Raw genomic sequence first — 72089 nt, 5'->3', positions numbered from 1 at the left:
CAGAACCGGAAACAACTCCAGCTCCAGTTCCAGTTCCAGCTCCTCAACAACATCATCTGGAGCAGCAACAGCAACGGAAGAAACAACAACAACACTAATGAAGACAATGGACAAAAATATAAAGACAAACAACAAACATAAGACACTAGAAAAACCCAACGTACAAAACGCACCCATCACGCCTGACCTGTTCGACGCACCTGAGTACGTGAGTGAGTGCGTGGAACCGGACCTGAAACGCAGGAAGGAACAGAAACAGACAAACGAGCCGAAACAGGAACTGGAACAAAGAACACAGAATCTGAAGACGACTAGGGACTTAGGTACCTCCGGCACCTCTCAGGAAAATGAAGAGAACAACGAGGAGCACCATCAACCAATAGCAAAGACAAAGACAATAGCAAAGACAAAGACAACGAATAAGAAAACAACAACAACAAGAGGCAACCTGCATAGAATAAAACAATGTACTCTATGTGGGTACTCAACAAGAAGCGGACACATGCTACGACACCAGCGCGTAAAGCACAAAGGGCTGACAGAAGACAATGGGAAAAAAGTATTTGAAAAGTATGGGTCGTATGAATGTGAGAAACCTGCAACATACTGCCCACAACAGCACCTCCCCCCCATGTGGCTGGTGGAGGCTGTCACGGGCATAAACCCCAAATTTCTGGAAGCCCTACACACGGGCGTGATCAGAGATACAAGACAAAAGGATGAGGAAGAACACACGGAATAATGACAACATTAACAAACAACAACATTAACAAACCACAAGCGCATGACGCCACCAGAAAAGGACCTCCCGGAGTGGCAGGAGAATCAAATCAAATCAAATCGCTGCTCCACCTGCTCCACATGCTGCTGTCGACAGCAGGCTGACCCAATCTGCAAGGCCTGGCAAAGACAACGGCATCGATGATTATTCATTTCTATTTTTATTTTTATTTTCTATTTTCTATAAAAAAAAAAAAAAAAAAAAAAAAAAAAAAAAAAAAAAAAAAAAAAAAAAAAAAAAAAAAAAAAAAAAAAAAATTTTTTTGTACATAACCATAATCATACTCAGAGCTCCACGCTTGGGGGGGAAAAAAAAAAATCACCAAGACGCCGGGCGTCGACTCCCCACGCATAGCTGATCCTGGAAAGAAGAAGAAGAAGAAGAGAGAGAAGAGAAGAATTAGATTAAGACAGATAATGAATGAATAGCAAAGTAACCATGAACATAGAATTTACTGCAAATGCTCCATGCTCCATGCATGGCCACTCCACGTACTCAAAAGATAAATTGTAAACGCTCCATGCCCCATACATAGACACTCCATGAACTTAGAGAAAAATAGACACACCAAAATAATTACTAGCATTGTATAAAGCAAACATAATTGTAGATTCAATAGTTAAACGATTGACCGCTCCATGAACATAGAATTTATAGTAAATGCTCCATGCTCCATCCATAGCCACTCTATAGCCATAAGCCACTCCACGAACTTAGAAGGAAAATTGCAAAATAACTGTAGATTTAATAATTAAAAGCAAGACCGCTCCATGAACACAGAATTTATTGTAAACGCTCCGCGCTCCATGCTCCATACATAGACACTCCATGAACTTAGAGAAAATTAGACACACCAAAATAATTACTAGCACTGTATAAAATAAACATAATTGTAGAGTTAGTTAATAGTTAAATGATTGACTGCTCCATGAACATAGAACTTATTGTAAATGCTCCATACTCTACTCCATTCATAGCCACTCCACGAACTTAGAGAAAATTAGACACACCAAAATAATTACTAGCATAGTATAAAATAAACATAATAGTAGATTCAATAGTTAAATAATTGACCGCTCCATGAACATAGAATTTATTGTAAATGCTCCATGCTCCATCCATAGCCACTCTATAGCCATAGCCACTCCACGAACTTAGGGGGAAAATTGTAAAATAGCTGCAGATTTAATAGTTAAATTTAGGACCGCCCCATGAACATAGAATTTATAGTAAATGCTCCATGCTCCACTCATAGCCACTCCACGAACTTAGAGAAAATTAGACACAACAAAATAATTACTAGCATTGTATAAAATAAACATAATAGAAGATTCAATAGTTAAATAATTGACCGCTCCATGAACATAGAATTTATTGTAAATGCTCCATGCTCCATCCATAGCCACTCTATAGCCATAGCCACTCCACGAACTTAGGGGGAAAATTGTAAAATAGCTGCAGATTTAATAGTTAAATTTAGGACCGCCCCATGAACATAGAATTTATAGTAAATGCTCCATGCTCCACTCATAGCCACTCCACGAACTTAGAGAAAATTAGACACAACAAAATAATTACTAGCATTGTATAAAATAAACATAATAGAAGATTCAATAGTTAAGTGATTGACTGCTCCATGAACATAGAATTTATTGTAAACGCTCCATGCTCCATCCATAGCCACTTTATTGCCATAGCCACTTCACGAACTTAGAGGGAAAATTGTAAAATAGCTGCAGATATAATAGTTAAACTTAAGACCGCTCCATGAACATAGAATTTATTGTAAATGCTCCATGCTCCATCCATATCCATAGCCATAGCCATTTAATAGCCATAGCCACTCCACGAACTTAGAAGGAAAAATTGTAAAATAGCTGCAGATATAATAGCGAAATTTAAGACCGCTCCATGAACATAGAATTTATTGTAAATGCTCCTTACTCCATCCATAGCCACTTTATAGCCAAAGCCACTCCACGAACTTAGATGGAAAATTGTAAAACAACTGTAGATATAATAGCGAAATCTAAGACCGTTCCATGAACACAGAAATTATTGTAAATGCTCCATGCTCCATCCATAGCCACTCCACGAACTTAGAGGAAAAATGTAAATGCTCCAGAATAATAGCCTTAGGAAATTAGACACACCAAAATAATCACTAGCAGTGTATAAAATAAACATAATTGTAGATTCAATAGTTAAATGTTTGACCGCTCCATGAACATAGAATTTATTGTAAATGCTCCATACTCCATCCATAGCCATAGCCACTTTATAGCCATAGCCACTCCATGAACTTAGAAGGAAAATTGTAAAATAGCTGTAGACATAATAGTGAAATTTAATGACCGCTCCATGAACACAGAATTTATTGTAAATGCTCCATGCTCCATGCTCCATCCATAGCCACTCCACGAACTTAGAGGAAAAATGTAAATACTCCAGAATAATAGCCTTAGGAAATTAGACACACCAAAATAATTACTAGCATTGTATAAAATAAACATAATTGTAGATTCAATAGTTAAATGTTTGACCGCTCCATGAACATAGAATTTATTGTAAATGCTCCATACTCCATCCATAGCCATAGCCACTTTATAGCCATAGCCACTCCATGAACTTAGAAGGAAAATTGTAAAATAGCTGTAGACATAATAGTGAAATTTAAGACCGCTCCATGAACACAGAATTTATTGTAAATGCTCCATGCTCCATGCTCCATCCATAGCCACTCCACGAACTTAGAGGAAAAATGTAAATGCTCCAGAATAATAGCCTTAGGAAATTAGACACACCAAAATAATTACCAGCATTGTATAATATAAAATAAACATAATTGTAGATTCAATAGTTAAATGTTTGACCGCTCCATGAACATAGAATTAATTGTAAATGCTCCATACTCCATCCATAGCCACTTTATAGTCATAGCCACTCCATGAACTTAGAAGGAAAATTGTAAAATAGCTGTAGACATAATAGTGAAATTTAAGACCGTTCCATGAACACAGAATTTATTGTAAACGCTCCATGCTCCATCCATAGCCACCCCACGAACTTAGAGGAAAAATGTAAATGCTCCAGAATAATAGCCTTAGGAAATTAGACACACCAAAATAATTACTAGCAGTGTATAAAATAAACATAATTGTAGATTCAATAGTTAAATGTTTGACCGCTCCATGAACATAGAATTTATTGTAAATGCTCCATACTCCATCCATAGCCATAGCCACTTTATAGCCATAGCCACTCCATGAACTTAGAAGGAAAATTGTAAAATAGCTGTAGACATAATAGTGAAATTTAAGACCGCTCCATGAACACAGAATTTATTGTAAATGCTCCATGCTCCATGCTCCATCCATAGCCACTCCACGAACTTAGAGGAAAAATGTAAATACTCCAGAATAATAGCCTTAGGAAATTAGACACACCAAAATAATTACTAGCATTGTATAAAATAAACATAATTGTAGATTCAATAGTTAAATGTCTGACCGCTCCATTAACATAGAATTTATTGTAAATGCTCCATGCTCCATCCATAGTCATCATTTTTTTTAGCCATAGCCACTCCACGAACTTAGAAGGAAAATTGTAAAATAGCTGCAGATTTAATAGTTAAATTTAGGACCGCTCCATGAACATAGAATTTATTGTAAATGCTCCATGCTCCATCCATAGTCATTAAAATTGTAAACGCTTCAGGATATTAGTCACATCATAAAAACTTTCAGTATTGTATAAACTCAGTTGCAGGGCATATGGTCGCCCGTATCCATAGCGAGGACCATATGTCTATAAATTTTCAGAATATCATTAAAGCAAAAAAAAAAAAAAAAAACCTAACCTAACCTAACCTAACCTAACCTAACCTAACCTAACCTAACCTAACCTAACCTAACCTAACCTAACCTAACCTAACCTAACCTAACCTAACCTAACCTAACCTAACCTAACCTAACCTAACCTAACCTAACCTAACCTAACCTAACCTAACCTAACCTAACCTAACCTAACCTAACCTAACCTAACCTAACCGGATAAAGGTGGAAAGGGTAAGAAAGGCGAAGGACAGAAAGGTACTTATGGGATTCGGGACCAAAGGAGAGAGGGACAAATTCCGAGAAAGGATGGAGAGCCAGGGAGTCGACCTCAACGTCGAGGAAGTGAAAAACAAAAACCCGCTTCTGATAATGAGAGACGTGCTACAGATAAATAGCGACGAAGACATAATAAGGGCCCTCCAAAATCAGAATCGGGATGTTTTCCATGGCCTCGACGAAGAGGAAAGACACCTGGAGATCAAATACCGCAGAAAAGCAAGAAATCCACTAACTTGCCACGTCGTTCTAAGGGTATCCCCCACAATTTGGAACAGAGCACTTGAAGGAAAGCGCCTGAGGATAGATCTCCAGAGTATCCGCGTAGAGGACCAGAGCCCCCTAGTGCAATGCACGCGCTGCCTGGGCTATGGCCACAGTCGGCGATTCTGCAAAGAGCCAGCAGACCTGTGCGGCCACTGCGGTGGACCGCACTTAAGAGAAGCATGCCCGGAAAAACTCACAGGAGAAGCAGCAGCGTGCATAAATTGTACTCGGGCCAAAATGGAAAACTGCGCCCACGATGCATTTAGCAATGAGTGCCCAGTCAGGAGAAAGTGGGACACATTAGCCCGGGCATCCGTGGCGTACTGCTAAGGTGGCCCCGGAGAACAAAGGATACCAATGTATGCAGGCAAACCTCCAGCGCAGCAAACTGGCTACTACCGAACTCTTGCTGGAAGCCAGAAAGCGCAAAACGGCCATCGCGATGATTCAGGAGCCCTATGTGGGGAAGGAAGGAGAGGTGCAGGGATATCCAGGGGTTAGGATCTTTCAAGACAAAAAAGTGGAAGAGGGACCTGTGAAAGCGGCGGTCATGATCTTCGATGATGATCTCGACGTCACACAATACCCTGACCTCACCACAAAGAACATCGTAGTGGTGAAAGCCCGAACAATAGCCTGGACAATAGTGATGGTGTCCCTGTACTTCGAGCCTGATAAACCCATGGTGGAATACCTTGAACACCTCAAAAAAGTGCATAAAGAGATGGGTCAGGTAAAGATCATCGCTGGAGGCGATTTCAATGCCAAAAGTACCTGGTGGGGAAGCCAAATCGAAGACGAGAGAGGGAAAGAGCTGAGTGGACTGCTAGAGGAACTAGAACTCCAGATCCTGAATACAGGTACAACTCCAACATTTGATACAATAAGAGGTGGAAAAAGGTACAGCAGCTATGTGGACGTAACATTTTGCTCTGTTGATACGCTCGAATTAGTCGAAAACTGGCAAGTGAACGAAGGCCTTACAAGTTCAGACCACAACGGTATTACTTTTAAAATAAACCTAAAACCATCGAAAGGAACTAACATACACAGAACAACACGCATTTATAACACGAGAAAAGCAAACTGGGAGCAGTTTCATGGGAAACTGACCCAAGCTTTGCAAGACACTCTACTCACTACACAACACCTGGAAAATGTACACAACACAGAACAAATAGACGAAATATTAAACAATTACACACAAGCCATTACGAACACATGTAAAAGTACTATACCAAACAAAAAGAACGCAAACACACTCACCTTGCCATGGTGGTCCCAGGAACTTGCAGAGAAGAAAAGAAGCGTAGCCACCAAAAAGCGCAGAATTCGCAATGCCGCGCCCATCCGGAGAGCAATGGTGATCGACCTCTACCTGAAAGAAAAAGAAGAATATGAGAATGCTGTACGAATTGCACAGACGGAGAGTTGGAAGGAGTTTTGCTGTAAGCAGGATCGGGAGGGAGTGTGGGAGGGGATATATAGGGTGATGGGAAGAATTACTAAGCGAGAGGAAGACCAGCTGTTACAGAACGAGGGAGAAACGTTGGATGAACGAGGATCGGTGGAGCTACTAGCCAGAACCTTTTATCCCGATGACAGCGAAAAAGAGGATACGATGAACCATCGTCGCATCAGAGACTTAGCGCAAAAAGTAAACGTGAGGCATCATGATGAAAAACATGACCCCCCGTTTACGCAGAGCGAGCTTAATGCGACGATGAGGTCATTTAACCCAAAAAAGGCACCAGGATCCGACGGCTTCACCGCCGACATATGCGTCCAAGCCATAAAATGTAGTCCCGACTTCTTCCTGGCACTATTAAATAAGTGCCTCGAACACTATTACTTTCCAAAGATATGGAAAGAGGCCACAGTGGTAGTACTCAAAAAACCCGGTAAGGAGTCCTATACTTTGCCCAAATCTTACAGGCCGATTGGGCTTTTGCCTGTCTTGGGCAAGATATATGAGAAGATGTTGGTGGCCCGCCTCAAGCACCATATACTACCAAAAATCAGTCCTAAGCAGTACGGTTTTATGCCCCAAAGAAGCACCGAAGACTCCCTCTATGACCTGATGCAGCACATACAAGGTAAATTAAAAGCAAGAAAGCTGCTTACCATGATATCACTGGATATAGAGGGAGCCTTCGACAGCGCATGGTGGCCTGCCATAAAAACGAGACTGTCAGAAGAAGACTGCCCGATGAACTTGAGACGGACCATCGACAGCTATCTAGAAAATAGGAAAGTAACAGTGAGATACGCTGGACAAGAATATAACAAAGGCACAAACAAGGGGTGTGTCCAGGGATCCATAGGGGGACCCATTCTGTGGAATCTCCTCCTGGACCCCCTGCTGAGAAAACTGGAGCAGAACGGAGTCTTCTGCCAGGCGTTCGCGGATGATGTGGTGTTGATTTTCGATGGCGACACGGCCCTAGACATAGAAACGCAGGCAAATGCGACCCTCGAACATGTTCGGACGTGGGGCATCGACCACAAACTGAAATTTGCTCCACACAAAACATGCGCAATGGTAATTACTAGAAAACTAAAATTCGATGCACCACGCCTGAGCATGGGCGGGGTGAACATAGCCATGTCAAACGAAATAAAAATACTGGGCCTCACCATCGACCACAAGCTAACATTCAACCAGCATGTGGCGGGCGTCTGTAGGAAGGCTCTTAATATGTATAAAAAGTTGGCCCGGACGGCCCGTGTAAGCTGGGGGTTGCACCCGGAGGTCATCCGCACTATTTACACGGCGGCAGTGGAGCCGGTCGTTCTATATGCCGCAAGCGCGTGGGCACCCGCCGCCAAAAAACTGGGAGTGATAAAACAGCTTAACACCGTACAAAGAGGTTTTGCCCAAAAGATATGCAAGGCATATAGAACAGTCTCATTAAACTCAGCACTGCTGCTCGCTGGGATGCTCCCATTAGACCTCAGAGTTCAAGAGGCGGCTTCTTTGTACGAGGCAAAGAAAGGAGTGCCCCAGTCGGCACTGCTGGATCGGGAGGTAGAACGGATGTCTTCGGCCATGGAAGCACCCCACCCGGCTGAGCACAGCGACCTGGAAGTCATAAGTCTGGTAGACCAACAACAAGTAGACAGCTACAGTAATTACCAAGTTCGCATCTTTACGGATGGGAGCAAGATTGGGGGCAAGGTTGGGGCCGCGTTATCCATATGGAAAGGCGAAACTGAGATCAAAGCCCACAAACTTGCTCTCTCCGAACAATGCACAGTCTACCAGGCTGAGCTCTTGGCGCTGTGCAAAGCTACGAGAGAGATCACAGCGAGCAGGGAAAAGACATTTGGAATTTACAGTGACTCAATGGCGGCCCTCCAAACAATCCAAAATCGAAAATGTTTCCACCCTCTAGCAGTAGAAGCCAGGGATAACCTTCGAACCTCATCCCGGCAGGGCAAAATGGTAACCTTGCACTGGATAAAGGCTCACGCCGGACTGGAAGGGAACGAGAGGGCGGATGTGTTGGCAAAGGAGGCCGCCGTTGGGTCAAAGCGAAAACCAAATTACGACAGGTGTCCGGTTTCATTCGTAAAGCGAGCCATTCGAACGGCAACGATTGAGGAATGGAACCGGAGATATGTCGATAGCGACACCGCCTCTGGAACAAAATTATTTTTCCCGGACGCAGTAAATGCCTACAAAATGGTACGGAAAATACAGCCAACAGGTATAAGAACCCAACTGATGACGGGCCACGGCGGGTTCTCGGAATACCTACATCGATTTAAATGTAAAGAGAGCCCGTCGTGCATATGTGACCCCGCAGTCAGGGAGACGGTGCCGCATATCTTGCTGGAGTGTCCTGTCCATGACCAAATGCGGTTTGACCTGGAAATGAAATTAAACTTAAACTTAAAACTAGCAAATATGAAAGAGTTAATAACATCAGCTAACAGAGAGGAATTCTTAAACTATTGTGAAAAAATTTGTAAACAAGTAGCAAAACGAAACGAGAGCTCATAAATTATGTTTACATAATATAATGATTATATTAATGTTAAGCATAAAACTTTATATAATGCAATAAAAAATAGTACTAAGAACATGTAATAAATATAGTTTAAGGGAAATAGATGTAAGAAATGTGACAAAACTGTAAAACAATAAAAGATATGTGTTGAAATTGATTCACCCACCCATCCCGAATCTCATGAGAAATGAAAATAAATAAATAAATAGAATATATATAGTATAGATAGAGATAGAGATATAGGTGGGAATCCCACCCACAAAAAAGTACGAAAGATGATGAATGCAAGAAAGAATTGTATGTAGAATGAAAGTGCGAGAAGCAAATAAGCGAGAACTGGCATGAAAGAGAAACCAGAAAATACAGGCTCCGATCATGTTGGAGGTAGAAGCATAGGAAAAAAAAAAAAAAAAAAAAAAAAAAAAAAAAAAAAAAAAAAAAAAAAAAAAAAAAAAAAAAAAAAAAAAAAAAAAAACCTAACCTAACCTAACCTAACCTAACCTAACCTAACCTAACCTAACCTAACCTAACCTAACCTAACCTAACCTAACCTAACCTAACCTAACCAGTCACGTGCCACTGGGCGTCGTAGCAGCATCGTTTTAGAAAAGCTCCGCTCTAAAAAATTCGTGGACGTGGCAATTTTAGCCCGATCGGCCCCAAACAAAAACCGGCGTGTGTGGAACAGTGCGCGCTATCCGACGGATTGCAGTGTGTGAGTGGCGGACGTCCCAAAAAACCGCAAAGTTCAAAAAACAGTGAAAAGTGAGGTTAAGTTGAACTTTAAAGCTATCTGCAGTGCGATAGGAGATCGCAACACACAAGTGCGATACATCAACGGAAGCGCCGAATTAAGGTCTACACGCCGACATCCTCAGCGCCTCGATACCATCATCGGCTGAAGTACAATCACCAAAAAAACAAAAACCACGTGGTGGCGTGGTCAGCGATCCAGAGGCGTGCGGCAAAATCGGACAATACACAAAGAAGCGGCTTAGTACCTGGAGTGTTAAGGCATTTAGAACAAAATTTTTGGACCTTTCATCAGTGAGTAATTGACTTTTTAAAATTCAAAATTCAAATTGAAATAACTTGGAAACTTCAGTCAGACTGTATACTTTTTAAAGCAAAATCTGGTGCGCGCTAGCTGGGACAACACATCTGCGAAGTTTAAGAATTTTCTGGACCTTTTTAGTTAGAAAACTTTTAAGTTTTTCAAAATTTGTGAAAAATACCGATTGTGAATATTTTCTGTATTGGACCATTACAGCTTATTATTGTGTGCGATAGATGTGTATTTTATATTAATTTTAAAATTTTTTGCGCAATTTTACGTCAAGCGGTTCCGTAGATATTCATTTTTAACCCTTTTTTGGCCATAAATTCTAAATTAATAATAATTATAGTTTTTTCCCACTTAGTTTAGATATAGAACAGGTATTTCACCCCGGGAAAGCGGAAACGCGGACCCCGTAGCATTGAAATCGACCGGAAACCGAAAAATCGCCATTTTGTTTTTTCGGGTATCAAATTTCAAATTGTAATTTCTCGGTAACCGCTTGTCGTAGAAAGTTCGGATTTTCACCTCAGGTATTAACTTTAGGACAGAAACCAACTTTCCCTGGTTTCAGGTGAAAATCCTGAAAAAATTTTCTAAGTGTTGGGACCACTTTTATTTGACAGAGGGGATAAGGAAAATAGCAGGGAAGAAAACCCGACATCTCTCCGGCCACTGGTTCCCGAGATATTGGCCCTCAAACATCAAGTTTGACAGTTCGGCGGCCATCTTGCCGTTTTTCGAGCTGCAATATCTCGGCAACCCGGGGGCCTGGAGACTCGCGGTTTCTTTCCTGGAGGACAGAGCAGGCACATCCACCACCTTCAACTCTTTTCAGGAAATTTCGGGCGTTTTTGAGTCCGAAAGTTCCTGAAAATTTTTGAGGCCTGAAAGTGGTCTCACGCGACAGTATAGGTTAAGATTAGCGTACCAGCCCAAAATCCGGGTTTTCTGCGACCCCGGGAACGGGAGATATCAGCGGTCAAAGTTGAACTTTGACAGTTCTCGCCGCCATCTTGGAAAGACTCAAACCAAGATATCTCCCAAACGGTAAGTCGTAGAGGACCGGGGTTTTTTGCAGGGGTACAGGCACGACCTCCTCTGTGTAGGTACTCACACTCCAGAATTCTTCAGAGCTTTCAGGAATAAAAATTTTTCAAAAAATTTTTAGTCCTGAAAGTTAGCCCAGGGGATAGAGCTCGTCGAGCACAGTAAAACGAGCCCAAGCACGGCAAAATTGGGCCATCGGTTCCCGAGTTACAGTAAGATACCTGATTTGAAACCGGTTCTGGAGACCGATACCAGAAACTTTAAATCGCTACTGCTCGGGAACTCCTGGGACTAGGATAGCCGTGTTTGGTATCGCTGGAAAGGGCTCGGGGAGAGCTACCTCTTGAGCATAGAAATTTGGCTCTAGGTAGAGCTCAAAAATTTTTTGTAAAAAAATTAGTTATATCTTAGATTTAAGTGATTTCTGTGTTTATACATACAGTCGTAGTAGTTTAATTTGATAGTAGAGTCTGCGACTCTACACCTGTAAAACAAAAATTTTGACTCTACATTTTTAATTTTCTTTTTATTTTTACTTATTTTCTCTTTTAATCTACACTGACGGTAAGTAAAATTACCAGAGCGCCGCCCCCCTTTTACAGAGGCGGAAAACAATTAGTTGACAACTATACTTTGAGTGTAGAGTGTAGTAAGATTAAGTATATTGGGTTGGTCCCTATTGACTGACACAAATACCTCGACATGATCCTCGGTAGAAGCCCGGTCAAACAGACGGGGGACTCAGCTCCCCCCAAACAAAAAACCCCGGAGAAGAGCGTGAGACGGAGCATAGGGGAGTGGGAAGCAGCGAGCAGCAGTGAAAATGGCCCCACTCAAGCCCCCAATGCCAGTACAACAATGCAGGCCGGCCAGGCAAAGCAAAACGAAGCTCTGGCACAGGAGAACAAGGTTACAACTATAACCACAGCCACCTTAGGCCCGAAAAGGCAAAATACGATAACTATATCACCAGCGAAAAAGCATACCGTCGCACCTACAAAAACAAAAAAGGTCTACTCGAGCAGGACGGCAGAGGCCCGGGTCCTCCACGACATGGCGACCAAAAGCATAAAAGATGGGAAAAATGTCAAAACGTCAATCAAAAACGACGTCTTGGTGGCCCTGGACCGGCTGTACCAGCTCGTGAAGGAAGCTGAAACCGGGGCAAAAAAGGAGGCCGATGCCGATACAAGTAAAGGGAAACTAGTAGCAAACAGGGAGATGCCCGAGGACAACAAAGAGGCCACAAATAACTTGGCCGTGGCAGACACCGACACCTTCCTGTTAAAACTGGAAGAGCAAACCAGGCTCATCAAAGAAAACAATAGTAAAATGGATGAGCTGAAGGCCTCGGTGAAGACTCAACAGGAGACCCTCGAAAGGATGGTGACAACGGCGACATATGCCGGCGTGACAGCGGGACCGCCCAGTGCGGTCCCTAAAGTCAGACCGGAAGTAAGAGGCACCTTACACACCGTTGTCATCACCTCCAAAAACGAAACTGAAACAGGTGAGGAGGTCCTGGACAGAGTAAGAAAAGCGGCTGACGCCAAGGAGGGATGGATAAAGGTGGAAAGGGTAAGAAAGGCGAAGGACAGAAAGGTACTTATGGGATTCGGGACCAAAGGAGAGAGGGACAAATTCCGAGAAAGGATGGAGAGCCAGGGAGTCGACCTCAACGTCGAGGAAGTGAAAAACAAAAACCCGCTTCTGATAATGAGAGACGTGCTACAGATAAATAGCGACGAAGACATAATAAGGGCCCTCCAAAATCAGAATCGGGATGTTTTCCATGGCCTCGACGAAGAGGAAAGACACCTGGAGATCAAATACCGCAGAAAAGCAAGAAATCCACTAACTTGCCACGTCGTTCTAAGGGTATCCCCCACAATTTGGAACAGAGCACTTGAAGGAAAGCGCCTGAGGATAGATCTCCAGAGTATCCGCGTAGAGGACCAGAGCCCCCTAGTGCAATGCACGCGCTGCCTGGGCTATGGCCACAGTCGGCGATTCTGCAAAGAGCCAGCAGACCTGTGCGGCCACTGCGGTGGACCGCACTTAAGAGAAGCATGCCCGGAAAAACTCACAGGAGAAGCAGCAGCGTGCATAAATTGTACTCGGGCCAAAATGGAAAACTGCGCCCACGATGCATTTAGCAATGAGTGCCCAGTCAGGAGAAAGTGGGACACATTAGCCCGGGCATCCGTGGCGTACTGCTAAGGTGGCCCCGGAGAACAAAGGATACCAATGTATGCAGGCAAACCTCCAGCGCAGCAAACTGGCTACTACCGAACTCTTGCTGGAAGCCAAAAAGCGCAAAACGGCCATCGCGATGATTCAGGAGCCCTATGTGGGGAAGGAAGGAGAGGTGCAGGGATATCCAGGGGTTAGGATCTTTCAAGACAAAAAAGTGGAAGAGGGACCTGTGAAAGCGGCGGTCATGATCTTCGATGATGATCTCGACGTCACACAATACCCTGACCTCACCACAAAGAACATCGTAGTGGTGAAAGCCCGAACAATAGCCTGGACAATAGTGATGGTGTCCCTGTACTTCGAGCCTGATAAACCCATGGTGGAATACCTTGAACACCTCAAAAAAGTGCATAAAGAGATGGGTCAGGTAAAGATCATCGCTGGAGGCGATTTCAATGCCAAAAGTACCTGGTGGGGAAGCCAAATCGAAGACGAGAGAGGGAAAGAGCTGAGTGGACTGCTAGAGGAACTAGAACTCCAGATCCTGAATACAGGTACAACTCCAACATTTGATACAATAAGAGGTGGAAAAAGGTACAGCAGCTATGTGGACGTAACATTTTGCTCTGTTGATACGCTCGAATTAGTCGAAAACTGGCAAGTGAACGAAGGCCTTACAAGTTCAGACCACAACGGTATTACTTTTAAAATAAACCTAAAACCATCGAAAGGAACTAACATACACAGAACAACACGCATTTATAACACGAGAAAAGCAAACTGGGAGCAGTTTCATGGGAAACTGACCCAAGCTTTGCAAGACACTCTACTCACTACACAACACCTGGAAAATGTACACAACACAGAACAAATAGACGAAATATTAAACAATTACACACAAGCCATTACGAACACATGTAAAAGTACTATACCAAACAAAAAGAACGCAAACACACTCACCTTGCCATGGTGGTCCCAGGAACTTGCAGAGAAGAAAAGAAGCGTAGCCACCAAAAAGCGCAGAATTCGCAATGCCGCGCCCATCCGGAGAGCAATGGTGATCGACCTCTACCTGAAAGAAAAAGAAGAATATGAGAATGCTGTACGAATTGCACAGACGGAGAGTTGGAAGGAGTTTTGCTGTAAGCAGGATCGGGAGGGAGTGTGGGAGGGGATATATAGGGTGATGGGAAGAATTACTAAGCGAGAGGAAGACCAGCTGTTACAGAACGAGGGAGAAACGTTGGATGAACGAGGATCGGTGGAGCTACTAGCCAGAACCTTTTATCCCGATGACAGCGAAAAAGAGGATACGATGAACCATCGTCGCATCAGAGACTTAGCGCAAAAAGTAAACGTGAGGCATCATGATGAAAAACATGACCCCCCGTTTACGCAGAGCGAGCTTAATGCGACGATGAGGTCATTTAACCCAAAAAAGGCACCAGGATCCGACGGCTTCACCGCCGACATATGCGTCCAAGCCATAAAATGTAGTCCCGACTTCTTCCTGGCACTATTAAATAAGTGCCTCGAACACTATTACTTTCCAAAGATATGGAAAGAGGCCACAGTGGTAGTACTCAAAAAACCCGGTAAGGAGTCCTATACTTTGCCCAAATCTTACAGGCCGATTGGGCTTTTGCCTGTCTTGGGCAAGATATATGAGAAGATGTTGGTGGCCCGCCTCAAGCACCATATACTACCAAAAATCAGTCCTAAGCAGTACGGTTTTATGCCCCAAAGAAGCACCGAAGACTCCCTCTATGACCTGATGCAGCACATACAAGGTAAATTAAAAGCAAGAAAGCTGCTTACCATGATATCACTGGATATAGAGGGAGCCTTCGACAGCGCATGGTGGCCTGCCATAAAAACGAGACTGTCAGAAGAAGACTGCCCGATGAACTTGAGACGGACCATCGACAGCTATCTAGAAAATAGGAAAGTAACAGTGAGATACGCTGGACAAGAATATAACAAAGGCACAAACAAGGGGTGTGTCCAGGGATCCATAGGGGGACCCATTCTGTGGAATCTCCTCCTGGACCCCCTGCTGAGAAAACTGGAGCAGAACGGAGTCTTCTGCCAGGCGTTCGCGGATGATGTGGTGTTGATTTTCGATGGCGACACGGCCCTAGACATAGAAACGCAGGCAAATGCGACCCTCGAACATGTTCGGACGTGGGGCATCGACCACAAACTGAAATTTGCTCCACACAAAACATGCGCAATGGTAATTACTAGAAAACTAAAATTCGATGCACCACGCCTGAGCATGGGCGGGGTGAACATAGCCATGTCAAACGAAATAAAAATACTGGGCCTCACCATCGACCACAAGCTAACATTCAACCAGCATGTGGCGGGCGTCTGTAGGAAGGCTCTTAATATGTATAAAAAGTTGGCCCGGACGGCCCGTGTAAGCTGGGGGTTGCACCCGGAGGTCATCCGCACTATTTACACGGCGGCAGTGGAGCCGGTCGTTCTATATGCCGCAAGCGCGTGGGCACCCGCCGCCAAAAAACTGGGAGTGATAAAACAGCTTAACACCGTACAAAGAGGTTTTGCCCAAAAGATATGCAAGGCATATAGAACAGTCTCATTAAACTCAGCACTGCTGCTCGCTGGGATGCTCCCATTAGACCTCAGAGTTCAAGAGGCGGCTTCTTTGTACGAGGCAAAGAAAGGAGTGCCCCAGTCGGCACTGCTGGATCGGGAGGTAGAACGGATGTCTTCGGCCATGGAAGCACCCCACCCGGCTGAGCACAGCGACCTGGAAGTCATAAGTCTGGTAGACCAACAACAAGTAGACAGCTACAGTAATTACCAAGTTCGCATCTTTACGGATGGGAGCAAGATTGGGGGCAAGGTTGGGGCCGCGTTATCCATATGGAAAGGCGAAACTGAGATCAAAGCCCACAAACTTGCTCTCTCCGAACAATGCACAGTCTACCAGGCTGAGCTCTTGGCGCTGTGCAAAGCTACGAGAGAGATCACAGCGAGCAGGGAAAAGACATTTGGAATTTACAGTGACTCAATGGCGGCCCTCCAAACAATCCAAAATCGAAAATGTTTCCACCCTCTAGCAGTAGAAGCCAGGGATAACCTTCGAACCTCATCCCGGCAGGGCAAAATGGTAACCTTGCACTGGATAAAGGCTCACGCCGGACTGGAAGGGAACGAGAGGGCGGATGTGTTGGCAAAGGAGGCCGCCGTTGGGTCAAAGCGAAAACCAAATTACGACAGGTGTCCGGTTTCATTCGTAAAGCGAGCCATTCGAACGGCAACGATTGAGGAATGGAACCGGAGATATGTCGATAGCGACACCGCCTCTGGAACAAAATTATTTTTCCCGGACGCAGTAAATGCCTACAAAATGGTACGGAAAATACAGCCAACAGGTATAAGAACCCAACTGATGACGGGCCACGGCGGGTTCTCGGAATACCTACATCGATTTAAATGTAAAGAGAGCCCGTCGTGCATATGTGACCCCGCAGTCAGGGAGACGGTGCCGCATATCTTGCTGGAGTGTCCTGTCCATGACCAAATGCGGTTTGACCTGGAAATGAAATTAAACTTAAACTTAAAACTAGCAAATATGAAAGAGTTAATAACATCAGCTAACAGAGAGGAATTCTTAAACTATTGTGAAAAAATTTGTAAACAAGTAGCAAAACGAAACGAGAGCTCATAAATTATGTTTACATAATATAATGATTATATTAATGTTAAGCATAAAACTTTATATAATGCAATAAAAAATAGTACTAAGAACATGTAATAAATATAGTTTAAGGGAAATAGATGTAAGAAATGTGACAAAACTGTAAAACAATAAAAGATATGTGTTGAAATTGATTCACCCACCCATCCCGAATCTCATGAGAAATGAAAATAAATAAATAAATAGAATATATATAGTATAGATAGAGATAGAGATATAGGTGGGAATCCCACCCACAAAAAAGTACGAAAGATGATGAATGCAAGAAAGAATTGTATGTAGAATGAAAGTGCGAGAAGCAAATAAGCGAGAACTGGCATGAAAGAGAAACCAGAAAATACAGGCTCCGATCATGTTGGAGGTAGAAGCATAGAAAAAAAAAAAAAAAAAAAAAAAAAAAAAAAAAAAAAAAAAAAAAAAAAAAAAAAAAAAAAAAAAAAAAAACCTAACCTAACCTAACCTAACCTAACCTAACCTAACCTAACCTAACCTAACCTAACCTAACCTAACCTAACCTAACCTAACCTAACCTAACCTAACCTAACCTAACCTAACCTAACCTAACCTAACCTAACCTAACCTAACCTAACCTAACCTAACCTAACCTAACCTAACCTAACCTAACCTAACCTAACCTAACCTAACCTAACCTAACCTAACCTAACCTAACCTAACCTAACCTAACCTAACCTAACCTAACCTAACCTAACCTAACCTAACCTAACCTAACCTAACCTAACCTAACCTAACCTAACCTAACCTAACCTAACCTAACCTAACCTAACCTAACCTAACCTAACCTAACCTAACCTAACCTAACCTTTTTTTTTTTTTTTGTTGAGGAGGGGAAAAATGCAATTACGCATACCACTCGGGTGCGGGGACGGACCCGAGTGGTTATGTGGGACTCCTTGGGCTAATGGGACCCAAGTCTACCCACTAAACAACCCCCCCGTCTGCCGTCATTGAGCTGTAACGGTGGGCTGTAGGAACGCTCGCGCTTAACTTCTACAGCCCACCAGCTCTGGTCCGTGTTGGCAGACCATCGCCTCCGGAGGCCCTTGATGGCCTCGACTTTGTATGGACCGTATCTAAGTCTACGGTCGCCCTCTCAGGGACCGCGTGTTTGACGGATGGCAGGCGTCCCCGTGCCTGTCAACCTGCGGTCAACCTACGGAGGCAGGCGGCGGTCATGTGCGACCCGTCTGCGCCGAGCACACTTGCGGCGCCGTTGGTCGGCCATAGGGTCGGACTCTCTGGCGCGTTCCATCATTTCCTTATTCTGAAGAACGTCTTCAGAGAAGGTCTTAACCGCTTGCCATGATCCTTCGCTGTCTACCATGGCCTTGACGACGGCAGGCAGCGACAGGTCCGGCCCCACTTTGGCAATCATGTCATCCCGCTCCGGCCCCCACATTGGGCACTCCTCCAGTGTGTGTTGTGCGGTGTCAATTGCTGCACCACATTCGTGGCACTCCTCTGTTGGCTCTCTGCCGGCAATTTTGTGCAGATATCTCCCGAAGCAGCCATGCCCCGAGAGAATCTGCACAAGCCGGAAGGTGAGAGCACCGTGTGGTCGTTCTAGCCACTGGGACATGACCGGTCGGATCGCCGCAATTGTCCTGACTCCCGCGCTTGGTCGCTCGAGACGGTTCACCCACTCTTCAATTGCCTCGCGACAGAGCTCTTCTCGCTTGGCCTCAATCTCGCGCGGTGCTGGCCAGAAATCCCGGGCCCGCGCCTCCTCGCGCCAGAAGAAAACTGATGCAAGGGCTCTCGCGTCCAGGTCCCATGGCAGAGATCCAGCTAGCACGCATGCAGCTTCGCCGGAAATTGTCCCGTAACCCCGTATAGATCTTATTGCCATCACCCGTTGCGCTTGGCGCATTTGGGTGACGTTCTTGCCACTAAGGCCGCCAGCCCAGACTGGGGCTCCGTACAGGGCCATCGAGCGTACGACTCCCGAGTACAAACGCCGGCACGAACTTTTTGGCCCCCCTATATTCGGGAGCAGGCGCCCTAGCGCACCAGCCGCACCTAGCAGCTTCGGAGTCAGCCGCTCGAAGTGGGCCTGAAAGGACCAACGGCTGTCTAGGGTGATGCCCAAATACCGCATTGTAGATTTGATGGCAATCTGCACACCTCCCACGATTATGTGAGCCCCGGCCTGGGGCGCCCTCCTTGGCCCGTGGAAGCAGATGGCTTCAGACTTGTTCAAGGCGACTTCTAAACCTAGCCGTCCTATTTTCCCTACTGTATGGGCTACGGCCGCCGTGGCGAGAATAGCGGCTTCTCTAAATGTGGCCCCTCGCGCCGTCACAAGTGTGTCGTCGGCGTAACACACCAGGTCGACCCCGCGCAGAAGTGCTCCCCGTAACACCCAATCATATCCGATGTTCCACAGGAGTGGCCCCAGCACTGACCCCTGTGGAACACCGCACACCATTTCCCGACGCCCCCACTCATGCTGCCCGGGGAAGGCCACGAACCGGCGCAGCAGGTAGGCCTTTACTATTCGGCTAAGATGGTGGGGTACTTTGTGGTATAACAGCGCCTCATTTATGCAATCCCAGGGGAGAGTGTTAAAGGCGTTGGCAATGTCTAATGACACTGCCAAGACGACCTCACCCTGGGACACTGCATCCTCCGCCAGTTTCTTTACCCGCAAGATCGCATGAACTGTTGAGCGACCCCTGCGGAATCCGTACTGGCAATCAGCCAGGTCCGGCCCTTCCGTCATTAAGTGCCTGATAAGGCGGTTCGCAATAATCCGCTCAAAGAGCTTGCCCACCTCATCAAGCAACACGATGGGCCGGTAGGCCGACGGTGAATCCGCAGGACGACCTTCTTTCCTCAGGAGTACCAATCGACCAATTTTCCAGGAGTCAGGAAAGCGACCCTGCTCGAGACATGCGCTGAAAAACCGACGTAGCCTTGGCTCAAGGACCTCCATGGCTAAGACCCAGGCTCGGCCTGGGATCCCATCCAATCCGGGTGCTGTATTTTTGGCCCGTAGTCTCAGAACCGCTGCTCCCAGCTCTCCCTCGGTGACAGGGGGCGTCCTCATTTCTCCTTCCCGCTGCCTCTCAGCTGCCCTAGGTAGAGCCATGGGCGGTGGACATTGCCGAGGCCTGTGCGGAAATAGAGCCGCAACTACGTCGTCCAGCAGCTGAGATTGGAGACTCTGCGTCAGCGGGGGGGCCCAAGGCCGAAGCTTCTGCCTAACAAGCTTGTACGGCCTCCCCCATGGATCCCTATTCAGAGTCTCCAGAAATTCCTCTCGTGACCGGTCTATCGCTTGTGCGATGGCGGCTTTTAGTGCCGCTTTGGCCTCCTTATATTTTGTGTACAGGGCCACCTCTGTTTCTTCGTCTCTGTGCTGTCGACTCCGTTGTCGCGTGTACTGACGTCTCGTGAGCACGCACTCCTCACGCAACTGCGCAAGATCTGGAGACCACCAGTACACGGAGCGTCGGGGAGAGAAGGCCTTGACTCGAGGCATGGCCGCGTCGCAGACCTCCGTCATGCAGTTGCGGAACCATTCAGCTTCCGCCTCAACATCAACCAACTCTTCCGGTTCGGTTGTCCATGTTTGTACCATGGCCGCCAACTCTAGGGCTTCTCGGTCGAGTTTTTTGAGTACCCAGCGTGGGTAGTTTTCGACCGGGTCATTCCGTCTTGGGAGAGAGAGCCTAGGGAGTGCAGAGACACCGAACCGAATATAACGGTGATCTGACAGGGTCTCGACATCCACCAGGACCTCCCATCCCTGAACACGGCGTGCCAGGGCGGTGTTCGTAAACGTGATGTCTACAATAGAGCCACCCCCTTGGCGCACGCACGTGTTTGCCGTTCCTTTGTTTGCGACTGCCAGGTTGGCGGCAACTGCCCATTCCAAAAGAGTACGTCCCCGTGGATCCGTTACTGGGGATCCCCACGCTGCATGTTTTGCGTTAAAATCGCCAGCCACGATGACCGGGCTGGGATGCAGCCGACCAACAAGAGCCCCGACCTCAACAAGGAAGCTCTCAAATTCAGCCAGAGTTTTGTTTGGAGAGAAATATACTCCGACTACCGCTAAATCCCCACAGACCGCTGCGACGCAGCCGTGACCTTTTATAACACTCTTGAAAGGATTGGAGCCGGCAGCGCTCCGCGTAGTAATGGCCACGGTTTCGTCCAGATCCCCGGCCCAGTCGATTCTGTCGGGGACTTTATAAGGCTCCGCTACTATCGCAATGTTGATCGACCACTGTGCCATGCTCTGGTGGAAGAGGTCCTGGGCCTTGGCATCGTGGTTGAGGTTCCCCTGTAAAAATTCGATGGTCGCCATTTAATCGACGGCCATATTTTGAACCTCCTCCGTCGCGACCTGTTCCATGGCGGGCGACTTGACCGGCTGCGAGGGGGCCTGGGGGCCATCAGTAGCTTTGGTCTTCCTACTTTTTCCGGCAGTTTTGGGCGCAGTGCACACCTTGCTGCTGATTCTGTGCTCCGACGGCTTGCCTGCTGCCGCACACTCGGCACAGTGTGGCGCGGCAGTGCATTGTGCCGCTTTATGACCCTCTTTGCCACACTGGAAACAGCTTTCAGATCGGTCCGTTTCCGCCTGACATTGCGCCCTTACGTGCCCATTTCTAAAGCACCGGAAGCATCGTAAAGGCCTCTTCTCTAGCAGCTTCACTTGCGCAGAGACCCATCCTACCAGTAGGCGACCCCCAGCCACTATCTTCTTTGCAGCCGCGATGGGACATTGAACCCACACTGTTCCGAGCCCTGAAAAACCCTGGCGTATTTCTCCGGCCTTTACCATGTCAACGGTACACTCTCCAGTTCGTGTCACCGCCGCAACCACCTCTTCTGCGGACACCGACTCGTCCAAGCCAGTGACGCGAATGTCAACGGTTTTAGTTGGCCTAGACACCCGTACCTTCTCCGCGCCAATCTGCTGTTGGATCGCTTCAGCTAGTTTGTCAGCCTTTTCCCCGCTAGATGCTCCAGGGACCTCAAGAATGCACGCTCCGGTAGCCGCGCGCCGGAAGCGCAGTCCCCCAGGGATGTCCATATCCGTTAGTTGGACCTTGGTCCTAGCCTCCGCAATCACATCTTTATATGTGACGCCTTTTTTCGCAGCTTCCGGTTGTAGGGTAAGCACAACGGCTGCAGATCGTGGCGCTTTCAGCTTTGCGGCTTTTGCTTTCTCTGTTTGCTGCGGCGGGGCCACACGCTGAGCCGTCTTCCGCTTGTTTCCCTTGCTCGCAACCACATTCCAGCCCTCTTTCATGGTGGCGGGTGCAGGAGGCAGCGAGCGGGATGTGGGGGACTCCTTTGCTGACTGGCTCAAAGTCCCACCTCCCTTCTTTTTCGCCGTTTTGTTGGCCTTTTTTGTAGCTCCAGGAGCTGGAGCAGACTGTGGCTTTTTGGTGGCATCTATCACTTTTTTCCCACTGGGGCCAGCAGTTGCTCTCGCCGCAGAAGAAGCCGTGGATGCTGCAGCCTGCTTCTTATTGTCTGCTGCTAATGCCGGTCGCAATTGCTTAGCCGGCAGCAGACGACCCTCGGCTTCTAGTCCGTCCAGACGTGCGCTTATAATCGCTCCCACCTGGAGAGCCACTGCACGACTCAAATCCTCGTCCAGGAGAGCGGGCGTCAGGTCAATCGTCGGTTGGCTCTTGCGTGACGACGACTTTCCCTTCGGGGCCGGTAGCGTGTCCAACGTCAACGTCAACGTGTCCGGCACGTCTGCGTCCCCGCCCGGTCCGGAGGGCAGAACCTCCCGCGCAGGACTCCCCCTCCGCCTCCCTCTCTCCACCTCTAACCTTAGTCGGGCCAGTTCCCCGCGGAGGCTGGCCATCTCCGCTTGCAGGAGACTATTCGCCGCCTGCAGTTGGCGAGTCTCGTCTGAGATCGTGCGCTCGCTTAAACTATCAAACGCTTTCGCGATAGTTTTCGCCGCCTGTTTAAGGGCCCGAACATAGGTTCCCTTCAGATTTTTTGATGATGAGGCCACGTTCTCGATAATCTTCACGTGGTCCGCCACCGACTTGGAGAGGTCTACCGCAGACTTCTCATTCACGTCTTCACAGACTGAGGGTGACTTGGAAAATCGCGTGTCCCGCAGTTGCCTTGCCACTTTTGCCTGGCTTGCAATGTCCAACTCCGCCTCTATCTCGAGAGCCTCTCGTTTGGCCTCGTTGAGGGCTCTCTTTGCCGCTGCAAGGCCAACGTATTGGCCCGTCGTAGGTGGACGTCCCCTTGAGCGCTTGATCTTTTCCTCTTGACCTTCTGGCTCAGGGGAGCCCAATGCCTCCCTGTCGTCCGAGAGAGGCTCGCTTGCCCCTCTACTGGCTCTTTTTGCGTCAACATCAGCCCAAAATCGCCGCTTATTGGACCCCGCAGAGGAGTTCGAGTTCGACCTCGACCTGACCGTCCTTATAGTGCAGTCTGACTGCTCACTCTCATCAGCACTTGCGAGCATATCTGCCACGCTTTCCGCCATTTTTTCAGCGCCGCTCTCCTTAAATTTCCGGCTGCGCTTTTCTACTTTTGAGCCCTTTATTTTGGGCTTCCCTCCTACGTTTTTGAATTTTATTTTTAGGTTTTTCGATTCCATACAGTTCCCACGAGTATGGGGGATATAAGTGGTCCATCCAAGCGGTGCCCCCTGCACCTGGATAAGCCTTAGCGTATCCCGTTAGAGTGTCGGCCGGTACACTAACGGGGGAAGCACTAGCGACTGACTCCACTTCAGCCATGCATCCTCTCGCGGTGCTCCGCCGCTTAGGATTAGGAGTGATTTTTTATTGAGGTTTTCTTCCTCGCAGCCCAGCCGATTAAGGCAAGACCCCCGGTGCTTGTCCGAAGCCGCAAAACATGACTACGACCCCGACACGAGCAACGGTTGGTCCGGCGTCGACTAGATGTCGAATGCGCTTGGCACAGCGCCGCACCCATCACAACCATTTCTGGAGCGACCCCCTCTTCAGATTTTGGACAGCCCAAAAAGACCGCCAAACCCATAGCAGCCTTGCCGGCCACCGCCACCTACTTGACCGAAAACGGTCCCTCTAAAGAGGTTTACCCACCCCCCCGGACTCATCCACAAGGACCTCTGCTGGACAGAGAACTTGTGGAGAGAACCCCTCCCCCCCACGACAGGACATTGGCAGCAACGGTAAGCAATAACTTGAAAACCAAGAGATTACTTACCGTTGCCCCCGGGGCGCACCGTCCAGGAACCCTTCACTTACCCCCAGATCACAAGGATCAAGAGGAATGAGAAAGGGACCTGGCACACTTGGAGGTTTCCTGTCCGTAGCACCCCTAACCTAACCTAACCTAACCTAACCTAACCTAACCTAACCTAACCTAACCTAACCTAACTCAAAACCTAACCTAACTCAAAACCTAACCTAACTCAAAACCTAACCTAACTCAAAACCTAACCTAACTCAAAACCTAACCTAACTCAAAACCTAACCTAACTCAAAACCTAACCTAACTCAAAACCTAACCTAACTCAAAACCTAACCTAACTCAAAACCTAACCTAACTCAAAACCTAACCTAACTCAAAACCTAACCTAACTCAAAACCTAACCTAACTCAAAACCTAACCTAACTCAAAACCTAACCTAACTCAAAACCTAACCTAACTCAAAACCTAACCTAACTCAAAACCTAACCTAACTCAAAACCTAACCTAACTCAAAACCTAACCTAACTCAAAACCTAACCTAACTCAAAACCTAACCTAACTCAAAACCTAACCTAACTCAAAACCTAACCTAACTCAAAACCTAACCTAACTCCGAACCTCACCTAACCTCAGTATTCGAAATTTTGCCAGATTATTTTTAGAAAAATCTTAACAGCGCGATCTATCTTAGACGCTGCCGTTGATAAGTGCCATCTAGGCAACACATTGAACAATATAATTTTTCTCAAAAATGGACGGCAAAGTCGACTTTGGCGTCTAAAAACTAGGTCGCGAAGCGCGGAGTTTATGGTCAGTCAAAAATTAAAAAGTTAAAAACATTGCAGTCTCGATTTTGGGACTGCAATGTTGCATACAAATTCCATTATTTGTCGAGTTCCAAACTTTTTAAAAGTTCAATTGGCCATATCAAATGGAGGCACAGGCCCATTAAACAGCCAAACAGATGATTAGTACCGCGACTATTTAGCTGTCTCAAATAGTTTGGCGTATTTTCGGCAGAAAAATACAGTTCTATTTTTTATTAAAAAAAATAAAAAGGCGGCAAGGGCTTTTCTATGTGAAGATATATACGTAAGAACGTTGCTTTTGTAAAATATTTCTATGATATTTACATTTCTTGCACCATTTTTGAGAAAAGCACTATATATGACTCGGCTGGAAGGCTACTTGCTGGCTTCGGATTCAATTAAACGGACTCCCAAGGTCGTCCGTTTAAACCGAATCCTCAGCCTGCAAGTAGCTACTTCCGAGCCTCGACAATAATGTACTATTATTTTGCACAAATGGGTTACTTATTAAAATTTACGTTTTTTTTTTACTTTCTTCGATAGCGATGACACGACTTACATTTTTAGTATCTTTTTATTAGGAAAAAGGAGAAAACGGAACCCTTATAGGATCACTTGTGCGTCTGTCCGTCTGTCACAGGCCATTTTCTCGGAAACTACTGGACCAATTAAGTTGAAATTTGGTAAACATATGTAAATTAGTGACCCAAAGATGGATATGTTTTTTTTATAATTATAAAATCCATAGGTTTGAAGCTATTTAAGAAAATAGCCAAAAATATTACCATTCCCCCCACTTTATCTCCGAAACTACTGGGTCTAAAATTTTGAAAAAAACAAATACACATAATAGTTACCTATAGATGGCAGGAAAACCTATTAGAAATGTGCAGTCAAGCGTGAGTTGGACTTATGTACGGAACCGTAGAAACGCGAGTCCGACTCGCGCTTGGCCGATTTTTTTTATTTATTAGGTACTGGTTATTTGTTAGGTACCAGAATTATCTTTTATTGCCTTGAGACTTATTTCGTACATAAGTTCCGAAAAATTAATTGGTACGAGCCGGGGTTTGAATCCGCACCTTCTGGATTTTAAGTCGCATTTCGCACGCTCTTACCGCTAGGCCACCAGCGCTCTTCACCACATCAAATAAATCTCATTTCATGAGATTTTATTGTTATTTTTTTTTTCTTGGATCTGAGTTTTTTTTTACTTAGGCTGCCTTGTTTTGGTTGCGATATTATAATAATGAAAGTAAATAGTTGCTTGTTTAGTCTTTAAGGTATCTACTCCTCACTAGATGGCAGTACTAGTACCTATATTTGTATTATTCTGCTCGTGGATCACCACTTTTTACCGGACTGTGTGTGTAGGGGAATGTGTTTACAAGTCCTTGTGCTTGTAAGTATAGTGTGTTCATTTACGCTGCTATAGAGACCAAAAATAATTATGTCAATTGGTTTGTCTCTCTATTGTTTGTATCACTATTAACAAACTAGATAGTAATGAATGCTCAATAGTTATGTATGGTCACAAAAAAAAGGATTCTTATTTTACCTTTAATTTAAAGAGATGGTACTTTTTACGGCCAAGACTCTCCCCATATGTTTTGTTTTTTATTTATTTTATTTCATCTTTTTGGTAATTTTATATGCCTTATTTTAAAAGTTCTTTTAAGTAAATGTTTTGTATTTGATAGGTAGGTAGGTAAGTACATGTAGGTATATAATTTCAATACAATTTTGGAAACTTTTATTTTATAGCTGGTCAAGCAAATCTTGTCAGTAAAAAAAGGCGCGAAATTCAAATTTTCTATGGGACGATATCCCTTCGCGCCTACAGTTTTCAAATTTGCCGCCTTTTTCTACTGACAAGATCTGCTTGACCAGCTACTTCGTCGATAGTTGACTTCTTATGTACCTATTCTGCAATCCTAATTAGCCTCATGCATGTTTTTTTTTTTAATTATTTTAATCATTATTTATATCCTTTGGAAACCGGAAAATAAAAATACTTTTATAAACCTTCCCATAATATTATTAAAAAATAATTAAAATACTGACAATATTTTACAATATAACTCACGTAAGTTTAATATCGAAGAATAACATACGCTTAAAATAATTCAAAAGAGAATGCTAAAATTATAATATAAAAAAAATGGCACTGTCGGGGTTTGAACCATGTATCTTAGCTACAATCTGATTTTTTTTCAAAATAGAGGCTACGGGTGCCACGAGCACATGACAGTTGATGTTTGAAAATATTAGTTGCTTCTGAATTCCTTGTCTATGTCTTAATCGTTGCTCAAACAAGAATTTATTATTTAATTTCCAATCTTTTTTCAACAATAAACATTTCATCCACTGCGCCCTCTAGGTTACTTTACTGTAACATTACAAATCTGCTGACATTTGACACTGACTTTAAGGTGACTTTAAGTATGTAAGTGTGCGTGAATGCAAGAAATTGCAATATTTTGCAGTTGGATTCCGATAATAACGAAATGAGACGCTGTTGAGTTAAACATGTCTCGATTTGGATGTAATATTTTTTATAGTTTTCGCACATATCAACACATCTTATGAAACTTTGTATTTTGGGAGAAATAGTGAAAATCCACAATTCGTGCACAGTGACGCCATCTTTTGGCTGATAATCGGCATCCCATCCCTAGACATCCACCTTAATGTAGGTATTGTATTGTACAATCTTCAGCCGTCTAGTTCCATGTGAATCATGTGATTTAAGTAAATAGCATCAACATCCGTATGACTAGTTTCTGAACGAAACTGAATGTGTCGTGTTCACGAGCATGAGTATATATATAGGTTCCTGTTCCTGTCGACGTCATAATGATACCTCAATCTGAATTATTTTTGTACGTATTTCGTACGATTTTCCCTTCGGAGGTAGAAGCAGTGATACTGAGCCACGAGGGCGTGCAGGAAGTGTGCGTGACCAGCGTGCCGCACCCGGTCGACCACGAGAGGCCGGTGGCTGTGGTCGTGCGCAAGCCCGGGGCGGCCGTCAGCGCCCAGGAGATCAAGGACCTCGTCACAAGTTAGTATCCTGTCCCTGCGGCGGGTTGTTCGCACCCCTCACCCCGTGCGAGTGGCCGGTGGCGGTGGTCGTGCGCAAGCCCGGGGCGGCCGTCAGCGCCCAGGAGATCAAGGACCTCGTCGCAAGTTAGTATTCTGTCCCTGCGGCGGGTTGTTCGCACCCCTCACCCCGTGCGAGTGGCCGGTGGCGGTGGTCGTGCGCAAGCCCGGGGCGGCCGTCAGCGCCCAGGAGATCAAGGACCTCGTCGCAAGTTAGTATCCTGTCCCTGCGGCGGGTTGTTCGCACCCCTCACCCCGTGCGAGTGGCCGGTGTACTATGTACATTGATCAGTATCATAATAAATGCGTGTTGTTATTGATCGGCAGGTGAAGTATCGGTGCAGCTGCTTGGCGGCGTGTTGTTCGTGGCGGAGCTGCCGGCGACGTCGACCGGCAAGCTCGCGCGCGCCGACGTCACCCAGCTGGCCCGCCACGCACACACACACGCACAGCTCCAGTGACCGAGAGGTTAATGCTGGATGGAATTACAGAATACTCCTCTATTTACCAAGAGACAAGAAAAACATTATAAACTTTAACAAGGTTGTGTATTATTTTCACACACGACACAAAACCTCCTTATTTTTGGAAATGGTTTGAAATCGTAGCCCTTCGCTGACGCCTATATCACCCGGGCTATAAACAACAAGGTCCAAAAATAACACAATTCAACAATAAACAACCACTAATTGATATTGATACACTTTGTATAATTCAACCAGACGATACCAGAACCAGGCGAACCAACGATTCAACGGAGCCACGCCGTTTTGTCGCCTAAATAGTTAGTGATTAGTTATATATAGCCCCCGCCCCGCCCCGCCGCGCCGGACTCGCCCGCGCTGCGCGCCGCCCTGGCCGCGCCGGGCTCGCCCGCACTGCGCGCCCTGTTCGCGTCGCGCGCCGCCCGCGCGCCCGAGCTGCGCGGCGACTCCGAGCCCGCCCCTCGCGTCGCGGATCCGGCGCCCCCGCCGCCATCGTCACCGCCGAGCCGAGCCGAGCAGATTCCATCGGGGCCGGGCCGAGCCGAGCCGACTCCGTCGCTGCCGTGCCTCGTCGAACCGGCCCCTTCACCGCCGAGCCTTGTCAAGCTGGCTCTGTCGCTGCTGACCTACGTCGAGCCTGCGCCATCCCCGCCGAGCCCTGTCTCGCCAGCTCCATCGCCGCCAGGCCTCCCCTCGCCAGCACCAGCGCCGCCCCGCCTCGGGTCTGGGGCGGCCCCGCCGCGGCCGCAGCGCCGCCCGCGCGCCGCCGGCCGCCGCACGCTGCTGTACTCGGACGAGGTGGGCGCCGGCCTGGGCGTGCTGCTGGCGCAGCGCTTGTCGCAGGGCGTCGTCAACCATTGTCACCCGGGCGCCTCTGTCGATCGTTTAATCGAATCTATTTCTGCGGGCGAGTTTGACCGCGACTCGACGCTTGTAGTTTTATTAGGAAATAGTTTAGACTGTACTAAGCGAGATATCTTAAAATTATCCGCTACGCTGTCGGCGATTGACCGGGGAGAGGTTGCTAAAATAATTATTTGTGCGCTCCCTTATAGAATGTCGAGCAAGGTAAATAAGAGGGTATTTCATTACAATTCTTTATTGTATAACCTTTCCTTGTACAGTAGTACGATTTCGTATTTTGATACGAATAAATTTATAGAAGATTTTGTTATGCCCCATAAGAGGACCTACCTACCGCGAAGATGTCTTGTAGAGTGTGCTAACCTGTTAGCATATAATATTGAAGACCCCGTCGTGGCTAGCACGGCGTCTAATAACCTTAAGTCGCGTAGTATTTTACGCCTTGGTAGCGTAGGGTTTGAGATGGAGCCGCCTGGTGATTTGAATTTAAACTAATCGCTACGACAACGTGTGCACCAGCCGGCTCCGTTCATATTGATCACTGTGATGCTAGTATGTTTAGTAAAACCAATTTATTGAACTTAGTTCATCAAAATATCCAAGGATTTACCTGTAAGGAACACGAAATTGATCTGTTTATACAGTACTCGAATATTGACATTCTCTGTATAACTGAGCACTGGCTTAAAGGTCATGAATTTATGTTTAATTTCAATAATCATAGTATAGTAAGTTCATTTTTTAGGAGATCTTGCAATCGCGGCGGGTCATTGATAATGGTAAAACATAATTTAAAAAGTAAGGAGCGTAAAGACATTGTTGACATGTCTGTGGAACGCCTTATAGAACTTTCTTGTGTTGAATTGGAACAATTTATAATTATATGCGTGTACAGGCCCCCATCGGCAGACTATGACTTATTCGAATCGGTCATAGATGAAGTACTTAGTAGTGTTTTTGGAAGTCACAAAAATATAATTGTATGTGGTGATTTCAATATTAATTTGCTAGAAAATTCGCCATTATGTGGAAGGTTACTAAATACTTTTAAATCCTTCAACTTAGTCAATTTATTTTGTGAACCCACTCGAGTCACAGCAACCAGTGCTACATGTATAGATAACATCTTTAGTAATAATGACGCGATTAGTAAATCTGTTATTAACAACCTAAGTTCTGACCACTGTGGACTAAAAGCTTCTTTCAGCGGGAAAACTGAAGAAATTCCTCAAGACACTTTGTGTAGGCCGATTTCCGAAAGTCGCCTAGGTTTATTCAATCGTAATATTACTAAACAATTATGTTGTCTTTCATGTACCCAGGAAAACCCTGACTGTTTGAGTTCCGAGTTGTTTAATTGTATTAAAAAGGAATTTGATGCCTGTTTCATTCAGAAAAAGGTGGAAGGCAAGGCTAAGACTAAATTTAGCGACTGGGCTACACCGGATATTCACGAGAAAAGACGCCGGCTCTACGACTTATATGATTTAAAGGCAACTGATAAAAGACCGGAATTTCTGGAGTACGTCAAAAATTATTCTAAATCTTTTAAAATGTTGTGTGTCGCCGCTAAAGCCGATTATTTGTCAAAAAAGATCCTAAATTCCAGCGATAAAGTCAAAACTGTATGGCAAGTTATCAGTAATGAAACTGGAAAACGTAAACTGAAGGATCCGCACTACAACCTACGAATTGCTGACACTTTAGTAAGTTCCGACCGTGAAGTGGCAGATCATTTTGAGCGGTTTTTCTCGAATATCCCGGTAGAAACAACAAGATCCCTTAATTCATCGCCAGACGTCGCTGAAGAAATTTTGAAGACAAATGTGGCAGAATGTACAGAAATCTTCAAATTTTCGTATGTCTCATCGAATATAGTTCTTAAGACTTTTAGGTCTTTAAATTTAAAGAAAACAGAAGATCTTTGGGGCCTGTCTGTCAAAGTATTAGATTCCATCATTGAGTCAATTACACCATACTTAGTTGAGATTTTCAACAGATGCATTGATGCTGGAATTTTTCCAGATATTATGAAACATAGCAAAATTATCCCTCTGTTTAAATCAGGAACGAGAACAGATCCCACGAACTTTAGACCGATTTCAATACTACCGGCATTAAGCAAAGTGTTCGAGAAACTTATTCTGAATCAACTATTGTCACATTTCAACAGAAACAAACTGCTTGACAGCAATCAATTTGGTTTCACCAAAGGTCGATCAACTACTGACGCCGGTGCGGTACTTCTAAAACACATCTTTGATGCTTGGGAAAAAGCTCAAGATGCTGTTGGAATTTTCTGTGATCTGTCAAAGGCATTTGATTGCGTTAATCACGAAAATTTAAAGAGAAAATTAAGCCGCTATGGGATAAAAGCTAGTGCCCTTGACCTGGTCTCATCGTACCTTTCGGATAGAACTCAGCGAGTAGTTATTAATGGAACTCAATCGGCGGGGTCCCCGGTAGCCCTCGGAGTGCCTCAAGGTTCAATTCTTGGTCCCTTCCTGTTCTTGGTATACATTAATGACTTACCAAAAGTTGTGCAAGATAGACATGATATAGTGTTATTTGCAGATGACACTTCCCTTATATTTAAAGTGGACAGAAAGGAAAATAGCTTCGAGAGCATTAATGACGCGCTATCTACCATTGTAAACTGGTTTACGGCAAACAATTTGCTTTTGAACGCCAAGAAAACCAAATGCATCAAGTTTACGCTACCTAACGTCAAGCAGGTAAATAACAGCAAGATTAAAATAAAAGGTGATACGCTGGAATTTGAGGACCGAACTGTTTTCCTGGGAGTCACTCTAGACTCCAAACTGCAATGGCATGCACATATAGGCACTCTAGCCGGAAAACTTAGTTCAGCAGCCTATGCAGTGAGGAGAATCAAACAGCTGACAAACGTAGAGACGGCCAGGCTGGTATACTTTAGTTACTTCCATAGTGTTATGTCTTATGGAATTCTGTTGTGGGGAAAAGCGGCAGATATTCAGACAATATTTGTGCTGCAAAAACGAGCTGTACGTTCCATCTATGGACTGGGCGCTCGAGTATCCCTAAGAGAGAAATTCAAAGAAGTTAACATTCTTACCGTTGCATCTCAATACATACTAGAGAATATTATGTATGTTCGGAAAAACATCCACGAATTCAAGGTTAACAGTGATATCCATAACTTTAACACTAGAAACAAACATAAACTTGCTGTGCCCGCCCACCGCCTCCGTAAGGTTAGTACGTCTTTCGTCGGGAACTGTACACGTTTTTATAACAAAGTCCCCACTGATGTAGTGGATTTACCACTTCATAAATTTAAGTCGCACATTAAGCACTCCTTGTTACGTAAGGCGTACTACACTGTAAATGATTTTATAAACGATAGAGATGCTTTTAAGCCGGTAGCTTGATTTCATTAGTATAATAAGAATTAAATAAATATTGTTTTTTTTTACATTGTGAATTAAATATGCTAGTGTTGACACAGTAGAATTGACACATGAGACAATGATGTTCTCGCTTGATTATATTGTTTAATTTAATTTTAGTTTTGGACACTTGGAGACCTTATACATCTCTAAGTACATATTTATTTATTTGATTTTTATTTTTGATTGTACATACTTACCTATATTTTTAATGTTTCTGACACTTAGAGACCTTTACATCTCTAAGTCAACTTAGGCTAGTAATTATGTGAAGCTATATTACTGTCTTTTTATGTAACATATGAGCACAAAATGCCGTGTCTTACAGCTACATGTTATTACTATTTTAATATTAATATAGGCCGGTAGCTTGAACATGTCATGCTCGCTTGAAAGTCTTTGCTTACGGTGGCGTTGTTGATCGGGTCGCCACTTTCCCGAATGAAGGTTGAGGGAGGCGATGGCTGAGATACGCGTCATACTCGTGAACGGGTGCTGTTTGTGGAGACTGGTCTGTTAAGCTAACACGAGCTATTATACTTAGTAACTTTTATTAATTAATTACAGTGAGACGCCTCATTCTGTTCTCGTATGTTTCTTTTCTTTTAATGAATGTATTAATTATACAGGATATTGACTCTTGGAGACCTTATACATCTCTAAGGATAACTTGATAAACTATATAATCTTATAGTTCTGACACCTAGAGACATTTACACCTCTAAATATTATAGATTTTTTTTGTGTGTGTTTTTTTATCTGTATTTTGTATGTAATTCGACATTAAGAGACCATATACATCTCTTAGTAATTGTAATACGTTAGATTGAATTGTTAGTTTTATTTTATAAAATTGTTGATGTTATTATTTTTGCTTTTATGTAAATTCAATGTTGACGTGTAAAAGTGCCCTTGTGGCCTATTTGCTGAATAAATGTTGATGTTTTGATGTTTTGATGTTATATATGTAGAATAGATATGTTAGTTTGTAAGGTATTTGTAAGATGGGCCTTGTTGCCTGATTTAAAATGTGTAATAAATAAATAATACCCTCTGTTTTATTAATATTTTTGATCTCATTAACTACCATACCCTTCCCTGGGCCCTTTATCTATTTCAAAAAAATCTTAACACCGCGATGTTATGCGCTTTGTCAAAGAGAATTCTTTTGGAACAAAGTGCCAACATTTAACTTTTTTTATTATATATTATATATAGTATGTACCTATCTGTTATTCCAAATATTTTACTGTTATTTGTCTTCTCAACCAAATTAAAGTAGGTATACCTAAATAAATTTTCCAAACAGCTACTACTAACGCCATCTAAGGGCCTATCAGTGATTAGTGAATGAAGTCAATCTATGAAGTAGGTAGTAGGTAAATAAAGTAAATTTAGTGCCTAATGCCCAATAAATTAGCACGATATGTGATATGATAGCTCGTCGCCTGGAGTCTGGTGTCTAGTCTAGAGCGCCGCCGCCGCCAGAGCTCGCTCTGCCGGTTGATTTAAATAAACGTTATCTTATCACAGTGATACGAGTGACTCGTCTCGTACCAAAGTGTTATCGTATTTTTTCGATGCGCGCTTGTTGCTATGCCTAACTATAAGTAAGCATACGGGTAAATAACCAGTGATGCACTTCATTGCAATTTAATATTGCGCTTAATTTTAAACATTAGTTAGTATATAAGTTACGTAATTCTTGTAAATAATGTTCGTCTATCTAACATGTGTCCTTTTAGTCTTCAACTTTGCAAAATTGGCAAAATCAAGGACATCTGCTATAAGTTTGTTACAGAACCGGGGAAATTAGAGTTAGACTAAGTAAAGTCTGCAACGATTTTGATAGCATAGGTAGGTACACAGTGCAAGTGTTATTTGTACGACATAATTTCATAGAAGTTTATATAAATAAAATAACACTTGCAATGCGTGTGCTATCAAAATCGTTGTAGACTTTTCTTGGTCTAACTCTACCAAACAAATTTTCACTCATTTAGTACATTAATATAAATAGGTAGGTATGTAAAATGTAAAAAAATAAGACACCTGTTCGATTAGGTTTGCGAATGTAAATGCACGCAAAATGCAAAACAATCTGCCATTTTCCCCTAAAATATCAATGTTGCGTCACTGGGTACCATCAGCAACACGCTTGTAACTGATCTTCGGTGCACCCTATTGTACTTGTAATAAGGTTGACGTATCGTCAGTTCACACTGGAGCCGCCACACCAGTATACCTACAGTATATAACACTCATGATTCATCAATCCGTAATGTTAGCGTGACTTGAGGAAATCTACTTTAATAATTATTGAGTACCTATTAGTTAACCGATTGCAGATGAGTAATGAATGTATTGTTTCCCGTATGGTGTTTGGGGAGCGATAGCGTCGCCGCGAGTGGTGGGAGCGGCGCGGCGCGGGCGGTGCACGGTGCGGGTGGTGGTGGCGCGGCGCGTACTCCGCGTTTGTTTACCGCCGCGCTTCTACACTTTTATAATTGTTCTGTGATATTTAAATACACAACTAGTGAATAAGTAGTGCGAAAGTGTTGTGTTGTATAGAGTTGCAGGTGGTCAGCGGGAGGGTGCGGCGGTGACGCCACCGGCGCGCCCCAGCACAGGGCGAGGCCGCGCCGCGCCGCCCTTAATACTTGACGAACTATGACCTCTGCAGGTAAAACCCAGTGCTCTGTATAACTATTCACATTACGACATCACTGCCACATACAGTTCCGTAGTTTTGTAAACAGCGAAGTGTTCTATGCAACTATTATAAGGTGAGTTTGAGTTATTTATATTGGTATTTTAGTCCCCTGCATCGCACAGCTGGATCGCTTCATAAAGTTTTCAACTGCAGCAACTTCACAGCGATTCAGGATTTTGCCTGTATAGTAATGTAACTATTAATAATGTACACATGTAGGTACACTACTTTTACACTGGCAATCCATTGAAGTACTTATATAAATATACAGGATGTAATCGTTAAGTGATTATAGATATAAGCAGTTTTATCTGTAACGAAACCGACGTTCTTTAAGGGGTGAGTCGTCGTACTTAATGTATGGGAGGGTTTGAAATTAATGTTTGGGATATTTCTGCTTTTATTTAAAAAAAGTAATTAATGTAATTTTACTCATTGGGTAACGCACTTTCGATATCAATTGGAGGTTTTCTTACATCTGTTATATTTACTCAATTATCGCCTGGCCACTCTTAACGATTACACCCTGTATAAAGTTGTATATCGACTAAAGAGGAATCATTGTCAGAGGGAAAACCCGCACTAAAATAGGTACGGATTTTCCTCTCGTTTGAATATAATGTAGGTAATAATTCAACAATTCTGATAACTACGCAACGGCCAAAGCTTATCTATATTCTGGAGCAGCAAGAGGGCCTACCACGAACCACGTTCGACGTGTTGCCTCTCTGTCGCACTTGTAAAAGTGTGCGTAAGTGTGACAGGAAGGCAACACATCGAACGTGATTCGCGCTAGGCCCTCAGGGCAACGTGAAAGAGTATTTATGATTTATGAGCATTTGTCGTTATTGTTTTCAACTATTAAGTAAATAAATGCCCATAATTTTAAATCTTTTAATACACTCCAAAATTAGATTGGAAAGTTACTAACAGTTTTTGACGAAAAATTACTTTCGGGAAAAAGTAGATAATTTTTGTTTTTGTCTGTGTGACTGTGTAGGTATATACCTATAGATTAAAAGGCAGACAGGAAATGTCTCAGCCGCTATCGGTTTAACGTGCACACATTGTTCACTCATTTGTTTTCTGGACACGTCAAAATGACTGATCGGATTTTAAGCAATGTTTTTCAGCGGTTTAATTTTTTTTCATCGTACCCATAGACCTAGGATTCGCTTGCGCTTGACAGACAGCTGAAGTGTGCGAAAGGGAAGCCATCACGTATATGAACATCTCATGAGTGCGAAAGAGTCAGACTACCAATGAGAAAACGTAACCACTTTTGAGTTTGACGACGGCCGCGGACGGCCAAGAGCGTATCACGGTAATTTTCAAATTGAAAAATATACACGGATTAGGACGAAAAGTATTAAATAAAGTAATCCCACCAAAAACATTCTGTAAAAAACTAGCCAAGTCTCGATGGAGCTGCTTGTTTATCTCTAAAAAGTAATGAAATCTAGACAAAGTCGTGCCAAGTCTAAGGTTCCTTACTGCGATTTCTTTATTATTATAGTTAATGTTGTGTGACTTGGCCGTTGAAGGGTACACAAGGGTACAAAACCAGGTGCTCCATGACACCATTGCACCAATCTGTCGCCAGAACCGCTACCCATTGACGATGGAAAATTGCCACTTGGAAAACGTTGATTCAATAACCAGTCAATTGTAGGCTTGATAAAGCTGCGTATTTCAATAATACTTATGTATGGGCGAGCCTGAAACAAAGAATCAGAATCAGAATCAGAATGCTTTATTTGTGAAACATAGGTATACATGGTCTTAGGTATATAGGTACATTGAGCGCTATGTTTTGCCGGTTGGCATACAAATGTCAAAGAGAGTGAAAACCTAAATTAATATTGCAAATGTCAAAACTTATAAAATAAATTAATACCGTTGAAATTATTATTAAGTACATTACATTTAAATTTAAATCCAATAAAATATAATTCAAATAAAATTAAAATCTATCATTAGTCATGGTTATAATTAATGTTTATGTCATATGTCATAGTCATCTAGATATTCTTTTATGGAGTAATATGCTTTATTTACTAGAAATTTGAAAAGTTCTTTTTTGAATATGTGTAGGTCCTGTAGTTTTCGTATGCTTTCTGGTAAATTATTATAAATTCGGGGTTCCATTCCGAATATACTTTTTGAGAGAAGAGCTGTTTTGTATAGTTTATTTTTTATGTTGTCAATTTTACGTGCACTGTTAAATTTTGTGTATTGACCTATATTACTTTTCACATACAATGCTGTTTCGTATATATAAAGGGATGGAAGAGTTAATATTCTTAATTCAGTAAATAAAGCTTTACATGAATCAGTTATGTTTAAACCACATACGGATCGTATACATTTTTTTTGGCTTTTAAATACTAAATCTCTGTCTGTTGAGTTCCCCCAGAAAATTACTCCGTATCTTAAAGTTGACGTGACGTAAGCATGATAGGAAGTTATGACAGCGGATTGGTTAACTACTTTCCTAAGATGACGTAGCGCATATGAAAATGTACTAAGTTTCTTACATATATGGTCAATTTGATATTTCCATGTTAATTGATTATCTAAGCTTAATCCTAAAAATTTTGTTATGTCAGTTTCATCAATTATATGTCCGTTATATGATACATTTAAATCCGTCACTCTGTCTACTCTTTGTTTGAAATGCATTATTTTGGTTTTGTCTAAATTAATACGAAGGTTGTTACTGTTGAGCCATTCAATAAGCGATTTTAAGCAATTGTTTATTTCTGTCTCGTAAGTCTGTAAGTCTTCTCCTGTGAATATGACGGTACTATCATCAGCAAAGAGAATCATGGGTTCCTCGATAGCTAATGGGAAATCATTTATATAAATGAGAAATAAGAGTGGTCCTAAAACGCTGCCTTGCGGGACGCCTGCTTTCATTTCTCTGAGATCGGATAAAGCCGTTACTTGATTTTTGGTCTTGACGCATATATGGTCCAGTTGAGTATATTGCTTTCTCCCAGTTAGGTAGGATTCAATTAAACTAAAAACATTACCCCGGATTCCATATCTGTATAACTTAGTCAATAGTATTTTATGGTCAACGAAATCGAAAGCTTTGGTCATATCCATATAAAGAGCTGTTACAGGTATCTTATTATCTATGTTAGTCATGATAATATTCAGTAAGTCATAGATTGCCATATTTATTGATTTTTGTTTTCGGAAACCCTTTTGTGCATGTGAAAATAAATTGTTGGTCTCAAAATAGTTGTTAATGTTATTATATAAAAATTTCTCTATCACTTTTGAAAAAACCGGTAAAAGGGCTATTGGTCTGTAATTTGTAATTGATGTTTTATCGCCCTTTTTATATAGTGGTCGCAGGATAGCTACCTTAAGTTTATCAGGAAATCTGCCATATTCTATACACAGATTTACTATGTGGCTTATTGGAGATGAAATTATATTCGCAACTTGTTTTATTATCATTGTGTTTATTCCATCGTAACCGGTACTTTTTGAGTTTTTTAAAAAGTTGATAATTAATCTGATATCATCAGGAGTAGACGGTTTCATGAACATAGAATTGGATGAGTTGTATGTCATAGTTGTCCTAGGATTACTTAAATTTGTATTCGAATTATTATCATTATTAGTGGAATTAGTATATGTCTTATTTGATTGGTCTAGTTCGCAGATATCGGTGAAGTAGTCATTAAATTTTTGGGCAATTTGGTTAGGTTCTTTAATGGATATGTTGTCAATAATTATTTCTGCGATATTGTCTCTAACGCGATTCGTTTTGGCTGATTGTATGATGTTCCAGGTGGCTTTCGATTTATTTGACGCATTTTGTATATAAAAATCGTTTTGTATTTTTTGTGTTGACAACATAATTTTTTTAAGTCGTTGAGAGTATATTTTCAGGTCGCTTTTGTTAGTATGGGTTGGCGCCAGTCTACATTTCCATAACATAACTCTTTTTCTTTTACAACACTTTCTTATGCCTTTGGTCACCCACTTTGGCCTATTTAATGCTGATACCTTAAGTCTAATAAATGGGAAGCACAAGTTATAAAATAGTTCGAATTGATTGCTAAAACAATTAAATGCCTCGTTGGGGTCGTTTGATTTGTATACATCATTAAAGCTCAGTTCTTTAATACAGTTTGTAAATTTTTGAATATTACAATAACTAAAGTCTCTTTTTAGAACAAACCAGTGAGATAGTGTGCACGTAGGTTTTACAGGACACTTAAGAACCTGGGCAGTGTGGTCAGAGATCGCAAGATCGATTACGTCAGTTTTCCCTCCTCGAATATTATGGATAATATTATCGATGCAGGTGTTGCTCTGTAACCGTGTCGGTTTAGATATTCCAAAATTAAGATTAAAGCTAGATATAAGGTTACTAAATTCAATACTTTGTTTTGTTCTTTTCATCATATCTATGTTAAAATCTCCGCAGAGTATTACATTTTTGCGGCTATGGTTTAATTTACACAGTAGGTCATTTAATTTATTGAAAAAAATATTAAAGGTCGCAACATCATATTTTGGAACGCGATATACACATATTATTATTATATTATGCTCAGTAAGTTCAATAGCCGAACATTCGAAGATATTACATAATGATATGGTATTTGTTATGTCTGACAAAGTTTTGTATTTATGTATGTTTCTTACAAGTATACAGGAACCACCATTTCTATTTTCGCGGGAAAAGTGTGACGCAAGTGCATAGTTACTTAAAGCTAATTGGTTTTGATCGCCTTGGCTCATGTTGTGTTCAGTAATACATAGTACATCAATCGGTCTATTAGAAGATGATAGGTCCTGTAAGTGGACTGTTAATACATTAGCTTTATTTATTAGGCCGTTAATATTTTGATGCATTACAAAAATATTTTTATACACGAAAAAGATTGTTACTTGTGTTCTCAGCCTTATTTTTAATACTATGGTCTAAAGTATTGGTTTTATCATATTCACACTCGGTGCAATTCGTTGTTTTTAAGTCAGTCGCGGATGTATTTATGTTGGTTGTTGCGGGTTGCTCCTGGGGCGACTGGTGCTGCTGACCGGGAACGTATTCTTGCCCGTTTATGAACAGCCGGCCATCCCGTATCACGGCGTATTTTCCCTCCCGACGTGCATTGTGGAGGCAGTCTCGTAGGTGTTTCCGATTCTGTAACGTCTCACTGTCCAGAATATCTGACACGGCGTATCCAGAATTCCTAAAGTAAGAGGAGTTCGCGATGATATAGTTTTTCATCCGCTTACTTAGTACTTCGACTATGAGGGGACGTCGATTTCCTTTCTTTCCTATTCGCTTCACCGACTCAATTGAGCTATATATATTCATATTTAAAATATCACTAAACATGTTGTCTATGCGGTAATAAATGTCTTGGTCGGTTTCATGATAAAATTCGTCCAGACCGTATAATACAAACTTTTTCGAATTGTCATTTTTTGTATAATAACCCGTATTTTCGTATTGAATTTTTAGTGCTCGTATATCTTGTTTTAAAAGCTCATTTTCCTTCTCTAAATTTTGTATTCGGGTTTGTGTGTTTAAAAGCTGATTTTCAATGTCTAATTGTTTCGCCATAATTTCGCTATTTTTTCCTTCAAATTCCAATTTGAGTTGATCCATTTTGCTGTGTATTTCTGTGTGTATAATTGTACGCATATTTTGCATTAATAAATCGTTGTTCTGAGTTAGTTTAGCGTCTAATAGTTTGCTTATTTCGTCCAGAGTAATCATTTGTGCGCTTGATCCTGGTTGCATGTGTATTTTAGGCTTATTTGGGCTTAAGGTCAGTTGATGTTGAAGTATTGTGTGGCCAGATGTCTCGTGACTGTGACTATCATCAATCGACATCGTAGTATCATTTAAATTACTTTGAAATAACGATCTAGCGGGAGTATTATCGTTCCTTCGACGAGTTACGTTCATGCATAAAATACAGTACCATGGTTTTAAGTTATTTTGATGGTTTTCCTTAAAATATGTCGACGGCATGTTATTGCACCAATAATGATAATTTGCACCGCATGTGTTGCATTGTAAAATGTCTAAATGTGATTTTATTTCCAATTGGCATCCTACGCACTCCATTTTATCTTCAAAGTAGGCCTATTTTTACGGCAATATTAAGGAAGCGATGCACCGGAGTGGCGGGGATTGTGCAGCTTATCTATCTGCGCTTTAAAGATGCACTTGCAAATATACCTCTGTCTCAGTCGTTGTACAGTGTAGCGCGTTTTGTCTTCTCTTTCTAGCGCCGCATTGAACTTGACCTATATTTCTTATCGGTACTTATTTCACGTCGAACAATTAGGTTTTTATGTATCTGCCAGAGCGAATCGACTATATTTGCGGTCACTGATAATAGATATACTGTTTTGGACACTATTAATTACACTACAAATGTAAAATATGTAACAGTTTGATTTCAAATTCAAAAATGTTTTAACTGCCGGTCACTACACTTTTCTAGTCCATTTTCACTGTTTAATTCGTAATAAAATACTGTAAAAACACTTCCACTTGCAAGTTACGTAGTTTACTTGAATTATCCATACTGTTTGCTGAGATTAGTTGATTATATTTTTATTTCCTTAAATAAATAGCACGGAGATATGTTTACTTTCCAACCGACAGCTGTCATTTGTCATTTCAAACACTTCTTTTTGGTGCAATGGCAGATTGGTGCAATGGTGTCATGGAGCGCCTGGTTTTGTACCCTTGTGTACCCTTCAACGGCCAAGTCACACAACATTAACTATAATTGTGAGGGGGCAGGTAGAGGAGCCTCACAGGGATGATGGGAATGAAAAGGCAGGATCCAGAGCGATGAGGGGTATTTATTATTTAAATAAAAAGGCACAATATGTGCCTTGGTGATGATGTAGATATATATCTGGAAGGTGTGCAGGGCCACAAAACGAGCACTATACTGAACTGCACGCACTTATGAATTATTACGTTTACTAATAAAAATCACACTTAAACGGTCGTGTTTAGAAACTTGGGAAGTACAGTCCGTTAGATAAAATGATGTTTATCGATCAAAGTATGTGATCGAACTGAAAATAAAAATCATTGAATGGAATTTGGAATAGGATTTGAATTTCAAAAAGGGAATTTAGAATTTGTATGGTGCCAGAAATAGTATGAAGGTCGATAGTGTAACGCTTCGTTACACGCACCGTTACACTACCGGGGTCGCCCTGGAAGGGAAAATCCTGGGGCTTATGGCCAAAGGATTTTTCCGTAATGTAAATATAATGTAATGAATATGGGTATGAGTGATAAATTTAGAAGGTGGGGATGTTATATACAATGTTTATCATACAAGAGAGGCGATTTAAACATGCATACCAAAGGTCATTCATACATCATCTTATAAAATTTTGGTTAATTGTTTAACCAAAATAAGTTTCAATAGAGTACTCCTTTAAGTAGAGGACGTACTCATTAAATCGCTCTCCATTAGTATTAAGGCTTATTAATCAGTAACCACCCGCTGAATATTAATGAATCTAAATATAATATCTACAATAATGTGTACCTACAAAGAGTACGATTGTTGAAATTTATTCAACAAAATAATGCCGTATGGAATGTAGGATTACTACAAAATATCATAAGATAATTCCTTAATGGAATTAATAAATGTACTGTACGGTACGTATGTACCTAAGTACGTAAATATGAACGTTATGTCAAGGGAAGAAATATATAAATAAGTATTGTTCTAACTCTGGTAGAGTTAGCTTTGAATAACGTTATATGAACGTAATATAACGTTATATAAATTAAATAGTATAAATGAACGTATAAATTCGTACTAAGTAGGTATGTACGAAATGTAATGAGTTCGAAATGTATAATGGGGATGAGATATAATTATAAATGTATAACATTATATACAATATTTTACAAGTTAGGAGCTTAGGAGAAAAGTAGCTAAGTTTGAGCCAAATAAGAATCTAATTAAGGAAAAACAGTATATTATTTATTTTAGAATTTTGGGGAGAGGTTTAAGGTCTCTAATATGCCATCGTCCGAGCATTTTGCCGGACATGTCTTGTAGGACATATACTAAGGGTGATATTTTTTTTAGGATAGAACATTTAATAAACTTGGGTGCAAGTTTAGCAGAATAGTGTTTAGGAGAATTACTAATTGCGTAATTTCGTTTCCAGACGATGTCATTTTCGTTGAATTCGAAATGTTGGTGATGTTTATTATACGATGAAGAATTGGTTTGGTGTGCTCTCCAAAGACGGGCTTGTACTTCGGAGAAGACAGGCTGGAGAAGACCAAGATTATCAGCGTATTCGTCTCTGGGCGCGAATATAATATCATCTGTGAGATCAGATTTATCGTATGCTGATCCACATGTGACTAATTCGCGACCAAATACAAGGAAAGAAGGAGTATAATTTGTTGTTTCATTTACGGAAGTATTAATAGCAAATTGTATCTTATGTAGGTTGATATCCCAATTCCTGTGGTCATCCTGTATGAATGAGGATATTGCTGTGATAACAACTTTATTATATCTCTCCACGGGATTTGGTTGGGCGCATTTAATTGCGCAATAGTGTATTTTTGGGATCTGATAGGAGTGGAATAAATCCGTTGTCTCTTGACTAACGAATTGAGGACCATGGTCAAGAATTATGGTCTGTGGGATTCCGTACACTAGGAAAACTAGGTTTTCTAGAATATGAACGATTACTGATGACGTAGCACGTTTAATCGCAAAGAGGAGGCAGTATTTTGAAAAACAGCAAGTAACGACAAAGATGAATCTGTTGTGTTTTAGTGTATGTAGTAGGCAAGGGGCCGATCAAATCTATTGAAATGCATTGAAAGGGTCGAGAGCATTGCTTAGGTTTACCCATTAGGCCAAGTTTTAGTTGGGTTTGGTGTTTGCAAGCTAAGCAAGTCTCGCATTTGGCAATAAAATTTGAAATATCTTTGTACATTCCTGGCCAAAAATATTTCAATTTAACTTTATTGTATGTTTTAAATGTTCCGAAATGAGCGCAAGTTGGGGTGGAATGATTTTCTGTGATAATGGGTATTCTGTACTCTAGTGGGATAACTTCTTTCCAATTATACTCAGATTGGAGTAACGAAGGGGTTTTTGAGTATCGGTATAATTTATTATTATGTATTATGTAATCTGGAGTGGTGTTGGGGTTAGAACTGCATTTAGCGTAGATATTATTATACCAGTCGTCATTGGTATTAGAACTATTGTAGTTAATAACGTCTACTGAAGGTAAGCGTGATAAAGCGTCAGGGATTAGATGATCTTTACCACGTTTATGTTTAATTTCGAAGTTAAATGTAGATAGACGAATACTCCAGCGGGCTAGACGTCCGGTTGGATTATCTAGATGGAGAAACCATTGTAATGCGGAATGGTCTGTGTAGATTGTGAACTTTAAGCCGTTGTCAAGATAGCAACGCCAATGTTCTAGGGCTAGTAAGACACTTAAGAGTTCTCTTTCTGTAATTGAGTAATTTCTTTGGGGACCAGTTAGGGATTTGCTCATATAAGCAATGGGTTTCTCAACGCCATCAAATTCTTGGGTCAGCATGGCACCGATGCCGAAGCTGGATGCATCACAGTGGACTGCGAAGGGTTTTGAGAAGTCTGGGCAAGCAAGAACAGGGGTAGAGACTAGAGCTTCTTTAATGGATTTAAAGGCATTGTCTTCTAGTGATGCCCATTTAAATGGTGGTGCTTTTTTGGAAGTGGAGGTAAGTTTAGTTAGTGGTGCAACCTTTGTGCTGAAATCGGGGATAAAGCGTCTATACCAACTTGCTGTACCTAGGAACTTTTTAACTTCTCGAGGAGTTGTGGGAGGTGGGATGTTAAGTATTGCCTTAACCTTGTCAGGATCTGTTTGAAAGCCGTGTTCATTAACTATGTAACCAAGATATTTAAGTTCTTTTTTGAAAAATGAACACTTGGGGAAGTTTATAGTAATGTTGGCTTGTACTAGCCTTTGGTAAACTTTATTAAGTAAAGTGATGTGTTCATCGAAAGTATTACTTATGATGATAATATCATCTAAGTAGGTAAATACTGAGTTATCAAGGTTTTAAGAAGGGAATAACGCATCCATAAAGCGTTGTTGGGTAGCAGGGGCATTAGTCAATCCAAAAGGCATTACGCGAAACATGTACATGCCTTTTGAGGGTACATGGAAACTAGTTTTAGGTCTATCAGAAGGGCGTAGGGGTATTTCCCAAAATGCTTTTGCTATGTCTATCGATGATAGATATTTAGCATTTTTTAGATTATCTAGAATGTCAGAAATGAGTGGGAGTTTGTAGGCATCTTTGCGCGTAATCGAATTTAGTTTACGGCTGTCGATGCAAAAACGCCACGTTCCATCTTTTTTAGGAGTTATTATGACAGGGTTTAGCCATGGGCTTTCACAGGGTTCGATAACATTAAGCTTTAGCATTTCATCAACTTCTTTGCATAAAGCTTTTTGTTTCTCTGGAGAAAGCCTATAGCATCGCTGTTTGATTGGTGGATGGTCACCGGTATCTATGTGATGTTCAATGAGGTGGGTTCGTCCTAAGGGTTTGGTTTCTGTTGAAATATTTTTAAATTTTTCAATAATAGTATCTGAAATTAACTGTTGAGTTTCAGAAAGGTTGTCATAATTAGTGATGTGTTGGTCGCAGGTGGAAATAACTAGGGTATCTATATGTTTATCAGAATATGACGTTATGTCAGGTAATATGTGGGGAGCTATATTGAATTTTCTCCAAAAATTTGTGCCTAGAATCAAGGGTTGCTTTACAGTAGGGATAACATGAGCGGTAATAATAGCCACAATATTTTTGTACGAAATTGGTAGTTGAATTGTACCAATAGAGTATATAGGGTAGCCGTCGGCTACAGAGCCTACGACTTTATGGTCGTAATTTATGGTAAAATTGTGGGATAAGAGAATTTTATGGGAATTATTTCCGAAAATAGTTAAAGCACTGCCACTGTCTAAGAGGCCACATAAAGTTAAATTATTTGTCTGGATGTTGACATAAGGTCGTTCATCGTATGGATCTTGAGTGAAAAGTGCTGATGTAGTATTGTATGATGACATAAATAATTTAATGGTATCTAACCATTGGTTCCATTCTGTAGCAGTAGTTTTATTTAAGTTACTTTTCTCCTTTATGCGTTTTTTGGAAATTTATGGCAAACTGTACATTTTGCAAAAGTGACATTTTGTTTGCCACAGCGGAAGCATACTATATTTTTACTTGTACAAATATCTAAAGAATGATCGTTTGTTCTGCAACGCGGACAGGAGTAACGTAACGTAGAAGGTGGTGCTGTTACAGTATGGACCGGTTTATTAAATGGGAATGGTGGTATGTACGGTTGGGAAGGGGGGGTATGGTTAGAATCTTGTTGAATGTTGGTATAGTTGCTAGAGCTATAAGTAGAGGTAGTATTACAGCTTTCGTACCATTTGCACGATTGGAATAATGTGTCTATAGACGTAACATCTGTAGGAACTAATCTGGAACTGTAATAAGGGCTCATGTTTCTACGGAGGATATCTATTTTTTGTTTTTCAGAAAGGGGTTCATGTAATTTGGAAAAGAGGGCTTCCATGGCTGAAAAATACATTATTATTCGTTCATGTTGTTTTTGTTTACGGGAATGTATATTTTGTAGTAAGTTGTGGTCATGGTCATGCAATTCGAAATCTTTTAAGAAGTGGGTTTTAAATGATTTCCAATCTGTAAGGGTTGTTTTCTTTGACCTATACCAATCTAAAGGAGTGCCTGATAAAAAATCGTATATATATTTGTGTAAGCGTTTGTCGTCAATGTTACGCGCAATTGCAAACTCTTCGATGTTTCGAATAAAATCATAAGGGCAACTATCGCCTTTATAGTTGAATTTTTTAAAATCGCTTGGTTTTGCTTCAGAGAGGTTGGTTAATTTTCGAGCAAGTAGGTCTAAATTTGTGGAATCATCTATCAAAGAGGTTGCTGACGCGTAAGTTGACGTTGTTGTTGACGGTTGTGACATGTTAAATTTTGTTTGACATTTTGACAAAAATTCGCATATTTTCGAATAGTTGTCAATAATTTCTGGAGATAATTCAGTGGTAATATGGAGACGTTCTATTCTGTTATATAAATGAAATAAGAAAACCGCTATTCTATCGTGCTTCGCTTGGTTGGTGGTCGCAAGCTGTAGCTGAGAAGAAACTATTGTGAGGCATCTGCTAATTTCGGTGATATCCTGTTCAAGATCATATGGGCTGGAGAGATTCGAACACGGGTCCGCGAATAAATTTGGAGTGAGGAGCTGTCTTAAATCATCAGCCTGCGCGGTGGCTGGGAACTGAATGTTCCTGAGTTTGAGCTCATAGATGAGTTCAGGTTTATTTAATAGTGCTGGATTCATTGTTTATTAAAGTGGATACCTATCACGAAGAGAATAATTGATGTTATCAATATAAATAAAATATGTAGTTATTAAATTTTATTTTTTATTGAATCGAAAGGAGAAGTTTATTGTGATATTAGGCTTAGTTGTGTATATTTATTTAATCGGGTGAAGGATAAGCTATCGGATTATCTCCAACAGTACTGCCGTAAGTCAGGATTGGTTCGCACTTCAGTGACTCCAAGGAGTTTTAAAAACACTTAGGATTGAAACCAATTTGTGAGATTTCAGTGGAAATCTTGGATTGTGTAATTGTATGTGATAGATGTTTTGTGTAATCACTATGTTAAAAGTTTTGTTACGTGGCGCGACAAAAAGCGTAGGACGCTGGCATAATAGGGATTAGAAAATAGATATAGATAAATTGGTATAAGATGATGAATGATGATAGATGTATATGTATTTGGTTATTTAAGGGGGGAATTTTGGTTAAACGGTTGAGGATTAGATAAAAGGTTGGTTGTAAAATAGAAAATTAAATAAAATGATGTTAGGCCAAGAGATATTGCGAAAATTTGAGTTGGGTCGACTATAACCTTTTAGAATTTTGAAAAGATCTTAAAGCTAGCAATTACAAACAATATAAAAAAAAATTGGTAGAATAAGGAAAAATGTAGAACTGGAACAGCTGGTTGTGGTTGTTGGGTAGGAGCAGGTGCTGGCACGGAGGAACTGGAACGGGCTGCTCAGCGTCGTAGGGCGGGTGGGTGTCTTGTCAGGTCCGGGTTTGAGCACGTTGATGGCGCCAGTGTGAGGGGGCAGGTAGAGGAGCCTCACAGGGATGATGGGAATGAAAAGGCAGGATCCAGAGCGATGAGGGGTATTTATTATTTAAATAAAAAGGCACAATATGTGCCTTGGTGATGATGTAGATATATATCTGGAAGGTGTGCAGGGCCACAAAACGAGCACTATACTGAACTGCACGCACTTATGAATTATTACGTTTACTAATAAAAATCACACTTAAACGGTCGTGTTTAGAAACTTGGGAAGTACAGTCCGTTAGATAAAATGATGTTTATCGATCAAAGTATGTGATCGAACTGAAAATAAAAATCATTGAATGGAATTTGGAATAGGATTTGAATTTCAAAAAGGGAATTTAGAATTTGTATGGTGCCAGAAATAGTATGAAGGTCGATAGTGTAACGCTTCGTTACACGCACCGTTACAATAATAATAAAGAAATCGCAGTAAGGAACCTTAGACTTGGCACGACTTTGTCTAGATTTCATTACTTTTTAGAGATAAACAAGCAGCTCCATCGAGACTTGGCTAGTTTTTTACAGAATGTTTTTGGTGGGATTTCACTTCTTTTTGTAGAAACGTGGGCATATTGATTTATTTTATTAGATTTTCTTATTTAACACATTTATTTTCTTTTTAGGAGTAGTTTTTTTATTATTACAAATCTTTCTTTTCTTTTTTTCCGGTTCTGATTCTTGTACAGTAGCAACAGTTTTTCGTATTGCCCATTCATTAAATCTAATAATTAAATAATAATCAGTAATCCGTCACTAATCATCATATAATGACTTGGCAATCGCACATAATGCTTTACTCGTACCGTACTCGTAAATATGCTCAAACTGCAATTAGCGCTGGCGTTATGTTCAATTAGAATTATTTTTAATAGGTGACGATGATCCTTTTGTCATTATGCAGCCGTGCGATGGCCAAGTCATTATACGTATTACAAATTAAAGATATTGATACGGTTTTAACACCCCCTGGCACTGATTAAAATAACCGACTTGGTTTCACATTACATCTCAAAACTTTTTTGTAGTAAAAGCGTTGCGAGACTTGCACCTTTTTACATGTAATGTTTTTGATGGGATCTCATCTCTTTTTGTAGGCAGTCCTTCTTTTCGGGTACTCATACCCATACTATGTATACACATATCATAACTAAACATATCTTCATTCATACTCACATCGTACATCGTAGTGTACCTTTACTTTACCTACTATTTGTAGGAACTGCAACAGTAACTTTGTAATATCATATATGTATATGGGATTACAAACTTACTTATGCCGTTCTTAGATCTTCAAAACGTGACTGATATTGCAATATTTTTAGGTTTTCCCTTTATGTGGCCATTAAACCCTAACTCTGTACCAAATTTCAGCTCTCTGAGTTTATGGGAAGTACTAGTTCTATTCTGATGATCATGAGTGAGTTTCATAAATGCGAAACTTTGCTTTCGCTTAACTTCGGAACTAAATGACCTACAGACTTGAAATTTTGGATTTTAAGTATGTGATTATAGCTTACTGGATGACCAAAATTTCTGCGTTCTGGTCTTATCCAGAGGTTCTCAAATAGGGGCCTGAAAATGCGGCGAAATGGTTCCAGTAAATATGGTACGGCAGTGTTTGCTTCGCGCTCGACTTGGCGGGGGCACTGCCGTGCCCCCCGATTCAGTGAAGATGGTGTCTTGTAGTGTGCCGGATTGCAATGTCACAGGGCCAAATAATCCAAGCAATTACTCATTTCAGAGGATTTATGATATTCCGAACGAAATTTTCATAACGATATTGTGTCAAATTAACAGCGTAAAAAGTGTCATAGAAGCCGGTTTATACAGTTCATTATAAGTTTTTCTTCCGTTCCGGTGCTAATATTTTATCATATTAGTCAATAATTTAGGATATTTTGTGTAAAAACATAAACTGTTCGTTTACGCTAGGGCTTGACAAAATGTTCATATGACAGTATCGATAACTTGTCGGTATATTAATAGCTATGTAATTATTTCTTCACAAGATATCATTAAGATATTAGTTTTTATAACCGATTTCAAATAATAACGATTGTTATACCTTTTTGAAGGTGTTCATGTTTAGCGTGTCATGATAACTTCACTTTGCAACACAGTAAGAGCTACATTAAGATAAGTCTGTAACGATTTTGATGGCAAACGCAGTGCAATTGTTATTTATACGTCATAATGTCGTAGAATTTTAATGTTTAAAATAACACATTTGAAAAAGTAGTCGATAAAGCAATCAAACATCGACAGATTAGTAATATGTTGTAACATGACATCACTATTTTTGATCTCACATAGACAATTTACGCACACACTTGCATTTCATTTTTGGTCACACTTTTGAAGATTGAGAGTTGTTCTTTGTCATATAATTCTTTGATCGTACCTAACAATCCATTTTTGAAAGAGACATATATTATACTCGTAGTAATAACTTGAAATCAGTGTTTAATTGAAGTGAGGCTTAATAATTTATAATCAGATTGCATGACATCGGTACTCTACCGACATCGACACGGTTCACTGGTATCAAGCATTATGACGGAGTTCGTTCGATCCGCGAAGATACTCGTAAAAATTAGACAATAAAAACTTGTGGTTTGATGATTCCAGGCGAACGTTCACCATCATCCGCCTCCGCGTGCCTCAACATGCGGTGGTGGCGCGCGCGGCTCGCGCCCCTCGCGGCGCTGCTCGCGCTGTCCGCGCTGCTGCTGCTGCTGCTGCCGCTGCAGGACCCGCCCCCGCCCCCGCCGGCCCCGCCGCTCGCGTCCGTCACGGCGCCGCTTCAAGTCCAAGCGCACGACCCGTCGAGCCCCGTGAACGAAGCGCGACCGACACTGCCCCCTGAGTGGACAAGTGACAAGGACGACGAAGTGCTCCCCGCGGGCGCGGTGCGCACGCACGACCGCTACGTGCCGGGACACGCGCGCGCGCACGCCGAGCTATGCCCGGCGCGCGGCGCGGGCACGCGGCTCGTCGTGCTCGTGCCGTCCGCGCCAGCGTACTTCCGTCAGCGCGAGGCCGTGCGCCTCACGTGGGGGCATGCGGCACGACGCGCCGACATCACGCTAGCTTTCATGCTGGGCGCGCCGCCGCCCGCCCTTCGCGCCGCCATCGACGCCGAGGACAAGCTCTACGGCGACGTCATCGAGGGCCACTATGTGGACAGCTACGGGAATCTCACTCTCAAAACCCTGTCGATGCTGGAGTGGTTCGTCACGTATTGCCCGCTGGCGGCGCGGCTGCTGAAGGCCGACGACGACATGTTCATCAACGTGGAGGGAGTGTTGAGGTTCGCGGAGGCGCCGGCGCGCAGCCGCGCCGCGCGCACCGTGTGGGGCAAGGTGTGGCGCGACGGGCGGCCAGCGCGCAACGCCAGCTCCAAGTTCTTCGTGCCCGCGGAGGAGTTCCCGGGGGCGACGTACCCGCCGTACGCCAACGGACCGGCGTACCTGGTGTCGGGCGACGCGGTGGGCGCGCTGCTGCGCGCGGCGCTGGGCGCGCGCTGGCTGCGCATGGAGGACGCGCTGGTGACGGGCGTGGCGGCGGCGCGCGCGCGGGTGCTGCGCACCGACGCGCCTGCGTTCCTGCGGCGGCGCAAGGACGTGGCGCACGCGTGCGCGCTGCGCGCGGCGCTGGCCGTGCACCAGGTGTCCTACGCCGACCAGTTCGACCTCTGGCGCAAGCTGCACGACCCTCACGTCAAGTGCCCCCCTTAGCTATTGGTTAAAGTTTTGTTTGCAATATAAAGGGGCCCACTGATTAACAGTCCGCCGGACGGTATCGACCTGTAAGTTAGAACAAAATTTTGACAGTTCCGAACAACTGACAGGCCGATACCGGCAGGCGGACTGTTAATCAGTGGGCCCCTTAAGGCTCGTGATTCACTCTGGATATTTTAAAGTCGTCTGGCTACTCTGGCCTTGGCGTTTAAAGGGTGAAAATCCAGTCTATGTGAAGAATTCAGTTACGAGAAATGTACTCAATCTGCTAAATTAATATATAATTTTTTGTTTTATAAAACTGCAACACAGAGCTCAGTAAGTTCTTTTAACTTAAATGGCTGTGTACATACGAGTATGTATGATATGATTAAATAGGCCTACTTATACCTACGAGTATAGTTGAGTTAATCTGAATACAGAGTACTATTAATAGGCCCCGTGCATGAACTATAGGGCAGTATAGGAGACGTCAGATTTTTGGCGCGAGGCGTAAATGTGTCAGTGCACATGCTTCCCATGTAGCCCACAAGATGGCAGAACCCAATGTGCATAAGGAAACGTACCAACGAGAACGGTAGATGGTAGCACTTGCTTTGGCATGTGCACATATGTTTCATGTTTCTGATTCAGGCCACAAGATGGCATCAGACCCTCCAACGCGCACGGTCCCTATTTAAATGTAGGTATTTGAATCGAAAATATAGAATTAAAATACTTAGGTTCCTAAGTACATCAATACATTATATTGAAAAACTGTGTTACTTACGAATATCACCACAAGTGCCATAATAAGTATAATAATGTTAAGTAAGACTGTAGTAGTCTTGTAAAGTAAATATAGTCAGAATAGAGTTCTCACTCCATACATCAGTTTTGGTACCAAAACGACTATTATTTTCACAGTCGACATTTAGTATCGAGTAGCGGAATTATCAGTACCGCTACTTGATACTAATAAAATTCTCTAGTGTCTTTTGAACAACAATTTACAATTGATATTTAAAGCAGAAGGAGTTGAAAGTAAAGTTACGGTTAATCTGGTTATAGTATTAGCTGAAAATCGTTGAGCATTAGACTTTTCGGTATCCGGTACATCTATTGTCAAGTAGCATCAGTACTGATAATTCCGCTACTCGATGCTAGATGTCGACGATGAAAATAATAGTCGTTATGGTACTAAAACTGCTGTATGGAGTGATCACTTTATGTATTTTGACGTGAAACGTAGGTAAACGTCTTTAAAAACCCGTAGAGGGGCTCGGATCAAAAACCGATGTAACGAAAAAGTGTTATGGCGCGGCGGCTTATATCTCCGAAACTATAATACCTATAAACATAGTTTTGATACAGATGTGTAGAAGAAAGTAGCCATTACTCGGAACAGCACGTGCCGCTGACATAGATGGCGCTGATTCTGCGCTAGACACGACGTATTCGGAGCAAAAATGACCCCTATTTTCAGTGTTTATTTAGTAATGACTCATTAGCCCATTAACCGATTTCGGTAAAATTCATGTCATTTGATAGATCTTACTTTATTTTAATGAAATATGAGTAAAATAAAGCACGTGGAATTATAATAAGCTGTTAAAAAATAAAAATGTGACAGTTTTTACAGAATTTTTATCACTGCTCTTGTTTGAGGCCACCGTGTGCGAAAAAAAGGGCGCAAAACTGACAAAATATACCTGAAATAGTAAGATAAAGCAATAACGATTCTTTTAATACCACATTCACCATAGTAATTGATGCTCATCTCCTCAAATAATGCATTTAGCATCTAAGGCGGCGAGGCGGCGCGAGTTACTTTGATAAACACATATAACGTATGACGGCTGCTTGACAATCCCGAGTTCCTAATGCTAGTAAGTATATAGTAATCTTTGTTAGGTACTTTCTGATGTAATGGGTAAAACATAATTTAGAAAAGGTCACTTCTGTGGACAATAGGTACTATAAAAGGTAACGACTGTGGTTCATATATGTGATATTTCATAAGATTTCAAGAATAAATTATAATTATTTTGCGTGAGTTATGTTAAACTTATGGCATTCAGTGGGTAGTGATTAAAAATGTGATTTGTGTTTACCCGAATATTTGTTAATTAATCTGTGGGTAGTCGCGAAAATGACCCTTCTCTCCTACCCGCCAATTCTAATGAGGGAAAAGGATAAAATGTAACTTACCATGGGATGGAGGGATCATTCTCGCTTGGCGCTTGAACCAGTAACATGTAGCACGAAGGTTACGGCTTGTTAACTAAATATTGTCAAAGAGTGTTGAAGTAAGAAGTTGGAGTAAAATAAAAGTAATTGATTGTACGAAGGACTTTGATTTATCACAAGTCAGAAGTGGGATCGAGTTAAAGAGTTGGATCGAGTTAAAGAGTTGGATCGAGTTAAAGAGTTGGATCGAGTTAAAGAGTTGGATCGTTAAAGAGTTAGTTTTGAGTTAAAGAGTTAGTTTTGAGTTAAAGAGTTAGTTTTGAGTTAAAGAGTTAGTTTTTAGTTAAAGAGTTCGTTTTGAGTTAGAGAGTTCGTTTTAAATTAGAGAGTTCGTTTTGAGTTAGAAAGTTCGTTTTGAGTTAGAGAGTTCGTTTTGAGCTAGAGAGTTCGTTTTGAGCTAGAGAGTTCGTTTTGAGCTAAAGAGTTTTATTTTGAGTTAAACAGTTTAAAGAGTTTTATTTTGAGTTAAACAGTTTAAAGAGTTTTATTTTGAGTTAAATAGTTTAAAGAGTGTTATTTTGAGTTAAACAGTTTAAAGAGTTTTATTTTGAGTTAAACAGTTTAAAGAGTTTTTTTTTAGTTAAACAGTTTAAAGAGTTTTATTTTGAGTTAAACAGTTTAAAGAGTTTTATTTTGAGTTAAACAGTTTAAAGAGTTTTATTTTGAGTTAAACAGTTTAAAGAGTTTTATTTTGAGTTAAATAGTTTAAAGAGTGTTATTTTGAGTTAAACAGTTTAAAGAGTTTTATTTTGAGTTAAACAGTTTAAAGAGTTTTTTTTTAGTTAAACAGTTTAAAGAGTTTTATTTTGAGTTAAACAGTTTAAAGAGTTTTATTTTGAGTTAAACAGTTTAAAGAGTTTTATTTTGAGTTAAACAGTTTAATGAGTTTATTTTTGAGTTAAACAGTTTAAAGAGTTTTATTTTGAGTTAAACAGTTTAAAGAGTTTTATTTTGAGTTAAACAGTTTAGTTTTATTTTGAGTTAAACAGTTTAGAGTTTTATTTTGAGTTAAACAGTTTAAAGAGTTTTATTTTGAGTTAAACAGTTTAAAGAGTTTTATTTTGAGTTAAACAGTTTAAAGAGTTTTATTTTGAGTTAAACAGTTTAAAGAGTTTTATTTTGAGTTAAACAGTTTAGAGTTTTATTTTGAGTTAAACAGTTTATTTTGAGTTTAAAGAGTTTAACAACTCGCTGGCGTAGGGTGATAACAAAGTTTAACAACCAATCATGCAGCGCACTGAAATTTAATTACAGGGTAAAATGGATTCCGATATTGACACCCCGAGATCACCTAGACTGTCGTCACGAGCACGACGGATGCAGAGTCGCGAGCGGCAGACGCTGAAAGTCAGCGACGGTGAATCTACCACAGAGGACGCTGTGGACTGCGACAGCCGAGCGTGAGGGGCCTGAAGACAGATGTCGTCACCACAGTAGGCGCTGACGACGGGGGCCTCTCTCAGATGACCAGTACGAAGAAGGCGACGCTCAAGAGGGACTTACAGTGGAGGACTTCATCAAGTTTGTAACTAAAGTATTGTAATTTGAAAAAAAAATCTGATTTCAGAGAAAAAAATCATTAGATAATTGCATCTGTTAATTACAAACCTGATTAAGCCGTTAATGTAATCACGTAGCTTCCCCAAAATATTATTTCCATAAACAGTTCCTACATTTACTATGGAAGGTCTAAAAATTCGATTATTAATGTCAATTATTATCGCTCATGCTGTGGAAGTTGTTTCTTTCTTCTTATATCAGGCAAAATTTTATTGCTCATGTTTGTTATAAGTAGAACTTAATTGAAAATAAGTATGTTACAGTACTAAAATCAATGCAATGAAATTTGGGCTTATATTCTATAAGCACGTGCCGATAATAATGTGTCTATAACCCTGCGTGTAATTAGGTAAAATATCTTATCGTATGGGGATGTAAATTTTAGTAAAAGTAAAGGGTTTGACAGTGTGGACGATGTATTTCGTGAACCTTTACATGATTAGTAGTATAAGTAGGTATTTAAATATCCCTTTTTATGTAACAATAATACTAGTCTGAAGAATAAATACCGTTTACTTTCTGCAATACCTGCTACCATGAGTAAATTAAATAATTTGAAGTTTACCTCTACTTAAGTTGCTGTAAGTCTTTGTATTATTTTATTGTATTCTGGTGTACAATGAAGAGTATTGGTATTGTATAAACAGACTACTTTTAACTAAAATAGGATTGAAAAGGCAATAGGCAACACGGCCGAGTGTGATATTATTGTTGATCGTGCACCGGAGGTAGCACGCAGTCGGATGGCCGAGTGTGATATTTCATAAGATTTCAAGAATAAATTATAATTATTTTGCGTGAGTTATGTTAAACTTATGGCATTCAGTGGGTAGTGATTAAAAATGTGATTTGTGTTTACCCGAATATTTGTTAATTAATCTGTGGGTAGTCGCGAAAATGACCCTTCTCTCCTACCCGCCAATTCTAATGAGGGAAAAGGATAAAATGTAACTTACCATGGGATGGAGGGATCATTCTCGCTTGGCGCTTGAACCAGTAACATGTAGCACGAAGGTTACGGCTTGTTAACTAAATATTGTCAAAGAGTGTTGAAGTAAGAAGTTGGAGTAAAATAAAAGTAATTGATTGTACGAAGGACTTTGATTTATCACATATATATCCTGTTTTTCTCATTTGAGTCTCAAGTATTGAATGAAATATTCTGCCTGTAAAGGTGTTGCGCAAAAAATTGCTTTTAGATTCCCTTAAATGCGATGGCTACGGGAAAGACACGAACGAGTTTGCTATAAAACGTGTATTACCCGTATAAAATATCTATTCTCGTAATTCTGGTGTGTTATTTACAAAAAAAAATGTACCTATAATCGTTACATTCATTACTCCAAAATGAATTGATCATTTAATTATTTAAATAGGTGTGACGCTGTAATGAATTATTTTAAAATTACCCATCAAATGCTGTATTCAAGTTCATCTAGATACAATGAATCATTATGACCCCAAATAATCTTTACAGATAAAATTTAGATATTACTCAAATATGTGCGACTTCGGTATTCAAACACAAAGCAATAGTACAAGAGTCTAACTAAATGCGAAGGTCGAAGGCTGCGCTCTCGAAGGCAAGAAGCGTCCAGGATGTCAGTGCTTTAACACAGAACAATATTACAAGTGTCTAAATGCGAAGGCCGAAGGCCGAGCTCCGTAGGGCCGAAGGCCCGAAGCGTCCAGTCTGTCAGTTCTGTGTTTTACCACTGACATCCTGGACGCTTCGGCCTTCGCATTTAGACACTTGTAATATTGTTCTGTGTTATATCATTTGAATCCTGGACGCTTCGGGCCTTCGGCCCTACGCGGAGCTCGGCCTTCAGCCTTCGCATTTAGACACTTGTACTATTGTTCTGAGTTAAAGCACTAACATCCTGGACGCTTCGGGCCTTCGGCCCTACGCGGAGCTCGGCCTTCGGCCTTCGCATTTAGACACTTGTATTATTGTTCTGTGCTGTCCTGGACGCTTTGGGCCTTCGGCCCTACGCGGAGCTCGGCCTTCGGCCTTCGCATTTAGACACTTGTACTATTGTTTTGTGTTATAGTACTTAAATCCTGGACGCTTCGGGCTGTCGGCCCTACGCGGAGCTCGGCCTTCGGCCTTCGCATTTAGACACTTGTACTATTTTTCTGTGTTAAAGCACTAACATTCTGGACGCTTCGGGCCTTCGGCCCTACGCGGAGCTCGGCCTTCGGCCTTAGCATTTAGACACTTTTACTATTTTTCTGTGCTAAAGCACTGACATCTTGGACGCTTCGGGCCTTCGGCCCTACGCGGAGCTCGGCCTTCGGCCTTCGCATTTAGACACTTGTACTATTGTTCTGTGTTATAGCACTTATATCCTGGACGCTTCGGGCCTTCGGCTCTACGCGGAGCTCGGCCTTCGGCCTTCGCATTTAGACACTTATACTATTGTTTTGTGTTATAGTACTTAAATCCTGGACGCTTCGGCCCATCGGAGCTCGGCCTTCGGCCTTCGCATTTAGACACTTGTACTATTGTTCTGTGTTAAAGCACTAACATTCTGGACGCTTCGGGCCTTCGGCCCTACGCGGAGCTCGGCCTTCGGCCTTAGCATTTAGACACTTTTACTATTTTTCTGTGCTAAAGCACTGACATCTTAGACGCTTCGGGCCTTCGGCCCTACGCGGAGCTCGGCCTTCGGCCTTCGCATTTAGACACTTGTACTATTGTTCTGTGTTATAGCACTTATATCCTGGACGCTTCGGGCCTTCGGCTCTACGCGGAGCTCGGCCTTCGGCCTTCGCATTTAGACACTTGTACTATTGTTTTGTGTTATAGTACTTAAATCCTGGACGCTTCGGGCCTTCGGCCCTACGCGGAGCTCGGCCTTCGGCCTTCGCATTTAGACACTTGTACTATTTTTCTGTGTTAAAGCACTAACATTCTGGACGCTTCGGGCCTTCGGCCCTACGCGGAGCTCGGCCTTCGGCCTTAGCATTTAGACACTTTTACTATTTTTCTGTGCTAAAGCACTGACATCTTGGACGCTTCGGGCCTTCGGCCCTACGCGGAGCTCGGCCTTCGGCCTTCGCATTTAGACACTTGTACTATTGTTCTGTGTTATAGCACTTATATCCTGGACGCTTCGGGCCTTCGGCTCTACGCGGAGCTCGGCCTTCGGCCTTCGCATTTAGACACTTATACTATTGTTTTGTGTTATAGTACTTAAATCCTGGACGCTTCGGCCCATCGGAGCTCGGCCTTCGGCCTTCGCATTTAGACACTTGTACTATTGTTCTGTGTTAAAGCACTAACATTCTGGACGCTTCGGGCCTTCGGCCCTACGCGGAGCTCGGCCTTCGGCCTTCGCATTTAGACACTTGTACTATTTTTCTGTGCTAAAGCACTGATGTCCTGCACGCTTCGGGCCTTCGGTCCTACGCGGAGCTCGGCCTTCGCATTTAGACACTTGTACTATTGTTTTATGTTAAAGCATTTAAATCCCTTCCTAAAGCATTTAAATCCTTCGGCCTTCGCATTTAGACACTTGTATTATTGTTCTGTGTTATAGCACTTAAATCCTGGACGCTTCGGGCCTTCGGCCCTACGCGGAGCTCGGCCTTCAGCCTTCGCATTTAGACACTTGTATTATTGTTCTGTGCTGTCCTGGACGCTTTGGGCCTTCGGCCCTACGCGGAGCTCGGCCTTCGGCCTTCGCATTTAGACACTTGTACTATTGTTTTGTGTTATAGTACTTAAATCCTGGACGCTTCGGGCCTTCGGCCCTACGCGGAGCTCGGCCTTCGGCCTTCGCATTTAGACACTTGTACTATTTTTCTGTGTTAAAGCACTAACATTCTGGACGCTTCGGGCCTTCGGCCCTACGCGGAGCTCGGCCTTCGGCCTTAGCATTTAGACACTTTTACTATTTTTCTGTGCTAAAGCACTGACATCTTGGACGCTTCGGGCCTTCGGCCCTACGCGGAGCTCGGCCTTCGGCCTTCGCATTTAGACACTTGTACTATTGTTCTGTGTTATAGCACTTATATCCTGGACGCTTCGGGCCTTCGGCTCTACGCGGAGCTCGGCCTTCGGCCTTCGCATTTAGACACTTATACTATTGTTTTGTGTTATAGTACTTAAATCCTGGACGCTTCGGCCCATCGGAGCTCGGCCTTCGGCCTTCGCATTTAGACACTTGTACTATTGTTCTGTGTTATAGCACTTATATCCTGGACGCTTCGGGCCTTCGGCTCTACGCGGAGCTCGGCCTTCGGCCTTCGCATTTAGACACTTATACTATTGTTTTGTGTTATAGTACTTAAATCCTGGACGCTTCGGCCCATCGGAGCTCGGCCTTCGGCCTTCGCATTTAGACACTTGTACTATTGTTCTGTGTTAAAGCACTAACATTCTGGACGCTTCGGGCCTTCGGCCCTACGCGGAGCTCGGCCTTCGGCCTTCGCATTTAGACACTTTTACTATTTTTCTGTGCTAAAGCACTGACATTTTGGACGCTTCGGGCCTTTGGCCCTACGCGGAGCTCGGCCTTCGGCCTTCGCATTTAGACACTTTTACTATTGTTCTGTGTTATAGCACTTAAATCCTGGACGCTTCGGGCCTTCGCATTTAGACACTTTTACTATTGTTCTGTGTTATAGCACTAACATTCTGGACGCTTCGGGCCTTCGGCCCTACGCGGAGCTCGGCCTTCGGCCTTCGCATTTAGACACTTGTAATATTGTTATGTGTTTAAGCACTGACATCTTGGACGCTTCGGGCCTTCGGCCCTACGCGGAGCTCGGCCTTCGGCCTTCGCATTTTGACACTTTTACTATTGTTCTGTGTTATAGCACTTAAATCCTGGACGCTTCGGGCCTTCGGCCCTACGCGGAGCTCGACCTTCGGCCTTCGCATTTAGACACTTGTACTATTGTTCTGTGTTAAAGCACTAACATTCTGGACGCTTCGGGCCTTCGGCCCTACGCGGAGCTCGGCCTTCGGCCTTCGCATTTAGACACTTTTACTATTGTTCTATGTTAAAGCACTTAAATCCTGGACGCTTCGGGCCTTCGGCCCTGCGCGGAGCTCGGCCTTCGGCCTTCGCATTGGCGGTCCACACCACGTTTCACGTCAGCCATAGCGGCTGTGTCCCTGATACAGCCTCTCTCATTTTATACATAGTTATCATACGTTAAATTACATTTAAATACAATAATTATTATATTTTAGTCTCAAGTAATTGTTGGATTTATCGATTTTGCTCGTTCAGTACAAATTGCGGATCGGTCGAGCGACAAATCCGACTTCTCATCTCTCAGAATACAATGACATGCTTCAATGAAAATATGTTAGTGTGCGTGTTGTGACACTACAGTTCGTTTTTTTTTTCTTTATGTTAGCGTATACGTGAGATACTGTTTTGTTTCGGATTCTATCGTTTGGTAGCGGTAACGTGGCGGAAATAACAGATCGGTCGGTGGTTCCGCTATGCAACAAAAGATGTCACTAGTTTAGCTGACGTGATTAAAATTTTAGCACGTACATATATTTTTTTCTTATAAATTTGGCATTTTAAAAGTATAAATAATTATAATGTTTTAATGATGCGTTGTGTTGTGGCCAAATCAGCTTTGTTTGACCTAAGGAACAATCGTGCCAAGCAGCATCGCATGAGACAAAAGTGCATCTTTAAAACGCTTACTAACCCTACTATGTGTGGTCTTTCCAAGTGTGGCGTGTGGGCGGCTAGATTTTTATTTTGAAAAAACTTTACTAAACTATCAAAATGTAACTTATATAATTATGTATTCATTACCTATACCAGCTGAAATTAAGATATTGTCTATAAACGAGTCTGTTTATTGTAAATCAAATTTTAAGGGCCGTTACAGACGGACTGCAGCCCGACTGCAACTTGTATGGGAACTGCACGTCAACTGCAAGGTCGGCGTGCAATTCCCATATAAGTTGCAGTCGGGCTTCAATCCGTCTGTAACGGCCCTAAATGCCCGAATGATCCAATCACTGACAAATGTTTTCAAACGTTGATCTATTATGACCTACTATAATAAGTAGACTGAATGTAACACTAGAAGAAATGTTTGTAATTTAAGATCTTATTGTAAGTATCACAATAGTTGATATTCTGTATGTTGCTTTATACTGATAATCACATGTAGTATGCACCTGGCTTTATCCTTTTATTGGTTATTGTATCTATGGTCATGTTGGTAGAGAGAGAACTGTCAGATTTTGGCGGCAGTTCCTTGCCGGAGGTTATGTTGGATTTGATCTTTTTTAATCTTATAATTATTTTAATCCTGTATGTCGCTGTAATAAAAGAAATAGTACAGTGGAAGCAGTGGTTTGTGTGCTAAACCCCTTTTACTGAGCATTACATCTATGACTGATTTCATTATGTTATTATAATATATTAATTGTGAATAAACGATTACATTTACTCATTCATTCAACTCAAAATAAAAATGTATGAACTGTAAACTCTGGAATGCACGGCCGTACCTAGTTGCAGTAATTGCATACATGTAGCTCTCGGAGTAAATGTATAAACCTATTCGCTTCGCCTCGCTCGGTCGTTGGAATAGCTAAGTACCTACATTATAACTACGATGAATAAAGACAATCTTAAACAATTATACCATCCGTATGTAACAACAATTATTATCAATCAACTTAGTGTCACAGTAAGCTTGGATTAGGATTTAGGATATTACCACCCTTAGGCCCACTTGCACCATTCCACTAACCCGGGCTTAATCGGTTAAACTGTTAACACAGTGTCAAATTGTACTGGTAACCATTGTAACTCCATGGTTTAATCGGTTAACCCCGGGTTAGTGAATGGTGCAAGTGGCCCTTAGTAGTTACCTATAGGGCGTGTTGTGGTGAAGTGTGGGTCTCGAGCTGGGGTAAGTAAGGGCCCACAAATCTCTCTGCCAAAAAGTTCTTGTTGTACAATAAGCTGCACTAAGCTGCTGGGATAACAGACCCTGCATAGAAATTTGTTTGCAAGGGGGGGGGGGGAGGGGTCAGTTATTGTTGAGGTCTCTGATTGCATCTAACAATCTGTTAGTATGTAATAAATAAATAAATTTAATTACCTATCAAATGTAAAATGACACAAAAGTGTAGGTAAATGCATTGGAACTGGTTCAGAAACTGGAAGTGGTTCAGAGTTAGACCAAGATAAGTCTACAACGATTTATTTTGATAGCATACCTACGCAGTGCAAGGGTTATTTATAAGTACGAAATAATTTCATAGAAGTTTGACGTTTAAAATAACACTTGCATTGCGTGTGCTATCACAATCGTTGCCGACTTTTCTTGGTCTAACTTGCTTTTGAAATTGAAATACGACCTGACCTTAGGTATATGAAATAAAAATACAACACGCATAATACTCTGTTTTCTTGTCAAGTACCTAGCTGAAGAGGTAGGTACTTACTTTCGAGCGAATAAACGCGTGTGCTCTGACTTTTTCTATTCCTTTTACAGTAGCTGGAGAAAAGTACTATCAAACTAATTTAACTTCGGAATGGCCCTAAAGACAAAGGAAAATATGAATAAAATCAGCCTCAAAATTATTTCTACGTGCAACCTTCATGCTAATATTTAACCATAGCTCCTGAGCATTTGACACACCAGCAAGTCGCTCGGCAAGCGACAGAAATAATACCCTTAATGCCCTTTACGACACGCCTAACTGACCATAATTACACCTTATCTCGTTGCAGTAAGGTCCAGAAAGGTCAGTTCCCTCTGCTATCTACCTACATAGCGCATTACAGATAGCGCGGGTCAGGGGCGGACAATGACAACACAATTGAAAACACACAGTGGGGTATAGCTATTTATTAAAAGATAGGGGCGGGGCGGGGTGTGCGGGCGGGGGGCGCTCACTGCTTGGTGGCGGCCTCGTGGATCTTCTTCTGCACCTCCTCGGCCTGCTTGACGAAGTCCTCGTAGGCCTTCTTGACCTGCGGCGCGAGCTTCTTGTTGGCCTCGTCGGCGTTGGCGGCGATCTCCTTGGCGAGCTTCTCGGTCTCCTTGACGCCGGTCTGCACGGCGGCCTGCAGCTGGTCGCGCAGCTTGTTGGCCTGCTGCTCCACCTCGGGGTGAGACTTGCGGAGGTCCTCCACGGCCTTCTCGATGTTCTTCTTCGATGTCTCCAGGGCTTCCTTAGCTTTGCCGTTGGCGTCGTTGATCTGAAATACAAAAGGAGTCAGTAAAGAGGACATGGGCATTAAGTCCGCCGTTTGTACGTTTTGAAATGATTACAATAAATGAAGAGGTCGAGACGAGCACGGGAGACGCGGATGAATTATAAGGATTCAATAAGAAGTAACCGTTATTGCGTTGTTATTTTAAAGATAGACTACTTCATTTGACTGAGACACCATATGATAGCTGATAATGGCTATCCGCTAGGAATGAAAAGCTTAAAACCCGTTTATTATGGTTTAGACTAGATACTTGTGGTCGGATGACACCTTAAACCTTAAAGGACGTGCTAAATCCGATATCAACCGCATAGTGCATTAAAGTACTACTAATTTGATTTACCTAGATACATCAAACTTTGGAGATTAACTACAGTATTGGCTAAATGCAAAGTAGCATGGTTAAAGTAAAGTAGGTAGGTACTCACAGCATTCTGTAAGGAGGTGGAGAGCTGCGAGAGCTGCTTGAGCACCTCGTCGGAGTTGTCCTTGATGGCCTTGTTGACCTCGGCCGTGTTCTTGCTGTTCACCAGCTTGTTCCACTGCTCCTGGATGGTCTTGCCCACCGCCTCCGCGTTCTTCTGGATCTCCTCCCAGGGGTTGGCGGGCGCGTCGCGGCGCACCATGCCCGCGTTCGCCTGCAACAACATGCACATTCATTAACACGACTACACTAACTTTACACAGACTTAGTAGAGACAATGTACGGCTGGGCCATACTTGACGTAGAGCTTTGCTAAGGAAGTTCTTTAAATATGTACTAGCCTACAAAAACACAAAGCTATTGGAGTCCTCTAAACTAACTCTGCACCGAATTTGCAGCACTAAAGTGTCACTATAAAAGTCTTATTTTCATAGGAATCATAGTTTATGGTGGCACCTCCACAGTGACGCCTGCCGAGTTCGGACCCCAAAAGCTAGCTAGCACAAGGGTGAATTAAATTATGAATAGTTCAATCACTCACCACAGCCAAGAAGGCGATAAGGACGACGAATTTAGCGGCCATTTTGTAGGACGGAGTGTGACAGCTGAACAGTGTGCTGAAGCTGCAACAGAGCAGGAATGATGAGCGACCGGCGGGTGGCGGCTTATATACAGGGCGCGGCGCGGCGCGGGGCGCGGTCGCGGGGCAGGGAGAGGGTAAGTTTCCTCGGCGGGAGCGGGAGCCCTGCGCCCGCGCCCCGGCCGTGACCGCGGAAGTTAAGTACTTCGCGTTGTCAGCTGCCCCGCGAGTAACATCACCTTCATTTGACATTTGTCGCTGCCGGGTCACTCAGCTGTCTTCTCCAGTAGGTACATCTAGAAAACCGCTCGAAGTTAAATCTATTTTCAATAAATGGATATGGACTTATCGTATCAGTTAAGTAGGTGTCAAACAAGTATAGGTACGAGTGATCTTCTTAACTATTTATATTTATTAATCGCAAATATCGCGATGCATATCGACGGGAGATATACATCTGAAATTTTTAAATCAAAACATAGGAGTACTAGCTGTCGTTTTGATTTCATTTGTAATGTTTTACGTTATACAGTACCTATACAGTTAGTATTTTCCTCGCAATGATTGAAATTGAAATCATTTATTGCATATCACATAGTAGGCTCGTGTGGTGGCTTGTTTAACCCTCGTTCCTTGAAATGTTAGCAACGCTTAGATTCCATTTTCAGAACCACCTGCTACGCTCGTAGCTCGTAGTTAAATTTTGGCACGAGTAGTTAAACAAAAATATTGCCTCCTTGTAAAATAAGTAACTATGAACTACTAAAGTAACATATTCTATAGAATTTGCTAACTATGTAAAAAAGTCACTAGTAAATTGATCATTCAGAGACAATTTCAATATGGCGGTTTGTTTACATAGTTAGCAAGTTCCATGGAATGACACTTTACAGCAAGCAGCAGCATCCACCATCCTGACGAACAGGCATATGGATAATATAATATGGATGGTTTTATCTACGTGATAAAATAACTGTCGGTAAATCGGTCTATAATAGACAAGAACAACCATGAACCATGATATATTATCCGTACAGTAGGTAGGTAACGTTCTATTGTTTTAAAATCCAGGTAGGTGCCGTGTCTTACGACTCTTACGACGACGATTAGCTGGTGCTAACTCGTAACTACATTTATTTAGGGCCGGTTGATGGGTTTCAAACTATTTCTTTTGTTCTAGCTCGGTTAGATATTCCTTACAATCCTTACCTGAGGAACACTAATATCCGTAGATAAGGATACTATTCATTCATTCATTGAATATATTTGAACAAAGGATTGGGACTTGTGATTTGTATGAGTACTATGAGTTGTGATTTGATGTTGTTGACGTATTCCAAACTATTAAAAATATTTAGATTAATCATCTGTCTAATTTTGCTGGAACGCCTGAAGGACTGCTGATATCAGTTTTTAAGTAAATCATCAGTTTAAAACTAAGGAATTATATTTCTATACCAAACTCTATAAAATTTATTTGCCGACTTCTGAAAGATTCATTTTTGTAATTATTTTCATAAATATGCAGCGCTGGCTAATAGTTTCCTAATGATAACGATAATCGATAATAACGCAGAAGTGAGAACCAATTGCAGTCACTGTAGGGGTCGCGAGGTCACGACCTTACCGTTTGATCTATATGTCTACTGCACTCTCACATGATGGGATCAACACAAGCACAATTGATCTAAAGTCTAATCATTGTCAGACCTAATCAAAACGAGATTTTGTTTACCAATGACTAGGTGTGTTGCACTCTTTATTATACTGTGGTGTTGCCGTCGGTGCGATAGATTGCTAAAATAATGAAGTCTACTGTTGTACCTACCTAAGTATGCAAATATAGCAAATAAATTGATTATATCACGCATATCTAGACAAAGAGCGCATGGAATTGTAGTGGTAAACAATCAGTGTTTATGGCCATCAATACTAATTGCTAATTGATTGTGTTTTATCAACACGTTGGTGAGCGCGGCCCTCACTCCTCAGGTTACTCAACGTATCGGAAGACAGGCAAACACGGAGAAAAGCATACGGCAACACGAATTATTAATGTACCAAAGCATGTCAGTGTTGGCACTGTCAGTGACTCGTGGTACGGGTACCCACTACAAGTGCTTCATTAGAGAAAAACTGCACTAATCCCTATCCCAATATTTCAACACTTTACCGTAAAGGTTTCTTAGAAAGGCTTTCGAGGGCTGGGGCGACAGAAATCGATCAGGTACCTAAGAGTATTTTATCGCCCAACTTGATAGTTATTAACTTGGTAATTATAATAACAACTCGTAAACTTTATTACACAGGTTTAAGGACCAGTGTCCAAAACGGCCATCATATGGAAAAAATATATCCTGATTTAAGTTCGGACATCAACAAAAAAGCCCAAATATTTTCTGGGCGGCCAATTCTCAAAATAACTAAGTAGTTACTATGTAGCTAACTCGCCACTGCGCTGTAGATTTAGCAATAGCATAACCTTCCCTTTCCTCTGGCCAACTCTAAACTTTTAGCTAGTTCCTCTTCTTCTTCTTTCCATCCTGTTACCCCTGCTGGGGTGTAGGGCTCGAATCTTTTTTTTCCACTGACTCCGGTCCTGAGCAGCTTTGGTAGCCTCCTCCCACCCCATCCCCAATACAACTTTTAGCTAGTTCCTAATAGTGGTTAATATGTAGTTGAAGTAATAGCAGTTAACCCTGACAAAGGACGAAAAATCCTGACGAATGGCCAGGATCAAATATGGTGCTGATAACCACATAAATATAAATGTTCGTAATACTAGGATTTGAACCCGAGACCTCCTGGTTTCACCAACTAGGCTACAAGACCGTTAAGCTGCCAATATAGGCCCAATAATGTCGTCAGCAAAAATATATAACATAGGTCACCTCCCCCTATATCCTAAACGTATGCTGGGAGGAGGTAAACCTGCTGGCAAGACCAAAGCCTGGTAAAGATTTAAGATTAAAATATAGAGCAATCCTCTCGAACCCATTTCATAATAATTTTCTAAATTACCTAATCAACACATGGCTGTACCTAGAGCCAATAAAGCCAATAAATAGGTATTAAGATAAAAATTATAAAAATATGGACTGAGGAAAATTCGAGTCTGAAATATTAAACCTAAATTAGCATTTATTTAGAATATTTACGTAGAGTGAGCAGCGGAAATAGCTAAGTGGGCTTAATATGGTTAAAAATTACCTAAATAAATTCAACATCGGTGTTGACTGCTGACAATAACGACCTACATATTATCAAAATGATCTAGGTATAATTTGAACACCTCGCCCGCTAACTTCCGTATCCGGACCGGAGGCGGTAGATATAAACATATTCGTCAGCCGAAACGACGGGGTGTTGCCCCGAGATGATAACACAGTCCTTGACATTGGCCACCTGAACCAACGATAAAGTCGATAAGAAAGAGTTTCCCAATAAAAACATACGCCGAGGTCTCATAAATATCCAAAAGACTTGATAAGGGCGATTCTCAGAGATGACATTCGGTGCCTGACTTCGGTGCCAAAATTTTTTTTTAACTTATATAATATGCGAGTTTATTTCCTAAAATCTACCCTTAATATAAAAAATATTGGTAGTGGAGGCCTCCATTAGAACCTTATAGTTTTCAAGATATTTGAGATTTAAAAAACACCGAAATCATGTGCAGGCACTGAAATCAATTTGCGTCACCGAATTCAATAATGCTTACACCAAAACCACATTTAGGTTTTATATCTCAATTATATAATTATTTTAATCATATTTTTCAATCCTATTTGTTGATAAGCGATGTAACAAGGCTAATGATCTCGAAAGCGTACATAAATTTAATAGATATAGACTCAAGATTTTAAAATAACCAAATTACGTCTCTAGATCTATATGACTAAATCAACATCTCTAGAAGATATCCCACACTATATGACTGGCCTCATATAATAGGGTGATGTGTGGTCCTGAAACGAGTTTCAGACATGTCGACATTGTCGACCACAAATTCGCACATTATAGGTAATCATTTATTCATTGCATTATTATATCCATGAAGGAGAAGATGTTTGTTTCACGCAATCCGACCGCACACGCATCTAAAAAAACTTATGTTACCTGCACCCGATAGACACTCATTCTAACATAGCGGAAAAAAATATCTTCGTGCTTCTTCAATTCTTGAAAACAGCTTGCGTACTGGCCAAATTCGTTGCGTGTTTCTAGTAAAGGATGAATCCAGTATCTTTTTTTATTTTTCTTTTGTTGTTTGAGGTAGTACAAATATATAACACAAGCTACCTCAACAGTGTCCATTTTATTAATGAACCAAAGACGTCGAGCGGTCCAGCCGCTTAACGCGGTCGCATCGCGGTTTCATCTCTTGAGTGGTGTTCAATGCTCATTAAATATTTAATGTACTTATAAAGCAATATGATGCAATACGGAAAACAAGTATTTTTTTAATAAAAGAGTTTAAAAGCGTGAACTCCGTCAATTTAAAACTATAATATTTGAAGTAGTCGAGTAATGCTTGAAGATCTAATTACCAATTAATTATGATCTCCAGCACCCTCAAACACTTGAGCTAAATTGTAACAAAGTTGTTGACAAAGACATAAGACATTGAGGATTGTTAAAACATTTGCTGTCTTCAATTTGTGTCTATGGCTATCCTTTAGAAATATCGATCAGTAGGTACGCTCAGTGCCTTTGAAGCGATCTCGACATTAGAATGCTATTTTATTTTTAATCCCTTGTTCTGTACATCCTGTCCCTTGGGTTCACCTTGCATAGTACTTAGATACACAAGTTATTTTAAAAGAAGTGGGATCTAATTGACTACATTTATTTAACATGGCTGACATGTTTAAAGGTATCGAGGTGTAGGGCCTCCGGTGATACAGAGGAACGAACGAACATAATTTACTTAATTGGTTGGAAAAGAATATCAAGACAGAGAAAGAAACATTGGGTCTATACGTCTGGTTTAAAAAACTACTCATAGTGAACTAGTGATTTTGTGTACCTACTATGACATAATTTACTTACAAACATAATTTTACGTTTGTACAACGTATCTTTCACTTTTTAGACATGATAAATTAGTACAACAAACTAGTTAACAAAGCAGGATTTGAATTCAGTGATCACTTTTTTGATATCGGTGGTCAAAAAAACTTCCGAAACCAGGGAAATCAACACCAGCGATATCAAAATTAATCGCTTTTTAGCAATTACAGAAATAGCATGAACGATACAGAGGAGATGTAATAATGGTGGATTTACGTACTTTCGATCACTTCTTAATCACTTACATAACGATAATTGCACTAAAACTTTCGGAGTAAATTGCACCACCGATCTCAAAAAAACAGGACCAAACCCAGCGAAGGACGGAGAAACGTTTAAAAAATCACTTTATTGTACTGTGACTGTACCTCTACTTTATTCAACGGTTAAGGCACAACTAAAGCATACTATGTTTGAGACACTGAGTTCCTGGTCTACAACTTTGAAGGAGTACTGACATGTTTTGCAAATTACACCGATATCAATCACTAGCCCGGGACACATCGTAAATTTAGTTTTATTCAATGTGTTGAGTAAACACATTATTGTGATATAAAGAATATGATAAGCTAACTAATACCCTATGCGTGAATACCCATAATAACTCCGATCTAATGCCCCATCTTGAGTAATAATTTTTTGTTTCATAAAATCTGGGTGCGGGACACGCCCACCGAACATCATTTTTGGCATTTGAATTTCTTTTTCTTGTATTATATAAATAATAAGGTGTACTGCCATCTCGCCGAAATATTTTTCGCCTAATTTCACTTCCCAACCAACTTATTGCAGTACTTTTAGTTGGCAAACCAATGCTTAGCATATTATTATTTAGCATAATTTTTATTTGACTACAATTTTATTTAGCAGATGTTCATTTTACCACGATTTATTTAGAAAAATAGTCACTAAGCAAATGTTTTATTATACCTAACTATTTATTGTTACATAACGTTTGCCAAAATTGAAACTTCGCATACTTTTTATTTGATCACAATTTTATTTAGTAGATGTTCATTTTACCAAAATTCATTAAGACAAATAGTCACTGAGCAAATGTTTCAACTTAGCTAACTCTTAATTGTCAAAAAACGTTTGCTTTATTTATACTTACTTTTCATAATATATTTTGATGGCTATTTGACCTGTTGGTGGCTTTTTTTTTAACAAACGTATCTACATATTTC

At 41.8% G+C, this 72089-nt stretch overlaps 3 protein-coding genes across 3 annotated transcripts; 2 read left to right on the top strand and 1 right to left on the bottom strand.

Annotated features, from left to right (window-relative positions):
* Window positions 1-27908: 27908 nt before the first annotated feature.
* LOC134674744 (uncharacterized) lies at window positions 27909-29097 on the top strand. Its single transcript, XM_063532871.1, has 2 exons — window positions 27909-28279; window positions 28645-29097. Exons 1-2 carry the CDS (start codon window positions 28072-28074, stop codon window positions 28776-28778), a joined length of 342 nt encoding a protein of 113 aa, XP_063388941.1. The 5' UTR covers window positions 27909-28071; the 3' UTR covers window positions 28779-29097.
* A 6483-nt stretch (window positions 29098-35580) lies between these two features.
* Window positions 35581-52838, top strand: LOC134674318 (beta-1,3-galactosyltransferase 1-like). The gene is made up of 2 exons (XM_063532344.1): window positions 35581-35780; window positions 51706-52838. Exons 1-2 carry the CDS (start codon window positions 35768-35770, stop codon window positions 52812-52814), a joined length of 1122 nt encoding a protein of 373 aa, XP_063388414.1. The 5' UTR covers window positions 35581-35767; the 3' UTR covers window positions 52815-52838.
* Window positions 52839-64442: 11604 nt separating this feature from the next.
* LOC134674678 (apolipophorin-3-like) lies at window positions 64443-66109 on the bottom strand. Its single transcript, XM_063532801.1, has 3 exons — window positions 65791-66109; window positions 65254-65463; window positions 64443-64810 (listed from the first exon to the last, which is right to left on the bottom strand). Exons 1-3 carry the CDS (start codon window positions 66079-66081, stop codon window positions 64502-64504), a joined length of 810 nt encoding a protein of 269 aa, XP_063388871.1. The 5' UTR covers window positions 66082-66109; the 3' UTR covers window positions 64443-64501.
* Between the last annotated feature and the right edge of the window lie 5980 nt (window positions 66110-72089).

Source organism: Cydia fagiglandana, chromosome 20 (assembly GCF_963556715.1).
Source record: "Cydia fagiglandana chromosome 20, ilCydFagi1.1, whole genome shotgun sequence".
In the NCBI taxonomy this organism is placed as follows: domain Eukaryota; kingdom Metazoa; phylum Arthropoda; class Insecta; order Lepidoptera; family Tortricidae; genus Cydia; species Cydia fagiglandana.
This window is presented reverse-complemented; position numbering and strand designations above follow the sequence as displayed.

Excerpts from the sequence above, each read along its gene's own strand:
- LOC134674744 (XM_063532871.1), top strand. The coding sequence starts at position 28,072 with ATGATACCTCAATCTGAATTATTTTTGTACGTATTTCGTACGATTTTC. Across the intron at positions 28,280-28,644 it reads GATCAAGGACCTCGTCACAA|GTGAAGTATCGGTGCAGCTG; the intron begins GTTAGTATCCTG and ends ATTGATCGGCAG.
- LOC134674678 (XM_063532801.1), bottom strand. The coding sequence starts at position 66,081 with ATGTCAAATGAAGGTGATGTTACTCGCGGGGCAGCTGACAACGCGAAG. Across the intron at positions 65,464-65,790 it reads TTATCGCCTTCTTGGCTGTG|GCGAACGCGGGCATGGTGCG; the intron begins GTGAGTGATTGA and ends ATGTTGTTGCAG. Across the intron at positions 64,811-65,253 it reads CCACCTCCTTACAGAATGCT|ATCAACGACGCCAACGGCAA; the intron begins GTGAGTACCTAC and ends TTTGTATTTCAG.